The sequence below is a fragment of the Protomyctophum bolini genome (genome assembly GCF_963924005.1).
Source record: "Protomyctophum bolini genome assembly, chromosome: 17".
Taxonomy (NCBI): Eukaryota; Metazoa; Chordata; class Actinopteri; order Myctophiformes; family Myctophidae; genus Protomyctophum; species Protomyctophum bolini.
Window position 1 is genome coordinate 35630478 of NC_137878.1, and position 72089 is coordinate 35702566.

General features: G+C 42.2%; 3 protein-coding genes across 3 annotated transcripts; 1 reads left to right on the forward strand and 2 right to left on the reverse strand.

Annotated features, from left to right (window-relative positions):
• Positions 1 to 9691: 9691 nt before the first annotated feature.
• Positions 9692 to 15686, reverse strand: LOC308331514 (uncharacterized protein). The gene is made up of 10 exons (XM_080786977.1): positions 15232 to 15686; positions 15054 to 15128; positions 14642 to 14787; positions 14087 to 14218; positions 13743 to 13800; positions 13497 to 13574; positions 13320 to 13397; positions 13107 to 13220; positions 12950 to 13012; positions 9692 to 11542 (listed from the first exon to the last, which is right to left on the reverse strand). The coding sequence occupies exons 1-10, from the start codon at positions 15650 to 15652 to the stop codon at positions 9804 to 9806; spliced, it is 2904 nt and encodes a 967-aa protein (XP_080643103.1). The 5' UTR covers positions 15653 to 15686; the 3' UTR covers positions 9692 to 9803.
• A 36-nt stretch (positions 15687 to 15722) lies between these two features.
• On the reverse strand, positions 15723 to 31593 carry LOC308331745 (uncharacterized protein; the record flags this gene model as incomplete). The annotated part of the gene is made up of 21 exons (XM_080787235.1): positions 15723 to 15820; positions 15862 to 16104; positions 17552 to 17695; positions 18848 to 18908; positions 19138 to 19236; positions 19321 to 19442; positions 19541 to 20096; positions 20874 to 21748; positions 22992 to 23072; positions 25595 to 25640; positions 25759 to 25866; positions 26049 to 26185; positions 27764 to 27820; positions 27939 to 27986; positions 28524 to 28578; positions 29591 to 29722; positions 30114 to 30253; positions 30383 to 30454; positions 30816 to 30839; positions 30967 to 30994; positions 31534 to 31593. 21 exons carry the CDS (start codon positions 31591 to 31593, stop codon positions 15723 to 15725), a joined length of 3186 nt encoding a protein of 1061 aa, XP_080643361.1.
• A 23213-nt stretch (positions 31594 to 54806) lies between these two features.
• Positions 54807 to 66698, forward strand: LOC308332328 (uncharacterized protein). Its single transcript, XM_080788170.1, has 12 exons — positions 54807 to 54901; positions 56269 to 56303; positions 57225 to 57302; positions 57426 to 57568; positions 58719 to 58838; positions 58935 to 58992; positions 59524 to 59985; positions 60675 to 60814; positions 62510 to 62617; positions 63952 to 64009; positions 64935 to 65006; positions 65385 to 66698. Exons 2-12 carry the CDS (start codon positions 56279 to 56281, stop codon positions 66026 to 66028), a joined length of 1908 nt encoding a protein of 635 aa, XP_080644296.1. The 5' UTR covers positions 54807 to 54901; positions 56269 to 56278; the 3' UTR covers positions 66029 to 66698.
• Positions 66699 to 72089: the final 5391 nt, after the last annotated feature.

Consider the following 72089-nt stretch of genomic DNA (forward strand, 5'->3'; position numbering starts at 1 on the left):
GTATACGTACAGGTATGTATCTCAATGTAAAGTTATATCCTGGAAGCACAGTATTGATCCCCCCCCCCCCCTTTACCAAATAAGAGATGACCTACCTTTCTCAAACAGTACTGCCTTTCCCTGTGGGTAGAGAACAAGAGAAGAGACATGGGTTTAGTAAGGCTGATCATTTATACACTGTACACAAAAAAGCTGAAGCTTGTTTACTTTGAGACATAGAACACCACAAATCAAACTGTACAAACAACCATGAAACAAAGAAAAGAAATACAGGACAAGAGATAACCCTAAGAGAAGACTCCAGTGCAGTCAGACGAACGGGCTATCCAGGGTAGGGATCCAACTATATTGAAGGGAGGCCATTCCACTGAGTAGTCAGTGGCTGTGTGATAAATTTTACCTTTAAGCTTCCTGAACCTGGGGATATTAAGTTACCCTGGTCGAGCACCTGTGAGCATCCTTCACTCTGGGCAGGTAAGTTAATGAATGGGAACTGACAGAGGCATTTATCATCGTGACCTGAACACCAAACAAAGTGAAAGCTGAGATACTCAGCTTTCGTGGTGGGCAGAGGTTAGATGAGACTGATGAGACATTTTGGGAGGTCGATCTGCAGCTGTCTTGAGGTAAATGGACTCAAAACAACGTGGTAGTGAAAACCAACCAAAAGCTATTTTCGTGATCGGACAGACCCAGCCAGTCAGCCAGCCAGGGACAGACCCAGGGACACGCATAGATGTTTATAGGAGTGATTGCACCACTCAAAAACAGGTTGACGTGAGTCAACAGTCTGTCTTGAAAACGTTTGGGTTTCTGAGGCTGGTCTTGAGAGACTATAGTCAAAGAAGTGACACGTGTCAAGGTCCTTATTGCACTACTGTTGACATATTATGAAGATAGCTGTCCAAGAATGTTGTTCTTTTGACCTTTGAGCGTTTGACCTTTGAGATCACCTTCAATTGCTCTTGTTTTTGTTACTGCCCGTCTTAAGATTCAGCTTGTCCTTGTAACATCTATTCTAGAGTAACTATGGTCTGATCCCTGTGCTTGTTGGCAGAATATACTGTACTCAGTGTACTGCCGACCTGAGTGTTATTCATTCTCCCCATGATATCATGTACATTAAATCGCAACCATCACCACCTAGAATATTGTCTCGATCGCCATGCACTCTTAACCAGCCAAAAATTCTAAATGCCTAAATTGTAAATTGATCCCCTCTTGCCTCATCAGTTATTGATTGTTGTCGTGGAATGGATTCTGGACCAGACAGTCAAGTCAGCACATTGACATGTTATTTTTGTGGTGGTCAGTTTGTTCACCCAAATGATCAAAGACGACGGCACATGTTGCATTCAAGGACTCATATTACACAGCTGAGTACAAACTGGAAATAGGCCACGCAGGATTTAGGTCTAGGCATTTGGCTTTGGCCTAGCCACATTCCTGACTCGGGAGGAGATTTGAACCGGAAACACTTATGCCCTGAAGGTGTCAATGTAAAGACAAAACAGTTCAAAACCTTCTGACAAGAAAAAAATACTCAGTTTCAAAGTACAAAATAATGATGAACAGAATCAGAAACAGACAGCAATGCCATTCTCAAACAGGAATCGGATGCAAAGACTTTAGTACCCCCTTGGTTGCAATTGTATCTTCCCGGCTTGGTTATTGTAACGGACGACACCACTCCGAGACGCTCCTCATTAGACCATTATTTACTATTACTACTTTATATCACTGATCTTTTGTCCCTCGTTTGCCCAGTTTTCTTTTATCCTGTGCAGCACGTTGGTCAACTTTGTCATGTTAAATGTGCTATATAAATACAATTTGAGTAGAGTAAAAAAATGCTGGGTCAGTCGACAACAGTCACCCAATTCCTTTATAATTTACAAAGTTCACTACACAGCAGAACTAACAGCCTTCTTGGGGGTCACTGCCAGTGTAGGTGAAAGACATGCACAACACTGACACGGACACAAACATTTCATGGTGCCAGCATGCCAATAATATAAACACGCTCATTCCCAGATGCGATAACGCTGAACAACACTGCATTCTCACACCATGCAAGGCATGCATGGGGATGATGGAAAAAACGAATAAAATGGGAATGGAATCAAGTAACCATACAGTTACAGGAAGTATACAGGAATACTTATAATCATATATACTCTACACTGCCCGATACCAAATGCAATAAATACTGTACCAAATATTTATATTTCTACAGAAGTACTGGGACATTGTGTGTACTTTGTGTTAAAGTATAGATGTTCGAAGGAACTCACTGTTGATTCGAAAAGCATAATGGGGCCCTTGACCAAGCGAAGGCTCCAGCAAATAATCAATCAAGCACGATTTAGGCATTTAGCAGATCTACGCTCTTAATCCAGTGTGATTAACAGTAAGCAAGAACATTAACCCATTCTGAACGGGAACCCATTTTGGTGTTAGCATCATGTTATGCTTTAGCTATTGAAAAATAGCAGATCTACAAGCTCATAGCGCGCCACCGAGTGGCGCGCTACGAGCTTGTAGGTCTGCTATTTTTGAAAAATCGAAGAACGACTGACATTTTTAGAATCTGATCTCAGGTCAGAATGGGTTGATCAGACCAGTGTGTGTCCAGTGGAAACCTCATATGAATCTGATCTCAGGTCAGAATGGGTTAAACATGCAATACATCAAATACATAACCAGTAAGACGCCTGAGGGCGAGAAGCGACTTCACCCTAAAAGGAGAGGTCGTGTGCACGCATCCGCCTGGGTGACTGACGGCAGACTGCTGGGCGCGATCGCTGGCACTTTGGCATGGGGGGGTAAGATCTTAATTTTCACCTTTGGTTGCTTTGAAGCACAATTAATAGTATGGACACTAGCAAACACGGACAGTTAGTGTTGGCACTATGTGGGCATGTCTCAGCATGGCTGTGTTGACTCTCTGGACTTGATAAAACACAGTGGACCAACACCAGCAGATGTGGAAATTCACACTGGATGTTGATCAAGCAAATTGTCATCATGTGACTCCTCAACCTGCTTCCAGACTCTGGGACATTGACTTCCAAATGAAATGCAAAATGTACTTTCATGTGAAAATTATGTTGGGGAATCTCTAAAGCCTGGTATTTCATTTCTCATACATTTCTGTATTATAAATACTTTTGTTGATTGGTCTGTATGTGCATTACATCATCATCATCATCATACTTGGACAGCCCATACATCCAAGCAGAAAAGTCCCATTTGATTGCATTAAATTACTTTAAACATTAAATTCACTTTGTCACTCGATTTGCCATTCACTTTATGAGTACCCTCTATTGTTCTGAGGCTTAATTACTGGCTTTTAGATTTTCATGAGTTCTTTGGCAGCTAGGCGAATCGTCAGTCATTAAAACAAAGGGCATGCCATGAAATATAGTTTAAATATTCACATTTGATTTGAATCAAAGTACAGTATTTTGCACGCCTCTTCTTATTTCCATAAATGCTGCTATATGCTTGGGGGTCCCGTCCCTATCGTCTCTCTCTCAGCTCCTTCGTCCAACCACAGAAAAAGAAAAAAAAAAGTTTTGTCCCGACACGACCCTTTTGTGGTGTTATTATTGGGCTTTAGAAACCACTGCATTCTGGAAATCGGATAAACCTCCGACAGTTGACATGTGGCTAAGGGAGCTGGGAGGAGTGCTGCATATGGAGAAAATTAGATTCACCTTGTCGAAAAAAGAACACCTTTATCTAAAAACCTGGTCGCCCATTATTGAGATGCTTGTTACATTGGACTGAAGTGGTGTAATTCAATGTTGTTCTGCCCTGTAATGTCATCTAATTAATATTTGATATGTGTATACTGTATGTATGTTTGTATTTTCTATGAGGGTACACATGTATGCATATGTCTTTTTCATATCAGAAATGTTTTTTAGAATTTATAGTGATGTTGTTTCTGTCCTCGGAGTGCCGTGTAGTCATCAGCCTTGTCAGTTATAATTTTATTGTTTTTGTCTTTTTCTTTGAGTTATGTTTTGTCTCCTTTTATTGTAAGTCTCTTGTTTGTATGTTTTTTGCTATTTTTTGTCCGATCTGTAATTTTATGGTTAATCATTACTGAAATGCTTATATGCCAAAAATCATAATAAACAGATGTTTAAAAAAAAAAAAAAAAAAACCCACTGCATTATAGTGGTTAATCCACCCTTTCATCCACCTTTTCTGAGCGAAATCTAGTGAACTTAATTGGCAAATAGGCTATTGTATTCTTAAATACACGAAAGATTTAAACATCTGCAGAGTGCCTAAAAACGTAAACCCTTAAAAATTATAGGCGCACAAATTGACAGGCGCGTCGCGGTCGGTCACAGTGACACCTGCTGTCCGTAAAGTTGCGTGTCCCCTCCGAATGTGGTGGACCGTGTGGTCCATGTGAAATCTCGTGGAAAGTGGAGATAGCCTATATATTTCACTAAATGCTCTATTGCCACTAGCTCTGGTCCATAGCCTTCTACTGGGCCGAAGCAGTAGAAGGATATGGACCAGAGTTATATTGCCACACGCACCTGTCACCAGCCTTTTGAGGTGTGCATCTCGCAAAGGTGTGCCTTTTGCTATAATGTTTTCTAGCCTAAATTATTAGTAGGGCTACAGCATTATTACAAACCAGTTTATGTTGCTTAGATCTCAGATGTTCCCATATGCAGTTGCCTTCAAACTGGCAGACCTATAATAAACAAACAGGGGGAAAATCTCTCAGCTGCAGGAATTCAATGGATAGTGACATTTACATTTAATGTATTAAATGACATTGAATTGCAGGAAGGGAAAATGACTTTTGCGTCCTACGTACCTGGCAGTAGTAGAACAGTCCTGGATGAGCCATGCTGGGAAAAAAATCCAACTGAACTGACCCGGAGAAATTAGTTTATATTAAGGAGCCGACATCGAGGCTGATCAGAGGGAACCGCTTATTCCCATGCAGGAGAGAAAACGGTGCGTGCGAGTCTATTTGAAAGAGTGACAACAACAAAAATCATTGATCGTTCCCTTTTGCCTCAAGTGCGTTGTCGCCGAATGTAGCCTAAACTGGCCATCAGTCCAATGCTTACATTTATCCAGTAAACAACATGCCGCGCATTTCGGACGGTTCCTCACTTTTAATGACATATGGAAATGAGGAGGAGGGGGCCTATCGGAGAGGCGGTGTCTCTGGTGGTCAGTGTGTCACCGTGTCACTGGACACACTGGGGGGGGGGATCCCCAGCCCATGACGTGATGTAGCCTGTAGCAGCTGACACTTGGCAGCAGTGGTGGAAAAAAAGAAGGGTATACTACTAGAGAATAGGCTACCTACTGCACATACAAGTTTGAGACTTTACTTGAGTATTTCCAAGTTGCAATACTTTCCTTTCTACTCCCTTCTACACTTTGTAGATTTTGATTATAAAAAAAAACATAGGCTAATATTGATCACTTCAACTCTAGGCCAACAATACATTTTGGCCATTCGAAAATAGCCAATCTGCAAGATCACATCACGCATTGTCAAAAGATTTGTATACATGGGACCTTCTATAATGACCCTACTTTTGATGGCAATACTTTTGTACTTTTACTCAAGTAAATTTTGATAATAATGAATGAATTGCATTTTTATACACTCTTACTTGTAACTGTGATGATTGATGATTAGGTGGCGACATTGGTTTCACGAGCTGGTCTTGCACCATATCTCGTTACTTGCAGGGAAGGCCGCGTGGAGGCTGTCGTCTTCTTCCTGTATTTATGCATGGCAGATTGGCAGTATTGATACTTTAAGTAAAACAAAAATAGAGTACTTTTCCCACCACTGACACTTGGGCACAAATGGACAGCCCATAAGGCAGTCAGTGGCAACACCACCACCACCTTAATGTAGCCTATAGCCTAATATAGTGGGAGCAAAGGGTCAAATATTATGCAGGAGGCCTCAGAGACTGAAAACATGTACAGGAATCAGAGTACATTTGAGTAAAATATAATACTCGGATAAGTCGGATATAGCAAACATATATGCATAGCACAGTGAGCGCACAGCAGCAGTTTAATGGAGATAAGAGAACCTTAAAAGCCCCCCCCCCCCCCCCCCCCCCCGCCCCCCTCTTGATCATTAACTAGCCTACTAGACAAAAAGCCAACACAACTCAGAACTCAAGGTCCCGGAACCATCTGGACTGGAGGAGTCATGTCATACTGACATAGGCCTACTCATAATGTCATGACATGGGGGCGAAATGAACTTAGTCAAGGGGCTAATGAGATAAGGGGCTTGGAGAGTTTAGACAACAGGTGACAACATTGTGTAAGAAAGCACGTACAGGGTATGTGACAAAGAGTATAAAAGCTTTGGTAAAATTGAGGTGAGGGTTGTATCCGGAGAGCCGGAGGCTGTAATGTCTTAGCATGCTGTTAAATAAATACTAGTAACTTAGCTTCCTCGACAAGACTGATTCATTCTGCACCTGGTGAAGATAATCCTTGGGTCATCTGATTTCTGGTTAGGCATCCTAACCAGATGCCCAAACCACCTCAGCTGGCGCCTTTCCAGGCGAAGGAGCAGCGGTTCTACTCCGAGTCTCTCTCGTGTGACTGGGGACGGTCTCACTTATTATATTGTGCCTTAAGGTTCCCCTAGGCCAGGGCATGACAAAAGCAGACTGTATCCTTCTGGCTCTCAGAATCAATAGGTGACTGACTGTGGAACATGCATTTCCACAGTCCTGGGGAAAGCCATGCATGCCATGCATGCCATGCAAGCCATGCATGACATCTGTCCCTAATGTGCAGCTGCATTAGGCCTGGCCGCCCAGGTGACAGCAGAGATCAAAATCAGTCAAAGCGGGCCTCAGCATGGCCCGACAAAGAGGGGTCTTTGTTTCGTTAGCTGTAACACAGGAAAGCAAGATGGGCACCCAAACATTCTGGTCACTATAGGGGAGTGGGACATGTGGTGCCATGGTGGAAGAGTGGGCACTTAGGGGTGGAGAAGAGTGAGTAGGGGCAGTCACTCTGGGGGCACTGCATGGCATGGGGAAATCTGGCCACCAGGAACATTTAAATCTGCTATTTTCGACATGCCTACGTAATCACCACAAGGTGGAGGCAAAGGTTCTATTTTATCCATAATGTTGTAAAAGGAGCTAGATAGATAGGCTATAGATATACTTTAATCGCAGAGGGGATTCAACCTTGCAAAGAAAAGGAGGGGGTAGGGGAGGGGGGGCAGTTGGGCAGGCATGACATGGAAAGAGGAAAAAAAAGGAGAGCCCAACAGAGTGTGATTGTGCTACAAAATGAGGTAACATAATAACCAAGTGCATAATAAAACAGTGTTGATTTAGGCCATCTTATCTGCTATGGTGTTGATCCACTGACAGTGAAAACTTGTGCTTCAGTATGTTGACAAGCTTCATGGAGATGCTAATTTTCCTTTCCAGCTCGATTTGGCACCTGCTCACAGAGCCAAAACTACTAGTAACTGGTGTACTGACCATGGTATTACTGTGCTTAACTGACCAGCCAACTGGCCTGACCTGAACCTAACAGAGAATCTAGGTTGTATTGTCAAGAGGAAGGTGTGAGACATAAGACTGAACAATATAAATTAATTTACGGCTGTTATCAAAGCAAACCTGGGCTTCCAGAACACCTCAACAGTGGCACAGGCTGATCACCTCCATGCCATGATGACCCATTGATGAAATAATTTGTTCAAAAGTAGCCCAGACAAAGTATTAACTGCATACATTAATATACTTTTCAGATGGTCTACATTTCTCGTTTTAAAAAAATCATTTTTTTAGTGGTCTCGTAAAATATTCATTCATTCATTAATTGAGATAGGCCTTTTTTCATTTTCATGAGCTGTAAACTATAATCATCTAGATTAAAACAAAAAAAGGTTAGCAATACTTCACTTTATGCACAATGAATTGAGAATAATATAAAGTTTCACTTTTTGAATTATATTACGGAAGAAAATGTACTTTTACAAAATATTCTAATTGAGATGGACCTGTATAAATATATAAATAAATAACTCACCATGTTGGTGGTGTATTACTGTACATTAATTATTAAAGGTTAATTCAAGGGCAAAAATAAAAAGTAGGTCAGTAAAGTGTGCGTGTTTGTGTGTGTGTGTGTGTTAGTTACCTAGTGCACTAATATGTTTACTTGGCTGTGGTGTCCTTGCTATACAAGTGCAGGGGAAGTTGATACCTACCATCAAAATATGTTTGACACTTCGGTTCAGAAGTTCATCAGACAGGTCGGGGGGGGTCGGCCGGCGTCGGCGGGTCGCTGTAACTTAAAAGGGATATAAAGAACGAATAACTTCCTGGTCTGAAGGGGCCTCTCCTGACATCTTAAATATGCAGGTTGGGGGATAAGATACAGCTAAGGGGGGCCTCTGACTGACATCCTGTTTGCCAGTTACCGGTAACAAACATTCTCACAGTATGGATAGAAGTGCAGGAAAAGAACATGTCGCACAGAACATGTCCCACAGCCAGTCAGAATCATGTCACACATAAAACAGAACATGTCATATGCATGTCGTATGACATGTTCTGCTCCGTGTATTGTTGAGGGGCGCCAGCCCCTCCTATGTACAGCTTTGAAACAATTAGCCTATATCATAATACTTAACCTTCTAAGTCATTGTGACGAACTAAGTGCAGTGACTTTAGTATGTTGAAAAAGGAGGATAAATTAAGTGAGGTGACATCTAAACATGGGCAAACATTAATGAACAAACACCAGATTACTTACTTGTTAAAGTAAGTAATCTGTTTAGTAAGTAAAAGAACAATCACCTAAAAAAAAAAAACTACTAAAATTCTACCTGAGGGGAGAAAACAGATGGAGGTGAACGGAACACTGCAATGCATGGGCCTGGTCTACAAGATTCACTACACCACTAAGATACCCATGGACCTGTATAAATACTTCCTTAATGTCAACAATCACTTAATGTCACAATCACAATACCAGAGAGAGTTCCACAAACTACGTTCAACCCAGATTCAGCTCAAACAAGGGGTTAAATTAATTTCGCTCCTATGCTACTACAATGTGTAACGCCCTGCCAACAGCAGTTAAGAAACGTGAATCCCTAGACTCCTTCAAAACTGCCGTCAAAGAGCACTTACGGGCGGCTGCAATTCGAAACTGGCCCATGTAAAAAAAAAAGTTAAAGTTCCCCCCCTAGATTTCAATATTGTGCACGTTTTCTCTTTTTCTAACATTGTATGATTTCTTTTTTTTGCATAGAAGTGAATATTTGTATGTCTTTACATTTTCTGATTAATTGAAAATGGAGGACCCTGCTTTTTCAGATTTTATCCTCTCAGCAGTTATAGTATTGACCTGTACTTTCCTTGAACTGTACCCATTCTATTTTCAATCAATCAGCATATTGTTCAGACATTGATGTCAAATATCCATTTGATTATTAAAACAAAATGTTGTGACAGTACTTTATATGGCTCAGTAACAAAGTATTTTCCTATTAAAAACAAAATTTAATCAAATCAAACAAAACAATTAAATTATTGTATAAACTCGCACATTTTATAAACAAATTATCCTCTCAGTCAACAATATTCTTCTAAAAACAATAAGACACATTAGTGTAACATAACAGGACATGACTACAGTATAACTACAGTAGAGCGTAGTGATTAAACTGCGGCTGGTGAACAGAACAGTAAACACCAAAGCACCAGTGGGTCTTATAAGAGACAGCGTTTCCCGGGACATTATTGCGGCTGCTGTTGTCTTTGCACGTCAGGCCAGACTCCTGCAGGTGCAGTGGTGGTATAGGTGGCTCCAGTCAGCACAGCCTGCCCCGCCCCCTGCTGAGAGGTAGGGGGAACACTGTAGTTTACATACTGTGAGAACACGGGGTGTTGCTGCACTGGAGCTTGGTGAATACCAGCGGGCCCAGTTCCATCTGTCCAGTATCCATGTGAGACATCACTGTTCGGGGTCCCGGTTCCAAACGGATATCCATGTGTGAAATTATTGTTCTGGGTCCCGGTTCCAAACTGATATCCATTTGTGAAACTATTGTTTTGGGTCCAAGTTCCGGGTGGATATCCATGTGCGAAGTAAGCGTTCTGGGTAGAACCAGTTGAGGGCAGATATCCATGTGTCATATAAGTGTTGTGGGTTCCAATTGAGGGCGAATATCCAGGTGGCATATAATTGTTGTGGGTCCACGGTCCGACTCCGGGCGGATATCCATGTGTGAAATAAGGGTTGTAGGTGACTTGACTGGAAGGATACACTGGGGTGCCATAACCTGTAGCTGGCAGGGAGGTACTGGGGCTTACGGTTGCTACGGTGGGCTGGTCGTTTCTGTAATCACTGTCATTAAATTGCTGGCTAGCTGGCAGGGAGGTACTGGGGCTTACGGTTGCTACGGTGGGCTGGTCGTTTCTGTAATCACTGTCATTAAATTGCTGGCTAGCTGGCTGAAGAGGAGACACTGTGGTGTTACTAGGCTGCAACACTTGAGCAGTGTCTGTTTGAATGACTGTGGTCGGACTGTGGTCGGGCTCATCAACAACTTTGGCAGCCACGCTTTCCGGCATCAACTGCCGGTTCTCGTAGTTCGTGGTGTCATCGTCTGCAGGCTTTGAGGCTGCAAGTTCACACGTCAGCACGTTGACACTTGGGTTTGGTTTGGTGATCGGAATTTGACACTTTGAGTCCAATTGTATCCTGGGCTTTACACGACCTACAGAGATTTGACTGGACGTTTTTTTATTTGTTATTTTGCACTTTTCTTGCCTAGGAGAGCCATCCTTCTGTAACTGCTTGGCTTGCACTGAAGATGTGTGTCTAAACTTTTCCTTGTCAACGATGGGTGTTATCGGTTCACTAGAGGGCAGGTCTTTGTTGGCTGGAGGGGACAGGGGGACAGCGGCCACAGAGGCTTGTTTAGCGCCTGACGGGGTGGACTGAAGGTCCGGCTGTGGCTCACGTTCAGCCAGTGAAGGATCTATGAAGCAAGGAGTGCTTGACGGCTCAGTAGATGCAGGTGAGGCTGACTTTGTTGGAGAGCATTCAAGGTTAAAGTTAGAGGAAGCTAATATTTGAAGTGTGTTCAAGAGCATCTCAAGTTTCCACTCAGGATGCACGTGTGAAGGTTCACCGTGCGGCACTTGAGAAACAAGAGTTGTAGGTGATATGGGTTCTACTTTAACTTTGGCCACATGGTGTTGGGGAGAGGGACACTGACGGGTTTCAACTTTCACTCTGACCTCTTGGTTTTGAGTAGAGGGACATTGGCTACTTTCTACGTTCACTTGGAGTTGGGGAGAGGGACAGTGGCTGGCAGGTGATGAGACGTTCAAATGAGGACCTGAAAGACTGTCATATGTTTCGGTGTCATCATGAGACTTTGAAATTCTTCTCCGCTTGTCTGTCTCTCCATCTCCATTCAATGACACGTAATCTGATTCCAAACCATGTTTCACAGTTTTCCTTATTTCTTGGGGAGAAAAAAAAAAGAAGACAAATTATGTTTGTTAGGACCAGACTGTCACACATATTCAATACACAAGCATGACAAACATGACTTCCATACAGCTACAACTGCAGAAATCAAGAGGCTTCAATGTAGGGCTGTGTGTGTGTGTGTGTGTGTGTGTGTGTGTGTGTGTGTGTGTGTGTGTGTGTGTGTGTGTGTGTGTGAGTGTGAGTGTGAGTGAGAGAGAGAAACTCCACCAGGGCAGGTCAGGTTGTGGCCTCCTGGTGGCGCTATAATAGGCCAATGTGAAAAGGGTGCCGTGGAGGCAATTGGATGATTTGAGGCATTTTGTTCCAAAAATGTGTTTAGCAAAAGTCCACCTGTTGGTGGCGCTATAACAGGCCAATGTGAAAAGGGTGGGATATATTCCTCAACCTAGTAGGAAAGTCTGTGGAAGATTTCACATAAATTGCACGCTGCGTTCATGATTTGAGGCTTTTTGTTAAAAACAGGCCAATCCTGCAAACTTTGAAAGCCAATGTTAGCCAATTTGGATGGAATATGAAATATCGGACAGATCTGTCTTGAACACATGACTATATAGATACTGTGGAATGATTTGCGGGATTTTTGGATAGAATCTGGAGGAGTAATAACAAAAAATGTGTTTTACAACTGTCGGCCTCCTGGTGGCGCTATAACAGGCCAATCTGAAAGATTTGGGGCAGAGGTTCATCGTTGGCATCCAGGGAGTGTGTGCAAAATTTGGCATCGACTGGGTTAACGGTGCCGGAGATTAGCTGGTAACAGACGGACGGACAGACACACACACACACGGACAGACACACACACGGACAGACACACACACGGACGGACACACACACGGACGGAGTGCAAAACATACTCTCTCAAAAATTGCCCATCATCTTTAACAAATTAGATTTCCATGGGATTATTCAGAATAAAGATGTAGAGTGCACAGCCGATTTGGCCGATTATTTTTAAATGCCTGCATCTCGTATCATTGGCTAGCCTGGCTCCAGCCCTGAATCGCTAGCCACACCCATTAAGAAAATATGTTCTGGCGATTCAGAATAATGAAGTGAAAGTTTCACTTCATTATTCATTCAATTTTCATTTCACTTCATTATCTGAATTTTCATTTTGTTTCACTGTGAAACAAAATGAAAATTCAGACTGAGTGTCAGGCTAGTCCATGGGTGCACATGGGTAGTCTGTGTGATTCCTTCACTGTGTTTAATCAGAGTTATCTCTAAGGTAAATTAACACTGCATAACTTAAAAGGAAGTCAATAGACTGAGCATCAAACCTTTTTTTGCCTTTGTTATCAATAGCTATAAGAGTACAGTTGGTCAAAACAGCAGACAACAAAACAAGTTCTGTGCCAGTACAACAGCCAGTATTTACCAGTATGTCCAGAGGAACAGGGGTGGGTGTGGTTTTCCTGTTTCACCTCCCGTTTAATGGTGACTGGAAACAGCAGAGACACAATTTAATTAGACCAATTAGACAGGATTTTATATTAAACATTCTATGTGTTGGGAGTAATGTTGACCTCACACACCTGTTATGTTTGAGCTGTGAGCGTTCAGGGTTGTGAGACGCTCTGGGATCGGCTCAGTCTTCACGATGGCCAAATTGAGCTTTGTCAAACGTGCATTTTCTTTGTCTGTCACTTCTGTATTGGAAACAATGATAATAAGATTATCAACTTCAACAGTGATCACTAGCTGGAACATATGTGTATTTTGTGTGTGTGATGTTGGTCCTTGTATACCTTTATCTCTGCTCTTGTTTGCCTCTGTTGGCCTGGATGACTCCTCTGTGTGAGGAGGGTCTTGTGAACTCTGCTGGTCTGTTCAACAGAAGGCAGAACAACGACATGTCCATCTCATTCATTCTAACATTGTTTTAGTGGAACATAAAGCTTGTCTGTAGATGGAGAGGTTCTCACCTGGTGGTTGTTGGTCAGCAGGTGGACAGGAGGAGGTCACATTCTGTCGTCTCCAGATGTCCTCCAGGATGTGGATGCCTACAGACAATCAATTACAGTTACAACAGCACACATTACAAACTTGAACCCACCTATTCTTGGGGGAACATTTGAAAGAAAGAAAAATGGTGAGCTTGTACTTTTTTTGTACTAAAAAAAAGTAATAATAATATTAATTAATAATTAATTAATAAAAGACTACTGTACCTTCACTGAATGGAGCCGATTGGACTATATGATATGAGTTCTTGTCAAGCAGTATAACCTTGACAAGAGAACAACAAAACATTACAATAGGTAAAATAAAGTCTGCATCACACACAAGGACATTGTCTGCTCTCTAATCACTAATCTCACACATATTCACACTAAAAGATTAGAAAATAAAGGTACATGACAAACTACACAATATTGTAGTCTGTTGTATATTTTCCCTTCGAATGTGTATACTGTAGTTCCATTACAGTTTCATCACCAGCTGTAACACAAAGATGAACCCACAGGCAGCAGAGGTTAACTTCATGGTATACCACAGCTATCTAAATGGTTACCTCAGCATCCATTTGGACAATCTGTTCCCATTCAGCGACTTTGCCGATGGCGGCCTCAAAGCCTTCCTTCTTCTGTTTCTCATTCCAGTCCTGATTACTGATGTCAGCCATTAGACTGGGGCGCTTCTCCCACTAACACAAACATACAGAACACATTTCAAAACACAGCCATATCATATTGTCACATGTCATATTATTAGTGTGACTAGAATTCGATCGGCCGGTCTCACTCTAGCGTCACACCATCCAGGAGGCCAGTGTACTGTACCGTACTGTAATGTACCGCACCGCACTGTATGGTGCCATACTGTACTGTACAATACTGTACTGTACAATATGATGTGCCATACTGTACTGTGCTGCACTGTACAATACTGTACTGCACCATAATAATTGCCATACATATTCTGAAGAAAACCTGGAGACTGACATTCAGTAATTGGATGTTATGATCAAAATAAGAACATCATAATGATGTGTAAAACAGAAGAAATGTTGGTGACCCCTGCTGGTAAAAATAATTCTATTGTGAGAAGCACCGGAGAGGCCACTGACCATGTACTTGATCTGGTGATCGATGCTGGTGATGTGTCCACAGATGTGGCTGAGTTGGACAGTCTCTTCACAGCTACGACACATGTAGAATGGGTAGAGCTTCTCACATTTGTCTCCACACAGACACTCCAGCACCGAGCTCAGACCTGAGACACACACACAGACACAGACACAGACACACACACACTTTTATTTCGTTTTTATTTGACAAAATTGTCAGTATATTTAGTTAGTTATTTTTTCCATTTAGATTGTCAGAGAAGAAAGGTAGTCAATGTATTATTATTCGTCATAGTTTTAGTCGACAAATCAAGACTGCCTGGGACTTAATTAAGACTTATGAATGATGTAATACTTGACACTTGAGGCTACAATATCCTTGTTGACAACCCTTGCGTAAACAAACTCTCACCTACGACTTGCCTCCTCTCAGCATCTGACAGCTTCACTTTGAGGAAACAGGAGACACGGCTGGTAATCAATTCCCCTGTGAGAGACAGACAAGTCAACCAATAGATACAAACTTAGTCACAGAAAGTGAAACATGAAATCAAATAAAATCTAATCGATGTGACTCAATCCACACGTACCTGCTGAACTGTATTGGCGCACCGGCTGCACAACAGGCTGCTGGTAATATCCACTGTCAAAGAACGTCCGTCTATCTGGACATTCCAGTGCATTCTGTGTTTCCTCTACTTTTATTCTTCTTCCCTCCCTGGGTTCTGGGTCCTGTGGTTCTGGGTCCTGTGGGTCTGGGTCCTGTGGTTCTGGGTCCTGTGGTTGTATACCAGGGTGTTGATCTGCTCTCTCACGCGTACCAGAGTACTGAGGAGCCGTGGATCGTGTGCCAGAAGCCTGAGGAGCCTGCTGCATTGTACCAGGGTCTGGGTCCTGTGGTTCTGGGTCCTGTGGTTGTATATTACCAGGGTGTTGAGGTGCTCTCTCACTTGTACCAGAGTACTGAAGAGCCATGGATCGTGTGCCAGAAGCCTGAGGAGCCTGCTGCATTGTACCAGGGTCTGAGTCCTGTGGTTCTGGGTCCTGTGGTTGTATATTACCAGGGTGTTGAGGTGCTCTCTCACTTGTACCAGAGTACTGAGGAGCCATGGATGGTGTGCCAGAAGCCTGAGGAGCCTGCTGCATTGTACCAGGGTCTGGGTCCTGTGGTTCTGGGTCCTGTGGTTGTATATTACCAGGGTGTTGAGGTGCTCTCTCACTTGTACCAGAGTACTGAGGAGCCATGGATGGTGTGTTAGAAGCCTGCTGCATTGCACCAGGGTCTGGGTCCTGTGGTTCTGGGTCCTGTGGTTCTGGGTCCTGTGGTTGTATATTACCAGGGTGTTGAGGTGCTCTCTCACTTGTACCAGAGTACTGAGGAGGCATGGGTCGTGTGCCAGAAGCCTGCTGCATTGCACCAGGGTCTGGAGGAGCCTCCTGCCTTTGATTTGTTTCATTATTACCTATGGATGGAGGAAAGTCATAGTTGGTGGTCTGAATGCAAATAAACATGGTCAGAAATGGATTCAGAAAGGGATGGAGATTAGAAACTGAAAACATGATATGGGCTGACAGAATGGGACTTTTAACCCATTCTGAACGGGAACCCATTTTGGTGTTAGCATCATGTTATGCTTTAGCTATTGAAAAATAGCAGATCTACAAGCTCATAGCGCGCCACCGAGTGGCGCGCTACGAGCTTGTAGGTCTGCTATTTTTGAAAAATCGAAGAACGACTGACATTTTTTAGAATCTGATCTCAGGTCAGAATGGGTTAATCAGACCAGTGTGTGTCCAGTGGAAACCTCGTATGAATCTGATCTCAGGTCAGAATGGGTTAACCAATTTAGGCCCGACGTCGAAATGTATAACGTTTTCTAAATCCTGACAGTTTTCTGTCAGGATTTGCGCCACATTTTCACAATTTTTCAAAAATAGCAGACCTACAATATGTTTCATATTCACTCATTTCCCTAATTTTTTTTTTTTTTTAATCTTTTAACATATTGTTCTCAAACTGCTCTTAAACTCCATATATGGTCTCAGACTCCAATGCTGACTGCAAATAGGTCTCCAGGGAACCCCTTATCAAGAAGGCACTGTCAGAGACTTTCTCCAAGGTCGTGACACTGCTACGCTTTGCTACATCTATCAATGGGCTTTGTACGGCTAGGTGAGCAACCAGTTTGAACCAGCAGACTGTTGCTGCCCAGCTCATGCCATGTATGTACAGGATCCACCCATTTTTCAGATAATGTGCTCTCATATACTCAATGCTATGTCCATTTATTTCATGTGGCCCCGACGACTCCTTCCGAGTGGTCGTGACCAGACTTTTCTCAAGTACTTTTTATTGCCTCATCTTGTGCATTAAAAACTCCGATCACCGCCCAAAATGGATTAATTAATTCCATAAAGACTTCAGAAAACCAAACCTTAGCTGGACCAGAGCTCAACCAGAGCTCAATGTGTTGCAATGGGATCCACCGATTCACTCAGTTCATCCCACATTGGCTGAAAAGCAGCTAACCTCTGTTTCACTAGGACTTATTTTGATATGGATGTGAAAAGAATTTTCAGCTCGTCTTTAATGGACAGTAATATGATTGGTCCATAATACATTTACAGTTTATTATAATATTGTACGCCTGTCGGAAGAATTCATGTGTGACATTTATTTTCTTGTATTTGTTGTGTTCCATACTGTAGGAATGACTTATTTATATTCTTCTGGACATGTGGAAAACTATTTAACTTACAGGTACAATTCTGGGCCCTGCTTACAGGCCCCTTAGAGTAGACCCTCTGAGAGGTCTTCTAGCTGTTTGCCTGCATACAAAGTTGTTGTCTTGGTTTGTTCAAGGCTGAATTCAGCTGATGTTTTGAGAAAAGGATGGTTGGTGCATTTACCATCAGGGTGATGTGAAGGTTCATGTAAACCAGTTGACATGTCCTGGTGTTTCAGGCTCTCTGGTTGAGGATTACCGGTAGTTGCAGAAGGTGAATCCTGTGACGCTCTCTGCTGTCTCAGGATGGCTTTTATTTTAGCCAGGGCTAAAAGGAGAAAGAGCACAAACACAAATCAAAACCCAAAGCTCTGCACTAAACATCCAGGTTATTATAGTTCCCCAAGTTAACTGAAACTACTAAGAAACATAAATAAATAAAAAACTAAATTAATAAAACTAGCTAAATGAACTAAAACAAAAATTATAATAAACTATAAAAACTTCACTTCATCCGTAAAACTAAAATCAAATTACATTTGAATCAAAACCAAACTGTAACACTAAATAAAAACCAAAACTGAACAAATGATACACATTTCTAAACCACAATAACTGTCCATGCAGGGAAAAAAACACTTGATGTATATGATAGGAGCTCCCCTCACTTCACACAGCCAATCAATCATCACATTCCGTGCTACAAACACACATACACACAAGGCCGTGCATAGGAGGGTCTGGCGCCCCTCAAAAACAGCTGCTTTAAAAGTATATCGAGACATTCAAGAGCAGAATTACCTTCCAAATAGACTTCCATCCTGTGTCTCGCTAACATTCTGCTACAAGTCCTACCGTAAGTTCAAATAGCAGAGATCTCTCTCTCCCCCCCCCCCCCCCCCCACCACACACACACACACACACACACACACAGAGAATGTGAGGAGGAGCACACAGTGAATGGACAACTGCTATTCTTACAGAGTCCCTAAATGGTTGCAAGGAGTTGCATCGGTGTGGACTGGCCATAAACCCGTTTTAGAATATTTTATTGGATGAAGACAAGAGTGTCCAAACGGTCAGTAAAGCACAAACTCAGGCTGTAAGTTGTAACCTAAAGTCCTAAATGGTGGAAATGGAAAGAGAACATTTGGAAAATAGCTAAACAATAAGGGGACAGGTTGCCAAATTGATTAATTTGATTATGATGTTACGTGACTGAAGGTCTATAAAAGATGGGATGAATTTGAGGTGGGCATTGAGTGGACATTGAGATTCGGGTGGATACGTTGACAGATTGCATGCCTAACACTGCTTGCTGTACAGTATCATCTTTAGCTGTAATAAACACTATACTCTATCTATGCTCCTGATGCTGAGTCCTTGCATCTGGTGAAGATACATTGCCTGGTTCAATTAGCACCCTTCCTCTTCAGTTTCTTTCACGTGTTTTCTGTCAAAGTGCACAGCAGGGTTTTACCTTCTGGTACTTCTGCTTTCGTCAGATCTTCGTACTGTCGTTCACTTCTCATCCTCACCATCTATGCAAAGAAAAGAGACAATCATATACTCTGAGTGTGCGTGCGCGTGAGTGCGCGCATGCATGCGTGCACGTGTGTGTTTAATTTAATTATTACTAGCGCTATCAATCTATTCCTCATGTAACATCTTTTCAGATCAGCATATGCCTAGGACATAATTAGTTTAACCGGAGGTCCATGGCCTAATGGAAATACATTTGGGGGACAAAAAATAAATGATGTGAGTTACCTGCGTTCTGTTGCCCGTGTCTTTCTCAGCCAACTCAGTGGCAATCTTCAAGAGCTCTGTGTCCGACAGTGGAGCGGTCAACTCTGGGCGCTTGAACTTCTGAATGAATCATTCATAACATACAGTTAATAAACAAAACCAGCCCGTTTCCTAAAACCTATAAGAGACGTTTTCATCACTCACCACGTAGTTTGATCGGTGTTTGGCGCCGAACCTGTGGTGCTTGGTTCCTGCCTTAATCCCACACAGTTGACAATAGATTGCAATCCTTTTCTTGTACACGACGCAAACCAGGAAGTTCAAACCTGAAAGGTCGAGCACAGGTTATTTTACCATTTCTGATCTTTTAATCACTTCAGAAAGAAAGAAAGAAAGAAAGAAAGAAAGAAAGAAAGACACCCACCCACTGCAGGTCCAGGTGTTGTGGATTTGGGAATCCTGGTGCATTCTGATGTTTCTACAGGGCTGCTCCCACCGGTAGATGCAGGAGACACGGCTGTGGCCAGTGAGAGAAGCAGCCTCTGGGTTGTATCATCACCATTTGACGACGTCACACATTTGGAATTGGCTGTAGTTCTTGAGATGGGTGGCGTTGCACTGGAGGTAGTCTGGGTCAGGTGCGACTTGGCTCCAGTAGATTTGGAGAGGGCAGATGTTGCTGCAGCACGAGATGAGGTCACAGATCTGGACGTGGTTGCACGTCTCCTACTTTTACCATCAGTGTGTGGCGTGGCTGTGACAACGTTGCCTATGGAAATAGTTTTGGCTGCATCTTCAGTTCGGCAGCTCATGGACAGTTCAGTTAATTCAGCCACAGACTTGGATATGACATTCATTTTGAGGGCTTTGTTCATTTTAAGAGAAACATCCATTGTTTCAGTGCTTGTGCCGTCTGCTTTCAAAGGGAACTTGGCAGTAGCTTTCAGGGATTGGCTTGTGGATGACCTCGACACCGTCTCCTTTAAATAAAATAGCACACATTATAATTATTATTAAAACAAAAACGTTATTGCTTATTTAACACCTTTCAAATGTGTAGGACTAGGCAGTGGCACAAGTTCGAATCTGATTCCCCTCCCTGGCATCCTGGCTTTTCAACATATTCGATCGAACATTTCATTTAATTTCATATTTATTTATTTCATCTCATGGTTTTACATGATTATATTCATTTTACATTATTTTTTACATATTCCATAGCAGAAAGGATAGGAGCAGGAAGAAGATAAATCTTATTTATACCTGCCCCTATCATTAAAAAAAACATCTAATTGATGCTGCTACCAACCATACATTTAATCACCATGATTACATCAAATAATTACAAAGAAGAAAAACAACAAAAAAAATGTCGTTTTCTTCTTCTTTCTAATTATTTGTTTGTTGTCATCATTTGTCACAACTCCAGTTGGCTTTGTACGAGGCTCAAAAGGTCTTTAAATAAATACTTTTTGAAATGTCTATGAGGAAAATAATTTCCTGGGCCCTGGTAAGGGGCGGGACTGCGACGCTCTACTAGCCTGGCTAATAAGACAGACTCGGCTGATTCAGTCTGGCTTTAGCCAGGCTACAACAATACCAGTACCAGACTTAATATGGATGACATTTATTTTGTTTGTTTTTACTATTGCAATTATTATTGTGACTATTTGTTGTGAATTCCATTTACAAGTTAATGTTCTCTGCTGATTAACATTGAATGGAATGTCCTGGGCATCAGAGCCGAGTGTACTTGCCTGGGGATGGCAGTCAGGTGTGGATGGAGGGTTTTTTTGGCCGTAGGGATGGCAGTCAGGTGTGGACAGAGGGGTTTTTTGGCCGTAGGGATGGCAGTCAGGTGTGGATGGAAGGGTTTGTTGGCCCTGGGGATGGTAGTAGTCAGGTGTGGACGGAGGTTGTTTTTGGCCGTGTGGATGGGTTGGGCTGACATTCATGTTGTGCATACTGCTCATGTCTCCTGCTCTGCCTAGCTCTTCTTTGGACGTCTTTTGGGTCTTCTCACAGGCTGATGTTTCCTCTGCATCGCTGAGTCGTTGTCTTTTACCCCCAGCCTTTGAACTGGAGTGTTCGTTCTTTTGCCTTTTCTCACGTGTCCTGCCCTCCATTTTGCCATCAAAGTCTCTCCCAACTCTTGGTGTGGCGTCCTCGCTCGTCGTGCCCCTTTCTGTTCTGGCAACTTTTCCTGCATCACCCTCTCTTTCCCGGGCCTTGTCCTGACTCTCACAACTCTGTCTTCTCCCCGTCGACTTGGCAGTCACCTGAATTGACCCACATTTCTTTGACTTTTTCGGGCTTTTCCTTTGTTCTTCTGTAGTTGCGTTCACAGTGTCTCTGTCCACTCTGGTGCCTGCATCTGCTCTACGTTCCACAGAGGAGTTCTGAGTGGGACACTTCTCATCGGGTTTATGAATACAGGAATCTTTCTCCGGCACCGTTTTCTTTTTCACTGGAACAGCCCGTGGAGTGGGATCATTCACGCCTGGACGCTGTGGAGTACAATCATTCACATCTGGACGTTCTTTGTCAGCATCGCTCTCAGGCATCTTGGGCATTTTGGGACTTGTGTCACTTCCAAAGTCTTTGTCCGTTTCCTTCAGAGTTCCTGTAGGGACTGAGAAACAACATGAGGTATTACAAACAACTGACAAACTTCTGATTAGTGTAGTTTAACACCCTGTTTTTTGTTTTAATCTCCCAAGGCTAATGGATGGAGATTTCATTTGTCTTTGACCCCGTGTTGTAGTAGCTCAGATTTCGAGTTAATTTAGGCACTGTAGACAGCGACCAAGATTCAATTTGAAACAGCATTCATAGTGGCCCCAAAGGCCAGAGCATCATTACACGTCACATTGGAAACACAAGAATTAGACATTAACAGTTGTCATCAACACATAATATGTTCATTCTACCTACTGCAAAATGCAGTATGTTGGGTGTGCTTATCATAACCTTATGCTAAGAACACCCGACATAGCGAGTCCATGCTTCAAGGCCTTTGAAGAGCTTTTAACACTAGCATGTCTGAGAGGTCATTTTGACTGTTTTTATTTTATTTAGACGTTTATTACTGTATCTTTGCCCATGAAGGTTCCCCTTCCATGACCATCATCATCCATCTGAAACACTTTCTAAATATGAATTTAAGCACTTTATGCTATGTCTCATTTTACTTCAGTCATGCTAAATAGACCGATGATTATTCAAAATGCTAACAATAAATGATTACATAAAACACTAGTACACACTCGATTATATGTTATACCTAAAATGATAATTAAATCACTCAGCCTCCACATTGTCTGCCTGTGCTAATCTTTGGTGACTGGGCTGTGCCATGACACTTTCACGAGCACTTTCATGGGAGCCAAAACCCGCACGGGAAGTTCAATGAATACATGATGGCAGTGAGTGGAGCCGGCTGGACCAGCTAACAAATATTATTTCTGAACAATTGAGAACTTTGTCATATAAATCGGTTCAGGAATATAAAAGAAGACGTATCACAGGTTGTTTTCTGATCACTTGCTTTTCGATGTGCACAGAGTGCACAGTAGGCCTATATAACTTTATTTGAGGATCTAAACAGCAGCAGGTATTGTTTCTGTCTCGGAGATATCGCGAGATTTGACTGCCAGACAGGAAACGGTGGGAAGAAACAGTAAGTGTAATTTAAGAGCAAAATGTCCGCCTTGTGAATATGGTGAATGTAAAAGTGGATATAGATGTGTTTATAGGATAATAAATACATGACCCAGAACAGAAATATTCATTACTTGACTGTAGGTGTTGCAGGTTCTTGGTTCGGAACTTATGTGCATCCTATACATTTGAATGTACATGACTACTAGGCTTACCCAATTTCTGTCCCACTGCTAAAACAGGAATAAGCTCTCCTTCACCAAGATTCCACTTTTCCCTTTGGAGGACGATGACAGCTGGAACACATACGAGTAGTTAAGACACCAACTCTACTTCTATCATACATTATATCTGTACACCATGAGAGAGACTATAGGAGGGAAAGTGCAGACCTACACCATCTGCTGGACTGCATTCACTTTTTTGGCTTTTGAGTCATATTTCAGCACAGACAGCCCAAATCCTCGCATGTATGTGCTCATGCAAAACACTGTTTAAATGGCTTAAGCATCTAACTCGCAGTTGCAACAGTGTTTTTAATTGCGCGATTTTATCTCCTACTAATTTCATATGACACAAAGAAACATTGTTGATATATTCCTTTACTTTTTAATTTTTTGTACCCCATATGTATTCAGAGTGAATACATATGTTTAGATGCCTGTGACAGCCTCTCAGCTGGTCAAACAATGCTGCTCCGCTGTTCTACGACAGAAAAACAGCTGAGGACAAAGCGTACGACAGCTCCCGACCAGACGTGAACTTTGTCAAGTTCAATTTCAAGCTTTGGCGAAAATGGTAAATGCCGAAAATGTCGGTAATTCCGGCGTGCACCCATATTTTTTGCGTACGCACGGTTGATAAATGAGGGCCATAGTGTCCACATGACACATCTATGGGGAGCTACAGACACCCATAGTGTCCACATGACACATTGTTGGGGATAATTTGAGGTATGAGGCAAAGGTAAAGGTGAAGTCCCGTCCACACGGGACTCAGGATGATTGAAGGCTGTCACTCAATGTCATATCTGGCACTCACATGTCATATATATATACTTTCAAAGGCCATGCTCAAGGATTATATTCAATATGTACCCTCATTCAATATGTATATTCATACTTATTCACATGTGTATACTCATACTTAGATGTACATGTACACTAGGCAGCACAAGGCAGGCTGATGCAAGATAGGCCTAGTCGTATGCAAGAGGTGCTCTGGTGGATGTGAAATGAGGACAAGGGTCGGGTCAGGCCGGCCGTTCCGTCTCTGCTGCAAGTAATGTAATTCCTGCAGAAGAGAACACCACAGGTGGCTGATGTGGGCAAAGCAGTCCTAAGTAAGAGGGCGAGCGAGAGAAGGGGGAAAGGGCCTTCTGAGTCCATTGGGTCCCCAGGCTCAACTTTTTCCCGGAATAGGGGCCGCTTGAGGGATGAGAAGGAATGTCGCAATCGACAGGGAAGCTTCACCATTGGCCGAATCCAAACAGCAGGGCAGTAACCATGGTAAATGATGGAATGGATGGAAACCATGGTAAGTGACTCCGCCGTATCTATGCTGAATGATTGCATGACCTGTTTGTACAGTTGCGGGACTGTACATGGAATGATACTTTGCTGATTTTCAATAAACCTTTTTACTTGTACCGTGGCTCGTCTATCAACTCAGTCTTATGGGGGAAACCGGATTTCTAACCAACAACATCTCTGGGGAGCTACAGACACCCATAGTGTCAACATGTTAATCAGCATCTCTGAGGAGCTACAGACACCCATAGTGTCAACATGTTAATCAGCATCTCTGAGGAGCTACAGACACCCATAGTGTCAACATGTTAATCAGCATCTCTGAGGAGCTACAGACACCCATAGTGTCAACATGTTAATCAGCATCTCTGAGGAGCTACAGACACCCATAGTGTCAACATGTTAATCAGCATCTCTGAGGAGCTACAGACACCCATAGTGTCAACATGACACATCTATGGGGAGCTACAGACACCCATAGTGTCCATATGACACATCTCTGAGGAGCTACAGACACCCATAGTGTCCATATGACACATCTCTGAGGAGCTACAGACACCCATAGTGTCAACTAGGGATGCACCGAAAGGGAAATTCTTGGCCGAAAACTGAATACTGAATATAGGAAACAGTTGGCCGAAAACCGAATATCCGAATATGATTAATATTATACATCTTTTTTCCTACCATTGCAGTCATGGCCGTACCTTAAAGCTATACCTGATTTATGGCAAAATAAATGGTTATGGTTAAATAATAATCACTATTATGGGTCCATAAAACATTTATTCAGCCCTTTTGAATGCATTAATTGCATACACTATTCGGTGATATATTTTCTGCCTATTCGTGCCGAAACCGAATAGGCCGAAAATGATTTTTTTGCCATTTTCTGCCATTTATTGTCCTGTATGTATTGTCCTGAATGTATGCATTGACCTGAGCAAAACAATTTTCCCTTGTGGATAATAAATCTAATCTATGTGGACACTTTCAACTGGACATTCTCCAGGGCCTCTTCCAGGTTTCCTGGTAGCTCAAGACTAGATGGTAATCTCACCGAGAATGCCCAAAATAGATTGACCAAAACAAGTTTTATGACTGGGGAAATTCCTAACAAGAAGAGATAGTTGGGAAAGCATACATATTTTACATCACAGTTCACAGTGCCACCTACAGTAGTTTGAGGCTTTGTGGTCTGTGCTCTACTCTGAGCCCATTTTCTAGTTGAATGCAAACAGCAGAGGGTGATCTGACAACTTTCCGTGTGTATAGCCATGCACACTTACCGTCTTTATAGGAATGTGGAAAGATTTTGTGAAGGATTTTCAGTCTCTGTAAGACATAAAATATAGATATAAAATATATGTGTGTCTTGAAACGGATCACATTGCTGCATGTACATAACTCATGATATCTAGTGTATACGTGATGTGTAGTACAGTCAGTGTACCTGTATACAACCGGTGGGGTGGATCTCCGCTGCCTGCTTTGCCAAGTCCAGCAACGTGTCAGCGGTTGTCTTTGCTTCAGAATCCAGCGACAGTGGGTGGGCACGTTGCTGCAAAGCGCGCGCACACACCCACACAACACACCACACACCACACACCCACACACACACACACACACACACACACACACACACACACACACGTTTTAAAAAACAATCGTGGAATTTCACTCTACCATTTTTCGTTTGAAAAAAAATCTCAAAATGTGGCCATTTGAGATGACCATACTCACCAGAAATGCTTTGACGTGTTCAAAACCGAATACGTGGGAGGACAATTCAACTTTATTCAGGATCCTCTTACAGAGTAAACATAAGGATCCTGATTGGTGCCCGCTGTCAGATTTGTAACTAACCAGAAACTGCAGGCCTGGTAGGGAAAGAGGGCATAAATCAATACTTGGTCTGCACAAATAAAAATAGATTTAGTTAATTTGCCTAATGTATAGTATAATTAATATATATTAACCCATTTAGGCCTGACCTCGAAATTAAAAATTCTTCTAAATCCTCCAGTTTTCTGAAATAAATACGACATCCTACGTCGGCACACTGTTTTACCTTGAGAAACAACACAACAAATCAACAAAGAAGAAACATTTGGACCACATGTCCCACGTGTCTCACTTGGGAAATGTGTTGGTGAGTCTTTCAAGGGAGTTGGTAATATCTACATGCTTTTCACAAAACTCTGTGTACAAATGGGGGCCCCTTGACATAAAATTGTCAAGGCCCAGGCTTGTTTAGGGAATATTATAAAAGATGTGGAATATATGGGAAAGGAGGGAAAGGTCGGGGCAAAGAGGGATGGAACACAGTCTTATTGCTTGTAGAACAGTGCCTGTTGGGGTGTGATCAATACTGATCACCCCTAGATCTCCATATATGGAGATGGCCTGTTCCGACATCACAATGACGAGGTCGCCCACCATTGTGATGTCAGAACAACATTGTGATGTCAGAACAGGCCATCTCCATATATGGAGATCTAGGGGTGATCAGTGCCCGTTGGGGGTGATCAGGTAGGCTAATAAAGGTTAAGGTCTCATCATTGTGATGTCAGAAAAGAAGTCGGTGGGGCGAACGGTTCTCGAGTTATGAGGATTACAAACGTACATACAAATACGTGCTGCATTTATACAGTAGATAGACTAGAGTAGAGCGGTGCCCATTAGGCACTGGTTTACATGGAACGATGCATGACCCACCCAGTTATTAAGTCTGTGTCCCTTTTAGGCCCATATATGGAGTTCTTAGTCAGGCATGCCAAAATATGGAGTCTACGCAGATGTCAGAACAACTCTGGGATGTCAGAACAGGCCAGCTCTACATATGTAGGTCAGGTGTGAACAATTGTCCGGATCCCATTTGGGCATATGGGCTTTTGTGCTGGTTCTGGACAACCAGCTATCCGACGGACTTGACACGGACTGCACTCCCTGTGGCGGTGTGGAACGCGTGTGTGTCAAACCAAATATGTGGTGCATTTATAAATATAACATGGTCTTAGTTTGTACGTGCACATCTTTAGGTTGTATGTGTGTATTAGTATGTGTGTGTGTGACTGTGTGTGTGTGTGTGTGTGTGTGTGTGTGTGTGTGTGTGTGTTAAGCTGGTGTGTGCATTTACCAGTGGTATTGTCTAATGTTAAGTCTGGATTCTCCCAGAAATAAGAAACTACCCAAAGGCCCAGCGGTCCGGACATTTAGGCTCAATGTTCAGGTTTGAGTCCCGATCGCGACAGCATTTGCTGCGTCATTCCCTGTGTCTCTGTTTCCTGTCTCTCTTCACTAATACTATCCAATAAAGTACAAATAAATATCTAAAACAAAAAAAAAGAAACCAGCCCCCCCAAAACTTGTAAGCCGTAATTACTAATATTTGCAAGCAACTGTACAGAAAAACAAGCCCAAAGTCGCGTATATTAAGCAAACATGGCAACACTCACCCAGATGAGGAGATGTGTGGCAGCCCAGCAGGTCATCAACTGTGACGAACTTTGGAACTAGTACGCATACACACAAAAACAGGCAACGTCACATAAATAATAAAACAAACATTATTTAACTGACTCTGAAGGGAATGATGAAAGGGATTGCTACTGTGATATTGAAATCACTAACCTTCCAGATGCCAGTCATAGCAGAAGTACCCATCTAGCACGTCACAGACTGTCAAAGAATCATTGGAAAGCATTCCGATGGAAAGATGAGAACAGTAGGACAGTGAGGTGTGTGGATGTGGATGTGGGCCTCAAATAGTTCCTCCCCGACAAGCCTCAGAATAAATGGTAAATGGTGCATTTATATAGCACCTTTATCCAAGGCTCTTTGGAATGATTGTGCATTACATTTTAGCTTTCTTAGCTTATACGTATGATTCATGATGACATTTTTTATATATATATGATGTATTATCATGTTTTTTTTTTGTTCTTGCTTACTGTAAATCACTCTGGATTAAGAGCGTCTGTTAATTGCCTACACCCATTCACACACATTCATAATGGCGGAGGAAACCATGCAAGGCACCAACAACCTGCTCATCGGGAACAATTAGGGGTTTAGAGTCTTGCTCAAGGACACTTCGACACCAACTCTGGGGGAACCCAGGACCGAACTGGGAACCTTTCCAGTTCCCAAGCGGCCGCTCTACCTGCTCCTGAGCCACGGCCGCCCAGTATGTTTGATTGCAAGGCCAGTACTCACCATGCGAAAAGTCGTTGCTAAACAGAGTAAAACTCCAGCTTGGTAGATCTATTATCTGAAAGAAATGAAATAAAACTCCTTATAGCACAAGCCTGATGACGTGTCCAGGGAAATGACAGGAAATGTACAGTTGAAATGAACTGGGAGACCCAGACAGTCATGGTTTAAGCATACATACTGTAGGTACATTTATTGTAGAATTGAATTGAAGTGGAGGAATAGGAACGGGAAAAAGGTATAGGGCGGTAACAAGGGTTCAGGGTCGGGATGTTAACCCATTCTGACCTGAGATCAGATTCATACGAGGTTTCCGCCGGACACACACTGGGTCTGATTAACCCATTCTGACCTGAGATCAGATTCTAAAAATGTCAGTCGTTCTTCGATTTTTCAAAAATAGCAGACCTACAAGCTCGTAGCGCGCCACTCGGTGGCGCGCTATGAGCTTGTAGATCTGCTATTTTTCAATAGCTAAAGCATAACATGATGCTGACACCAAAATGGGTTCCCCGTTCAGAATGGGTTAAAGGAGAAAATACTGGGGCGATACATTGCTGTAAGTGTATGTGCACGTACTGGTCCCGCACCATGAAGGTGGTTGCACACTGGACGCGTTTTTCGGAAAACCGTCGGAGAAACGCTGCAAAAAAACCCCAGAAAAACGCGCTCGGTGTGTGGGGAACTGGGGACCTTTAGTGTGTATGGACTCCACTGCCGTGTGCGTTCAAACATGCTACCTTCCAATCACCAGTCTGCGTTGACCCGAAATTGGAGCCTTCTGTAGTGGCCTCTGCGTGCTTGTGACACGCGTGTGTGCGTGTGAGTGTGCGGGTGCCATGCGTGCAAGTGCGTGCATGTGACCCTATGGGTCTGTGTGTATACGTATGTGCTGTACAGTATGGCCTGTGTGTGTGTGTGGGATTTTAGTTGGGAGTGCTGTTGATTGATTGTAGCCCTCCACGGTACTATACATGTCAGTTGATCTAATTCAGCTGTGGGGACTGACCTATCGTGTGTGTGTGTGTGTGTGTGTGTGTGTGTGTGTGTGTGTGTGTGTGCCATTTTACCTTGATCATCATGTGTCCAGGTCCTTGGGCGTTCTCCTCCTCCCAGGCCAATGACTTTAGGGCCTTTTGACACATCCCATTAATCCCATATCCCTTCCAGGCAAATGGTAATCGAGCAGGATTCTGGTGCATCTAAAGCGCAAATTGAATTAAAGAGAACAAATGCAAAGCTCAACGTTATTATTTTCCCATGTGGTGACAACATCCTCGGCACATGTACAGCCGTTAGAATTTCCGCTCTTTCTGAGCAGTGTTGGCGATGAAAGATGTTCGTCACTACCTTTTTTCACTGAGGTAAACTACATAAAGACTAAATAAGATCTAAGATATGATGCCTACCTACGGAAATGAGGGGGGGGGGGGGGATATATATCACTAAAATAAGTAAAAAGCCACTAATGATGACGTTAGTGAGGAGACCAAAATGAGGCAACTGTACAGTACATGTACTGTAACCCAAAATCTACAGAAAGTAAACTTGACCATGACTGACCGAGTTCAATACAGGTACAGTAGGGCTCACCAGAGTGTGTTTGAGGTGTAGTGGATGATACAGATGTGCTCTGAGGTTGTGGGCTGGGAACGTACGCTGGCAGACCATGCAGACACAAAGGGGCTTGCAGTAAGCACGGTTGGTGACACATATCACAATATGAAGAAGACCTTGACAAAAGAAAAAAAGGCAAAAAGTAATTTGTGTTTGCCACTGTGGAACAAAAGTATGTTTTCACTTTAAATAACTACAAAGACATGACACTGAATGGCATCACAGTGATTGTACCGATGACTCACCGATGACTGGGTCAGACCGATCTTCTCTGTTGATGTACCGCCATTCATTCATCAACATGGAACTGAAGACCACTAAGATAAAAGCAAGCATAAGCTTTAAGGTTTACAATCAATGATGAAAGAATGACATCCGATTGTCTGCACGTTTAATTCCCGACATTCCCAACTTTTTTGATAAAAAACCTACTTCCCTGCTGATCGACATACCCGACTTTTGTTTTCTTGTTTAATTAGCTGTTTTTGATCACACTGTTTTTGTCCATCGGACACAGTAGGATTCTTCAAAGGTTAGTTAAATACTTCAATTCTCAATTCTCCACAGTCAACGTGTTAAGCAGCACACCTCCATTATCACAAGGGGGCTCATTGTGAACATTCTCACTGCAACATCTCTGATAGTCAGTCCAACAAGTAGAATAATAATAAAGCATACCTGGTTCATTCTCCACTTCATCTGCTGTGATTGTATAGAACAGAGGGTTAAGAATAAACAAGAATAAGATGCATTAATTTGACATACAGTACATGTGGATAATAACAGATCATGAGATAACAAAGAGGGTTTAATATACTGTAGTTAGTACCTTCTGTCACAAAGATGTACTTCATTTTCTGTGGACAGACAGACAATAGGTTAGAAATAAGCCACGGCACGTAGTAGCAAACATGCTTGGCTGGTCATCTCTCTCTCACTTGTAAACAAATATAACGGACAGTAGCGGCGCTGCATAATTATGGGTGCGTCTACGTCCGAGCATAGACATGGTAACGCCCCGCCTGTCTCTGATTGGCCTACCGACACTGCCGGCCTTACCAGAGTTTCCTCTGAGGTGGACGATAAATGCTGGATAGTCTGCCACGTGGTTACTCCGTGGTGGGTGGGAAATAAATAATACAAGTACGATATATGGGAATGAGAATGACAGCATGGCACGCGCGACAATGATTGAGATTCTAACGTCCCAGGCATAGCCTGTAGGGATGGGCTGCTCTGATTGGTTCAGAAACATACAGGCTTCCGTTTCTATGGGGCGGCAGTGGCTCAGGGGGAAGCTTAGCGAAAGGTTCCCAGTTCAGTCAATCTATGTCAAGCGCCTTGGATAAAGGCGCTATATAAATGCACCATTTATCAATATGAAAGTATGGCTCACCTGCTTGTGTTTCCATCCTTCAACGTGAGAAAAATATTCCTTTATGGTCTCGAATTTCATATCGCAGACCTGATCAAGAGTCAAAATAAGAGTATCTTTAGCCCACTGGAATATTGACATTGTACTTTATGGCATTATAGGAAGAGACAAGCAAGTACAATGTAATTCATATTCACCTGGCAGCTTAGTAGACAGAACATTACCGGAACCGTTGCAGGACACTTTGCTGTGCAAAAAAAATATATAAAAAGAGAAAAGAATGAAATATCAGTATGCAGGTATTAAAGAATCAGATGGAATGGAACACAAGAAAACAAAGTCATACTGTACAACTATATATCGGTGCCAGCCGCTCTAATGTAGCACACACACACACACACACACACACACACACACAGTCACACACACACACACTCAGTGTTCTGAACGCCACCATATTAGCCCATTTCTGGGAGAATCCAGATTTACCACTGGACATTACCACTGGTAAATGCACACACCAGCTTAACACAATGTCATCTATTACAACAAATCATTCACTCACTCCCATTCCCATGCAGCCTCTGGGAACAGTTAGTTCCCGGACCCTTTTCAACCTGAGCCGTTCTGAACCGTCACAATTCCAGAACACTCAAACCGACCAAAAACATTAAAATATTCCGGCCTCAGCAATCGCCAGTAAAGTAGCTTTAGCTTTCAGGGTTTACGGTTAATTTCCCGTCATTAGCCCAAATCCTTGTCAGTGATGCTTCCTGCATTTTTTTTTATTAAATCACTAGTTCACTACTGGATCCTGTCCCTGACTGATCGAACCTTATGCGAAAGTGATACATGTTTAGAGTATTATTATTAGTCACTCAGAAAGTTTAAACATCATAGCCAACTTTATCCATATCATACATTAGGATAAATACATTCATATCAATTCATCAAAACCTTGCTGCGACCTGTATGGAGTGTGTGAGCATATTATAGTCAGATTCTTTACGATAGATGATCTATGAGACTGCCCGTGTCTTTGCATCTGGTGAAGATACATTTCCCTGGTTCGACCGATACGTACAACCACAAACTTCTTCCTGTTTGTGTCTGGTATGTTGTGTGTGTGTGTGTGTGTGTGTGTGTGTGTGTGTGTCCTCGCTAGACAAATTCCAAAAAGGAAAAGACAGATGAGGGAGAGAGAGGAAATTGAGATATAAACACTAAATTTAACCCAAAATAACCGCCACAAATGCTCGCTATGCTCGAACGTGGGATTCCCATGTAACCTTAGAGCCTTATCATAAAATGATAAGGCTCTGTGAAACAGTGTTGATTTTGTCTACTAAACCTATGACGAAAAACATTCGTCAACTACCTTTTTTTCACTTACAGTAGGAAAACTAAAAAAAAACTAAGCTATGGCGACTAAAACTAAGACTAAATGTATAGACAACCACCAACAAATAAAAACTGGACTAAAATGTTAGGGAGGGACAAGTGGAGAAGAGATCCAGTAGAACTTAAGGCAATTTATTTTTGGTTGCGCTCGTATGTTGCACTCTGAAAATAGCAGATCTACATGCTCATAACACTGCGACATGAAAATACGTAAGTACATGAGATTGATCCAGTGTTCATTTTGACAGCAAATTCTGATTTAGTCTTATGAATAACACATCATAGCCAACAGGCTTCTTTTGTTTAAAGTGGGAAATTTGGTATATAGTTTTTTTTTAATTGGCCTGAAATATTGTCTATATACGTACATCTTACAGCATAATGAAATTGACAATTTCCACACACACACCCCCCCCCGTACCTGTTTTAGTGTCAGAGCGCTGTGATGCAAATTCCTTCTCGATAACAAGTTCTTTCACGGACACTGGGCCAGGAGAGGTGTTGCTGGTCTTGTCACAGATAGGAACTGAAAATAAAACATTGAAGAAGAAATCATGGGATATAACAATTATAAAATAATCCCACTAGACTAAACATTTCAAAGAGGGAGTGGTTAACAAGGCTGCATTTGTTATCTGCCCCTTTGGAGTCTGCTAGGATGATGTGTGGGTTGAGAGAAGGTGTGAACCAAAAAGTAGATGATTGCAGACCAGACGTAGTATTGCATGATACATTGAAATACCGTGGTGAAGTATAGTACAGGTAGAATAATTATAAAACAATAACATCTAACCAGACAACACTACACATGTTGGGTTCTATTAAATAGGCTTAAGGCGTGTCTGAGGATTAGCCCATGGCTCGCAGCTTGTTCCCAGAGGAACAACTAGACTGCAAACCTGTACATCGGGCTCTAGCCCTGGTCCAGTGTGTTAGCTAGTTCTCGTTAAAGCCCAAGACCACACCAATGCAACTCATTGCAACTCAATGAGTTGCATTGGTGTGTTTTACCTTAAAAACAGTTTTGTCCCAACTAGTGATGCACCGAATATTCGGCCGCAGAAAATATTCGGCAGAAAATGGCTAAAAATACATTTTCGGCCTATTCGGTTTCGGCCCGAATAGGCAGAAAATATATCACCGAATAGTGTATGCAATGAATGCATTCAAAAGAGCTGAATAAATGTTTTATGGATCCATAATAGTGATTATTATTTAAGTTAAGTTTAGCCATAACCATAACATAACATTTGTAGAATCAAACTCCGGTCTTAATGGGTTAGGTGGGGATACTAAAACAGCGATATTCAGTTACACTTCATACCAATTATACTGTGTGGGTGTAGGTATGTTAAGTGATAACCATAGGCAAAATCTTTCTAAATCTTTCAAATTTTCCAAACATCTACAAGCTTGTAGGTCAACTATTTTCGCTATGTGTTGTACAACAAAGTATATACTGTAGTGCTTAAGTGGCATTCTGGACTAGACCTGTCTGGCTGGAAACATTGTGGTTGCAAGGACTGACCTTCTGACCTTTCAGCTACAGGACTGTGTCACAGTCATTACCAGGTGATTGAGAGATTATTTATTCTTTACTTACTCTGTATAAACATACTATTTTAACTACTGATGCACCCAATATTCGTCTGCAGAAAATGTTTGGCAGAAAATGGCTAAAAATGCATTTTTGGCTTTTTCGGTTTCGGCCCGAATAGGCAGAAAATATATCACAGAATAGTGCAGTGTTTCCCAACCTGTGTTCCGCGACACTTAATTGCATACACTATTCAATAGTGTATGCAATTAATGCATTCAAAAGGGGCTGAATAAATGTTTTATGGACCCATAATAGTGATTATTATTTAAGTTAAGTTTTGCCATAACCATTTATTTTGCCATAAATCAGGTAGCTTTAACGTACGGCCATGACAGCAATGGTAGGAAAAAAAAAGATGTATAATATTAATCATATTCGGATATTCGGTTTTCAGCCAACCGTTTCCTATATTCGGTATTCGGCTCCGGCCAAGAATGTCCCGTTCGGTGCATCCCTAGTCCCAACCCGACCCTTTGGTGTGGTTTGGGCTTAACACCTGCCAGAACACCTCTGACCTCTGCGTCACACCAACAAAACATTCAACTGCGATGCAAACTAGTGCACTGTCTCCCCCTCATTCCCAGCGAATCGTCACTGAGAATTTACTGAGAATAAGGTTAGAAATAAGTTTAGCTTTAGGCATAGTTTTACTCAGGTTAAGGTTAGGAATGTTAGGTTTAACCGTTTTTAAGCATAATTTACTTAGGTTACTTTATGAATACCAGTCTGAGCAGTTCCACCTGCTGTACCTGGTATTTGGTATTCATTCACATAAATCTCGTATGTTTACATACTGCTCTACATACTGACAACCAGGTTAAGAAATCACAGATGCCTTAACCTTTGCTTTTAAATATCTGAGACTATTAAGATTTTATGGAAAACGCTTCTGAACACATTATTTCTAGATTGACCACTTCAAATTCTCCAATCGTAAAATAACCAAAAATAGCCTATGATCTAGAAGCTATCAATGCGTGTTGATCGGCTATTTTCAGTGCTCACAACATCATTCCATCCAAATGACTGAAATCAGTCCCGTCAGCAACTGAGAACTTTAATCCATGCAGAAAATGTCTAGCCCTAGAATGTCTGTGATCTTACATACATTTCATGTATTCTATAGCATGATTGTGTACTCACCCAATAATTAATTCCTAAGAGTTGGAGTCAGATATTATCCTCTAGTTTCATATCCATTTAAAAGTTTTTGCAAAAGTGTGACATGTGATTAGTCAAATATCTCCACTTTTTCACAAGATAATTCAACATTCTAGAAAGCTGGACTGCCGTGCATGTCACTCTGCATGTCACTCTGGGTGGGAATAATGATTAGATAAGATCAGACATTCTAGGTCTACATAATGTCATATTCCTTCAGTCTGATACTTACCCAGCTTGTCTCCTGATGTGATTCCAGTTAGCAAGCTGCTCTGCTTGCGTATCTTCCTCAGAATTTCCAGCTTCTTCAAGGCTAAAAAGTAAAATGTATAAAATGAAACTAGAGACAGAGGCTGTCCTGGATTTCTGTTAAGGGATTCTGTTATGGCAACCCCCAGAGATAAAACACAGAGAGTATCAGTCAGACAGGACTGCCGAGCTGCCATTACACCTTCTTCTTGTTTGGAGCTGCACTCTGCCATGTGGGAGAGGTGTGTCCTGGCAATTACCTGCAGCAGTGCAGGCTGTCTCCATTCTGGCAATTACCTGGCTGTCGTCTAGATAGAATGAATAAAGAGGATGGTGCACGGAGGCGCGGCATAGGCTCCTGCGGGAGGTTTGCACATGCTCAGTGTAAACAGGAACTGCGATGATGGAGTATTCCAGCAGAGGTGCTAGATAGAAAGCTCATAACTTGTGATGTAAATAATGAGATCCAGAACAGTTGAGAATTAAACAGCACTTGAATGAACAGTATCCATGTTCCTTTGTCATTTCACAAAAATAAAAGTTTGACACATGTCCCGAAAATCCACAAAAGAAAATATACAAAAACATTAACATTTAGTGAATGTACTTGGCCTTTATCTTTCAGTCTGTTATACACAACATTTTTACCACAGTTATGAAATTGATATAAAATATAAAATAAAAACAAAATCAACTTTGTACTATTCTCTTTTTGTGATATCCTTTTTATTATTTCAGTTCAGTGTCAGCAACTCTCATGCACCTCTAGCACCTCTGCTGGAACACTACATCATCGCAGTTCCTGTTTACACTGAGCATGTGCAAACCTCCCGCAGGAGCCTATGCCGCGCCTCTGTGCACCATCCTCTTTATTTGTCCTAGGCTGTCGTGCCCGACTGTGGTCAGTAGCCTGGGCAGTGGGCACTAGCATTCCTTTTCGGGTGTATGATCCGGTCGGAGTGGATGGTAATTTATGTCATGTTGTAGTCAATGATCTGTAGTCATCAGGCAGGAAACCACAAAGCGGAATCAGAAGTACCCAAAGTAATTCCTGCGATCATAATTTTAGGGCCAACCCAATAAAATCCTTGATGCAGCGTAGTTTAGCTTATTTTTTAAATATAAATGCGAGTGTACTTTCCAGAGACTATTTAGCGTCTGTATACTTTTTTTATTGGGTAGGCCCTCAAATTATGGCAGCGTTGAATTATTTGGGTATTTCTTATTCCGGTTGTGGTTTCCTACATGATGACTACAAATCAGTGACTACAACATGACGTATTTTACTTTCTCTATTAACAACCTAAAACATGAGCCTTGGTTGAAAAAAACTAAAGTTGTCCTTTAAGTGAGCCATAGAATGTAAATGTCAGAGGCCTAATTCCAATGTCCTCGCTAAGCCCTCAAGGCCTGAACCCTCACCATAGACTTAAAGGGATAGTTCACTCGCTATTGAAAAATAGCAGATCTACAAGCTCATAGCGCGCCACCGAGTGGCACGCTACGAGCTTGTAGGTCTGCTATTTTTGAAAAATTGAGCACCACTAATACAGAAACATGTCAGAAAACTGTCAGAATTTAGAAGATCATTTTTTATTTCGACGTCATGCCTAATCAGATAGGTTTGGATGTATGGGCTATCAAGGCTTTTTTTTCCTCCACTCAGTAGGCGTTCCCACGTAACTGATGATGTCATACCCTCTATAGTAGGAATGATAATGGGAATAGTGTTCTGACTCTGGAACCAACAATAAAAACTTACCCTCTACATAGGAATTTCCTTCCAATGACGAGATCAAAGCAGGTCCCAGGATCACTTTCTATAACAGAAGTCCTTACAATTATTAAAACTCTCATATTACTAATGATCATTTACTTCTAGTGTACTGTACTTCATTACCTTCATGTCAGTGATGGTGGTTCCATGGAGTTCTTCCATCAGTTTAGCTAAATCCTGCATCATGCTGTGAAAAGCTGTGTTGTATTCATAGCATTTTTTCAGAGAAGAGGGATGCAATGCATTCTAGAAACACAAACAAAACTGGGGTTAATTTAGTAGCCAACGGGCCATTAACAGTCGTCCAAGGCATTTGAATCTCCCCAGTTTCCTAATGTAAAAGCCTGTGATGGCACAAGAGGAAAGGCTAATCAAAATTGTACTTGTGGGACCATGAATGCCTAGATTCAATCTAGGCATTGCTTTTCAAGATATGTTGTTCAGAGACAGGGAGACAATGTGTAAGAGGTAATAGCTGCTGAAACTAGGAGACAATAAACAGTACTGATATTGAGCAGCACTAACGGCATTAAGTGTTTATAGTGTTAATAGAACATTACAATGTAGCAGCGGATGTGATGAAAGCTGAGGAGATGGCTGATGATCTTGTGGTCGGGTAGAGTGACTTTGCAGACGGTGCAGAGATAACAGCGTCTATGATCAGTCTGCTCCTCACAGCTGCATTCCACCAGGTACTCCAGACCTGCAGGGATCAAAAGGTGGAAGAGAAGGATGATAATTAAGCAGCATGTGGTTTAACGCAATAGTACCAGTTAGCCTGCATTCACCTGATGAGCCAGTTCTTTGAAAGACAATCATTGGCTCTAATGAAATTGACTAAATTAAAATAATCTACCACCGTGGATTAGCTCACAATATAACATGAAATTTGACATCAATTAGTCTAAGACGTATTATTCTGAGATGAAAGCACTGGGCCCTGTCCTACCACCTGTTGAATCAGGATGCTATCAGTCACAGATGCCATCTTCTCCACCAGTGATACGAGTCATATGAGCACACTGTTGGCTTTTGTTAAATACATAACGTTTTACACTACATCAACACTACAACATTCCGTGCATTGCGTGTCTTCTCTCACCCCCGACGCAAATAAAAAGTACTTTGTCCTGGACTTTAGCCAACAACACTGTAGACCTCAAGACCCTCTCATGATGCTAGTTTCTAGATTCAAGGTTCAAGGTTCACTCTCACATGGCAGGGCAAACACTGACCTAGAAGAGGATGCTTCCTGTTAGGGTTTCTCAGGTACGTCTGTATAGTCATCTGTTTCAGTCTGGCAGCTGTGGATAGACAGGGCACAACAATAGATGCATAAAAAAAATTTGTGAGCTTGTAGATCGGCTATTTTCAAATTGCCGAAATGTATAAAATGGGCTGACGTGGTTAATGTAGGTTTTGTACATTTTGTAAAAGTACAATATTTGTCTCCGAGATGTAGTGGAATAGAACTAAAAGTACAGAAAATACTATTGGAACACAAAGGCCATCATTGACTCTTTAACTGAAGGATTCAAGCAATGCCTTGGGCAGCCAGAGTTAGCTCATCAACTGACCTGAGGTCTGTTTCAGAAGGTTGTGATGTTGACTCAGAGTGTCCATTGCTGTCAAAGAGTGAGGAGAATCATGAGTTCATACTTCATAATACAAGTGTTGGTACTTAACCTTACAAAATAAATGTGTGTGTGTGTGTGTGTGTGTGTGTGTGTGTGTGTGTGTGTGTGTGTGTGTGTGTGTATATATATATATATATATATATATATATATATATATATATATATATACACACAAAGATATTTGTTTCCAGGGATACAGAAGCAAAGATTTAAATAAAGCAATGTATTCAAAGATGTACACACATTTTCACGATTCTTCAAAAGTGGCAGATCTACAAGCTTGTATATCTGCTATGTTTGAATAGCCAAAGTTTAAAATACCGGTAATGGTTAAAAGTGGTAAAAAGCTAAAGTGACACAGATGCGTTCCTGGTCTCAATGGGCTAATATTCTAATATAAAGAAATAGATTTGACATTCTGATTTGTATTATTGTGTAATGTTGTCAGTCCAACATATTAAATCAGGAACCAGGTGAATTGTATTGTAAAGCAGTACCTTTGCCATAAACTTGTTACCAGTTTGTACTCAAACAAATTGATTCCAATCCAGAACCTGCACAATACCATGATAAGGTAAAGAAACAATACATATTGAGTAGTGTCTAAAATGAGAATCAATGTAGATTCAGCTCTAACAACTTAAACCCATTAAAAGTAGTGAAGATAATCTACAAGCTCACTTTAATATGTGTGTGTGTGTGTGTGTGTGTGTGTGTGTGTGTGTGTGTGTGTGTGTGTGTGTGTGTGTGTGTGTGTGTGTGTGTGTTGTTAGGGAAATACAGTATACCGATTCCCTTAGGCTTAGTTAGTTCATAGATACACACTTTAAATTTACTTTGACATGTTTAGACCTTTAACCCTTTATCTCCAGGATGTCTATGCTCGGCTGAGCATAAGTACAAGCAGGGGAGGCGTGCGACTCAAGGTTCTGTTCTTACATATCAGACTCTGATTCACTCCCTTCTCTGCTCTGAGGGCCTAGACACCAAGGTCACGTCTTGTCTTCTGGTTCAAGCTGGTTGCTTGCTGGCATACTGCCGGTAAGATTTACCACTTGGCCAGAAAGACACACCCTCTCCTGAATTCTGTTCAATCCATATATACGACTGTATGTGCATTTATGCCTCATGTTATATGGCAGGCAAATTATTTTGGCAGGCAAATTATTTTGGGAGGCAAATTATTTTGGGAGGCAAATTATTTTGGGAGGCAAATTATTTTGGGAGGCAAATTATTTTGGCAAATTATTTTGGGAGGCAAATTATTTTGGGAGGCAAATTATTTTGGGAGTCAAATTATTTTGTCAAATTATTATTTTGTCAAATTATTATTTTGTCAAATTATTATTTTGTCAAATTATTATTTTGTCAAATTATTATTTTGTCAAATTATTATTTTGTCAAATTATTTTGTCAAATTATTTTGTCAAATTATTTTTTTAATTTGGCTGCGTTTTCAAATTAATTCCAAGATGACAAAGAAAGACGTGGTCTTTATAACAACACTCTGATCTAATTCAAGCGCTCCGCACAACGTTAACCCCACCTGCAGAGTCCCAGTGTGTAGCTTCCAGTTCTCCTCCGCTTTGCTGTGGGCCACAGGGTCCACGAGAAGCTCAAGATCGTTACCGTGAATCCAGGAGAACCTCAGCACGTCGGGGTCCGTGTAGCTCTAAAGGAAATGGGAACGATAAATCTCGGGTAGAAAGAGCATTTATGTACTTGTATATGTATGTACTGTATGTTATTGTTTTGTTTTTTGTTTGTTTTTCATTTTAAGTAATTGTATTGTCTGTATTATGTATTGTTTTGTTGTATTGTCTGTTTGTCAAAAAAAAGAAAAATGCAATAAATATATTGTAAAAAAAAAAACAAAGAAAGAGCATTTATCTGTATAAGGTGACGGTCAACACTTACGTAGTAATTGTGGCAGTGCTTGTTGGTTTTGGAGATGTGTTTCTTCAAATTTCCTACGCCTGAGAGCGATTGCTCACACACATGACACAGATAAAACATGGAGTCCTTCTCAGAAAGCTCTAAACTCAAGCACAGTGTCACCAGAGAAAGGCCTAGGAGGGAAGTAAAATGCAGAAAACAATGAGGAACATGAGAATCTTGAAATGTTTTCAAAAACATTCTTGAGAGCAATGTTTAGCTGTACATGCGTAAGCTAAGAAAGATATTCCACTGTTACTTTCTTAGCTTACGTATGTTTCATGATAAATGCTTTTATGTGATGTATTCCCATGCTTTTGTTCTTGCTTAATGTAAGTCGCTCTGGATTAAGAGCGTCTGCTAAATGCCTAAATTGTAAATTGTAAATCAAAAAATTCAGATTCAGACACTCATGTTTTTGCTACAAGAGGGAGACTTTAAGAGAGGTTTAAGTCGAGCACTTTCATGTCGTCCGTTTAAAGCCACAGTAGGCGCCACATTTTTTATGTAGTAATGTTCAGCAACTACAGACTAAAGACAATACAAATTCTCATGGGAAAAATGAGAATTGTGATCTCGTGTGTATTATTTTTTTAGAGTGTCGACCCTGAGATTGGGAGGTCCAGGTTCAATCCCCCATCTGGGTCATAGCAAAGGCTATAAATAATCTGATGCAATGCCCCCTGCTTGGCACTCAGCATCAACAGTTGGACTGGAGGTGACATAACTAGCTTCTGAGCCTCGTTCAACATTTTAGTTGACGGCTGGTACAAACGATTTCTTAAACCTGATGTACTTCCACTTTGGTTCTTTGTACCTTCTCCCAGAAGGAAGTGCAGTCTTTGCTGTAGTTTACTACAAAGACTGTCTACGTATGTATTCCAAGTTGTGAGTTGTCAATCCAGATATCCAAGAATGTATATGAGGAGACCTGTGAGATGGTCGAGTCATGAATGACCACAGGCCTGTGGTCACCAATACTCTTGGGGTTGAACACAATCTCCTGTGTCTTCTTAACAACAAGGTGGTTGTCATCACACCACTTTACCTTTACCTCTAAAAGTAGTCAGCTAAATCCTTATCCAGAAGGGCTGAAATGGCAGTATCATACAAAAATGTAATGATGTAATTATTGGGGTTGTACACTCATTTGCGTACACCGTACAAGTTAGACGGACAGGTGAGCTGACGCAGCCCTGAGGTTCTCCAGGACTCAGGGTTCTGCACTCTGACATAGTGCCATTCACACTGACCCTTTGTGTACGTTTGGTTAAAAATTAATAGTAAGAGGATGGACATTAAGGTTCCTCAACCTCTTAATTAAGAGATGTGGCTGTATTGTGTTAAATGCTGAGCCGAAATCTACAACAAGGCATGCATAAGCTTTGTTATTGTCCAAGTGTTTCAGAAGAATATACTGTAGTCCAAGGCCAAAACTGCATCCTCTATACCCCTGTCACTCCTATAAGCATACTGAAAATCATCCAATGAACAACCAACCGCTGCCTTCGACAGACTGATGATGATATTTTTCAAAACACTATAGAACTACTGAAGTCAAAGCGACTGGGCAGTAATCATTATTTTCCCTTGCTGCATGCCTTTTTTGGAGCAGGGATTGAACAGGGATTTTAGGATGCACTTGTACATCAAGTCAATTTACGCTACACAAACCGGAGTTAGGCTCCTGCCATCCTGCCATACTGTGTCACATAGACCGTTGATTCCGATGGATACTTACTTTTCTTTCCAATTGCCCTTTTTTTCTGGAAACGCCTCAGGACTTGTATCTGATTATTAACATGTTCCGAATTAACTGGAAGAGAGAGAGAGAGAGAGATATATTAATATTAATATATTAATATTAATATTAATATTATTAATAATAATAATAATAATAATAATAATAATAATAATAATAATAATATAATATTAATATATATTAAAAACTCAAAGAAAAACTCCAAATAATGCATGCAGAGCGGAACTTGGCCAATTCCCTCTCCTAATTAACATCCAGAAAAGAGCATTAAAATTCCATAAGCACCTTCAAAATAGTGACCCCACCTCCTACCATCACCAGGCCTTAAAATGCCAAGAGGAGAACATGAGCAGGAGTCCCCTCAGTCAGCTGGTCCTGAGTCTTACCCCCACAACCCTGACTAAAACAACCTCCACTAACCAAATTATCAAAATACAACAAGAACATTATATCACATATTGGAAAAACACAACAAAAACCCAAAGTAAATTAGAATGCTATTTGGCCCTCAACCGAGAATACACAGTGGCAAACTACCTGACCACTGTTACTGATCCAAAACTGAGGAAGATGTTGACTATGTACAGACTCAGCGACCACCGCCTGGCAATAGAAACAGGCAGACACAGACAGAACTGGCTGCCTAGAGAAGAAAGACTGTGTTCACTCTGCTCTCAAGGGGAGGTGGAGACGGAACTACACTTTCTGTTACAATGCGACAAGTATAAAGACATCAGAGAATCATTCTTCCCTAAATTTAAAGAAAAATATAAAGAATTTGAATCCACCATTAATAACTCATCACTCCAATATGTTCTGGGAGAACAGTCCAAATGCACAGTTTTGGCAGCAAAATATGTATGGAGTTGTCATCAACTGAGGGACAGCCAGTGGACAGAAGAGACAGGTATATCTGTCTGAACAGGGTCATTAAGTTGCTGTTATGTTTATGTTTGTTAATTTATTTTCATTGTTACTGTATTGTTTGTTGTTCATTATTGTTGGATGTTTATTGACTTTTGTTTTGTTGTATGTACGCTTTGGCAATGTAAAACATATTTATCATGCCAATAAAGCCTTTTGAAATTGAATTGTATTGAGAGAGAGAGAGAGAGAGAGAGAGAGAGAGAGAGAGAGAGAGAGAGAGAGAGAGAGAGAGAGAGAGAGAGAGAGAGAGAGAGAGAGAGAGAGAGAGAGAGAGAGTGTTAGACATGGAGAAATATCAGCAATGCATAATATTAAAACAATTAACCTGTACTAACAGGTTTGTCATTAATTTAACCACTTAAGCCCCATTTAAGAGTAAGACATATTTATTTTATAAGGAGGATGAAGCTATGTATGAAGCTGTCTCTTTCAAAATAAAGCAGAAAATGCAAAAAGATAGTAATGATCTTAAATATACGGGAGCTTACCAGGGCCCTGGAACACCTCTACAGTCCAGGAGGAGGAGATCATTCAGAAAGAAAAACAAACAGAACAGATCACTAGAGGTTAACAAAACCAGGAGAGCAGAGGACAAGATGTAATGCAATGCCTTTTCTGTGATTGGTGGCACAGGTCTAACTCATCTCTAAGCTCAAACTATCCATCCTATCTTAGTATAGTATATTAGTATTATAATCATACTATATAATAATGATATAGCAGCATGTTGTACCTGGGCTCAGGGCCACACGCGCACATTATGCACACGCACGCGCAACAGAAAACAGTAGAAAGAGAGAGAGCTGGCTTAATGTTGCAAAGTTAAAAAGTGGTTCCAAAACAATGGGTCGGTACCCATTTTTGGGTCACAGACACAAGAAAATGTTTTCTTTTATTCTTTTATTATTTATTTATTTGCTATGGATAGCTAAAATGAAATAATTGCCTATACGTTAACTGGAACAAAACACACTCGCCCCAATTTAGTTTTTTGTAGATCACTCGCCCCCAGGTTCTTGTGTTTTTGTATTCGATTTACTGAGGTTAAGGTTAGGAATAAGGTTGTGTTTAGGCAGTTTTACTGAGGTTACATTTAGGAAGGACTAGTAAATGGCGGGGCGAGTGTGTTTAAATTGGGGCAAGATTGGCCTATAGGGCTCCGTATTTTTTCTTTGACCAAATAAGAGAGGGCCATACCTTTCTGAAACAGTTGTGCCTTTCTCTGTGGGTAGAGAACGAGTGACAGGTTTAGTAACGATAATTTACATATAAATCAGGCTTGTTTAACAATAACATGTACTGTTTGAAATAAAACATTGAAAGAGAAAGTGATTAACAATTAACCCAGGGTTTCTGTAATCTGTATGTTACCCAACAATATTATACATCCTTTCTAAACATGAGGGAAATTACAATGTCTTCTTATTATAGAGTATATATTGTCAGAGCAGAGATTTCAGTGGTTTTCCGCAAAGCAGGAGGAGACCCGGTATTCTGTAGAAGGCACTTTTAATTCCAAGAAGGCACGTTGTACAACAGGATTCAGCCAGCGATGCAACATAGTACATACATCGTCCTGAATGCCGTTAAGCATACAGACATTACATTTTATAGGTATACTGAAAGGCGATATCTACGTCATTCCGGAAAACACATGATAACCTTTCCATCATTTAGCTGTCAACACATATCAATACAGATCATATTTGGCCTTGCCGTGTCGTCTGGCTAACATCCTCATTTGAGCAAGCCTAAAGTAAGTAAGTAGCCTTGCCGAGCCATGGGGCCCACAGGGGCAGGAGCTCCTGTTTCTGTAGCGTGAGGCAGCTTGATGTACAAGTACACCCCCTGGACATGACGCTAGTATGTTGCAGGGACTTACCCTCAATCCAACCCTTGATGCTGAGTGTCAAGCAGGGAGGCATTGGGTCCCATTTTTACAGTCTTTGGTATGACCCGGCCGGGGATTGAACCCCAACCTCCCAGTCTCAGGGAGGACACTCTAACCACAAGGCCACTGAGCTGGTTTTGGGCAAGCCTAGCATTCTATAAATGTTGTATTGCCTGGGTGGAGATGAAATTCTGCTGACCATTCTTGTCCTCACATCCTGTACTAACAGCCATGTCTAAGTCTCCTCAGAAGGCCTGTCTGTGGGGGAACGAATGAACTTTGACATACTCCGGATAACAACATCAGTATGTCTCCAAAGTGGAGACCAGAGATCAACTGAGGTCACCAACGGAGCCACGGTTGCGAGGTTTCCTAAAGGAATGTGGCCAGATCACAGTGGACCCTAGAAATCTGTTAGGAGTGACCATTGTAATGTTAATTATTTGAGCAGTATATATGCACATATGTAGGCAATATGAATGGGGCATTGTAATATGGAACAATATGGAATAGTCCCCCCCCCCATTCTGTGTTGCCTAGAACTGGAGGTCTGAAAATAATCATTAACATTGTGAAGTACATCTTGATGACATCATCAAGATGTATATGTTACGCAGATATAACAGTCCGGTCCTGACTTGTACTGACCATATAACACTTGTATTGAATGCCGGCAAAGATTTGACCAACTGACGGACTCCGTTCACACTTGTGGATGTAATCAAATAAAGAAGATGTCTAACTTTTTGATTCAAGTAGCTGGTCTCTGAACTTTTATTCTCTTCAACACACGACAGGTGCTGATCCGTTCTGTTTGGATGTTGAATCAAAAAGGCTTTGACAAATATTATTATTAGTAGTAGGCTAGGCTATTAGTAGTAGTAGTATTATACAAACCAGTTTATGTTTCTTAGATGTCAGATGTCCCACAATACAGTCGCCTTGAAGTTCAAACTGGCAGACCTGTAATAAACAAAGGGGGAAAGCTTAACTCCCCAGACTCACACTTGATCCCAGAATAACTCACCCTAAGCCTATCTAATTTAACAATTGTGGAGTTGGTCACGTGGTTAAGCGGTTGACAGAAACTGGTCGACATGTTCTGTTGCCCCAACAGCGGCAGAAACAAGCCCTTTTAACCAGGCTACTTGCACACACTACAACTCGCTTACAATTCCCAAACCTGGCAACACTTCTCCGTGTTCTCATAGGCCCTCCAGGCCCGCCCCCACAGCTACTTTTCAGTCTCACAATCGGCCATCTTGCTTTTTACTTCGATGCGCGAGTGGACATTTCATGCAAATACATTAATTATAGCTCCAGCAAGCAAACACAAACACCTCAACTCCATCTCATTGTGAATAAGAATTCCGAGGGGAAAAATAATTTTTGGAACGCCACTTTCACCCAGTATGAAGCTAAATGTGGAAGCCGTGTGTGTCACACCAACACTGGTGACCCAGAGAATCCTGTGCCGATTCTCAGGCATCTGGCCTGAGGCACTGCCTGCGAGTTGGCTCTGCGTGCGCTTTTTCCAACTCTCACTGATTTATCCAGCTCACACGTCAATCACAGTCAGCAGCTCTCAGCCTGCACACACACGCACGTCTGTCTTGCGCACACGCGCACACACACACACATACACACACACACACACACACAGAGACACACAGGAATAGGCATGCAGGCTAAGGCGAGTGGCAATTTAATGCAAATAAATTATTTATAGGTCCAGCAAGCAAATCATGATGGTCTGTAGGTCACAATCACATTCCGATTTGAGGGGTTGTGTTTTGTATGACATTTTGGCCAGTAGTTTTCTATCTATCTCAGCTTTTGCCTGATAGCACACATGCTAACAGTGCTGACCACAACGTTAGCAGCATTTGATGACAGCTTGCCATAGCAACGTACAGTGTGCGCAGACCTAACGTGAGCTTCTGGGACAGAAACTTGCGTTTTCATGACAGCAGCAGCTGCTGCACCCTGTGATAGATACTGTGCTAAAGATGCTAAAGCAACACAAAACAACATCCACACGCAAAACAAACCAGGGACCAGGGTTGCCACATATCGTGGATGTGAGAGTGAAACAAGCAACCAGGTCTAGAAAAATGTTAATAGGCCAGTTCAAAGTAGGTAAATCAGAAATGGTCCGGAAATTAGTCTTAAAATAATCAATTATAGTGTTGACTGTCACACTTTGTTGTCTAATGTTGTTTCAGAGCAGTGGAACTCAAACATTTCCATGTCAAGGACTACCAATAGATAAACAAGTCCAAAGTAGCTTATAATGATCAGACTTGGCAACACTGTCTCTAGGTTGAACGTTCGACTTTACAAGCTCACACATATGAAATATGTTTTTTTTAATCTTCAAACTGAGACATATTTGATGATAATACTGTTAGCACAGTCATCATACTCCAAGAGCATACAAATGGAACCAAATGGACCCTGATTTTCCCAGAGATTGGTATTATATTCTCTGCATATCTTATCAACTTGGGGTGAATATTTCACCACAATACTTTACTGAATATTTCACAAGAATATAACACAAGAGTCAAATGTACGGTCAAATGTAATCACAATATAGGCTACAGATGTAAATATTTATGACACAGTAAAATGTCGAAAATTAGTGCTATCCCCCCCCCCCACACACACACACACACACGACAGGCAAGGCTGTTGTTTGCATCGTTAGCAGGCAGCAGCTACCTTGCCACTGCTCTCTGTGACTGTAGTTGTTTCACCATGTTTGCGTATTTATGAGAAATAAAAAACACTTTCTGTTATTATAATAATTTATAACCCATCCGTTACTACATGTGCAGGGCACACTACTGAGTTTAAAAACACAGCTGAAACATGAAGTGGAGTCTGTCAACTCGCAATTTCCTTCTTCCCATATTGTGCTGCAATGTAACTAGGATTCGCCGGCCGAAGGCCGGCGAAATTCTAGTTGTAAACAAGTGTAATGCTTTATGGTGTCGTCCACAGTTAACAGTCTTGTATTTAGTTGTGCTTGAAATATACTGTAATTCTTAGCTCTGGTACATAGCTCTAATGCGTTGGAACAGAGCTATGTAATTATCTGTTAATAAATACTTAAATCAATAAAACCGAATAGAGCAGAGGAGACACCACAGCTGGATTTTTCATCAAACACACTCACACACTCACACACACACACACACACACACACACACACACACACACACACACACACACATACATTTACTGAAATATGTATTAACATTTTGCAGAATTACAGTACATTTCAAGCACAACTCATTACAAAGACTGTTAACTGTGAGTGGACGACCCAATAAAGCATTACACTTGTTTACAAGAGGGTCCACCATGTTTGTTCAAATCATCAGAAACATATTATACACTTTATACAGTGAGGGGGGAAAGGGGTGGGTGTTGGGGGGAGGGGAAAACATTTGTACGAGAAGAAGAAAATGTTTGTGTGCGTACCTGACAGTAGTAGTTCAGTCCTTGATGAGGCATGATGAAATCCAACAGAAGTGAACAGAAAAACAACTACCGTATACCGAAAAGTAAAAAGTAAACCAAAAAATAAATAATCACTGATCTCGTTCGCCTTTTGAGAAGTCGCGCACACTGCCCATGCTTCCGCGTTTATTCAGTGTAAACAAACACAGACACCCGACACGTGTGTCTCTGTGTACGTGCACATTTTGTTCTGCACGCAGCTGCAGAACAAAAACCGTTTAGAATGCGCGCTTTACTCAGGGGGATGGAGTCTTGGAGTAGTCTCGAAGCTGGGTGCAGATTCTTGAAGATACAATGGAAAAAAGGAATATCCGCACTCTCTTGAGTATAGTTTCTTATGAAATTAATATTTTTAATGAACAGCCAGCAGCAGCAGTCAGACAGTCTACCTAGACTAGAGAAAGTGAGAAACGCTACAGTCACAGAGGCGGTGCTAAGTGCTTGTGATATTATATGACGTCACTGCATGGAGGGAGGCCGCCCACTTCATTAAAAGAACTTAGAAAGCTCCTCAGATCATTGATTTGGCCCTAGTAAAACAAAACAAAATTGCTACAGCTATTTTGAACAATTATTTCCCGAACCTTGATATCATTGTTGTATTATTATTATTATTATCATTGTATTGTATTTCAGTTTTTTTGTCATAAAGAAAGAAAAGTACAATATACAGAGTACAATGAAAAAAAGAGTACAAGGAGTACAAAAAAGGTACAATGTACAAAAAGAGTACGGCCTGCCTTAACCCCAGTATAGCAATATTTCAGCTGTCAGTCTCTCTCTGGTCAGCTGCCGTCATCTGGCTGTGGTATGAGTGAAGCCCCCCAATGCAGAAGAGAAATGGTTAACTTAGTCTCAGCAGCAAACAAGATAGATTAGAGAAAAAGGGGCCTTTTGAAATGAGCCACACAGTCACGGATGGTTCAGACAACACTGACGTTCATTGCATGTTCTGTGCATTATAAAGACATTTGGTATCCGCCCAGTGGTCATAAGTCACATGGGTTATTTCTGAGAAACATATATGATTGACAGACACATAGGCAATGGATGTTTTCTGTGGTTCTAGAGTTCGTTATAGTCTTGGTATCAGGAAGGTGAGACGAAGGACACGGGGGTAGAGGTTTCCTGTCTCCTCTATGGCTGCGACAGATGGGCCGCGCAGGGGCCCCTCCAGTGTCACAGGAATAGAGACACCTGCAAAAGATCTTTTATCTATGCAAGTTTGCCTCCGCTCTCGTAAACAACACCTCTGCTGGTACTGAAAAGGTGTGAGATGTACAGAATGGAAAGATGCTATGTTTGCTTATATGGTTAAGGCCTTAACCTTAAGTTCTACAGAAATGGTGCAACACTTCAAAGCCTCTAGCATATATGCAATCTGCATTCTGCATGCTATTGGTCTTTTAACCACGGGAGGATATTGTAGCCGACTCTTACATCTATACATGGTTATGTGAAATCATAACACCCAGTTAAGTGGATTGTTTACACAGCACTGAAAGAAAGCAGTCACCACACCATCTCTGTCTCAGGTTATCCTTACTTGATTTTACAGAACAGTACAGAGATTGACTACTATACAATCAAATACATTTGTACAAGATCATTTCAGATTTCAGCAGGGAGAGGGAGGGAGATACTAAATTAACTGTTAACTAAATTAACAGTTTTTGTGGGGGCGAGTTGGTAAAGGGGAGAGAGTACTTTAGATTTTTTGAAAATGGTGGGAAATGTTTAATATTGATTACAATTATTGTAAACATAACTCTTCTCTTCTGGGAGTCCCTGGCAAAAAAGAAAAAAAAATACATTTTCAGACGGGGAGCCTGCAGCCAAATACATCATTTTGGGGTTCCTTGGCAGTTGGCACAAAAAGGTTTGAGAACAAACTGCCATTAGGCCCAGCCTGGTGACAAAAGTGATAATAGAGGTCAATGTTCATGATCAGCCATCTCTTTTCTTTTCTTTATTAGATTATTGAGATATTACATAACACTATAGTATCACACACATGGGTCTACCCATCCCCCTAACCCCGTATCACACACACACACACACACACACACACACACACACACACACACACACACACACACACACACACACACACACACACACACACACACACACACACACACACACACACACACACACACACACACACACACACACACACACACACACACACACACACACAGGAATTTGCTTTGACATTAACATGAGTGCATTCAATTCATTTTTTAACAAATACCAACAGACACAAGTGTCGTGTCCAGGGAAATGACAGGAAATATACAGATGGACCGAACTGGGAGGACACAAGGTAATAATTATGGTATGCCATTGAGGAAAACATATGGGCTAGACTTTTAATACTGATGTGCACCCACAGTTCTGCAGGCCTGAGGTCATGTGGTTGGCCCCCACAGGAAGTCTATCGGCCTATGCCAGCACATGGTTATAATTATTAATTATTGCCTGAGTTGGGGCACATAGGTCATACTATTCATACTATTCCTAAGCCCGGACGAACACACACACACACACACACACACACACACACACACACACACGTGCACGCACATGCACGGGATTCACATGCACTTAGTACACGTGTGTAGACACTCAGTATATAAGATGCCTCGTGGACTTCACTATTTTCACCTGTCTGTCATGATTTGGCTGATCTTGAAATAAACTCTTATAAACCTGCCTGGTATATATCCATCATTATCAATACTTAATAGACTACATGCATGAGTGAGTGAGTGAGTAACCCAAGACAACAACGTGCAGGGAAATAAATATAAAGTGCAGGGTTATAGTTCATCAATGTTGCCAGTGTTTAAAGTGCCGGTGTCACTAGGGTGGCAGGGGTGGAAGGGAAGCAATTGAGTCATTGAACAGCCTGGCAGCCGAGGGGAAAGAACTTTGTCTGTGGCGCCGTGGCAGGCTTTCATAGCCTCAGGCAGCCGCAGGCTTCTCCCAGAGGGGAGCAGGGTGAGGAGGCCGTGGCCAGGGTGGGAGGGGTCGGCCATAAGTCTACCCATCCCCCTAACCCTAACCCCCCCCCCATCCAACCCTGTTTTAGGTAACATGATATGTTTGATTTTGATACCACTCCACTTCTGGTTGACACCTACAGAATTTATGGCCAATCCCAGGTCGTTAGAAGGTATTGTAGAACAGCCTCAGCATGGTGTTATAATCTACCTAATCTGCACCCAAAAGTTCCTGAACTCCTCCTGAACCTCAAACTCTGCAGAGCAGTCGCAGACTCGCAGACAACCCCCTGTGAAGAGCTCATGTTATCTCTAAGGTCACGCTGGGCACATGGTCCACTTTAAAGGTGGATGAGAGAGTGACCCAAATCAAGATTTCAATTTGCTTTGAATTCTTATCTTTTATTTCTTTATCTTTTTTCCTAATAAAGTTGTTATTTATTGATATTAGTATTAGTATAATTATGAATAATGTAGCTGCTGTTCACGACCATGCTATATGAAGAGGAGATCCACTCACATCGTTCCTGTCAGATGTAAGAGAAACTGTGGATAATGTGCATTCAAGCACAGTTTGAAATAGCTAATTAACCATCACTAGGAACATTTGGAACAAAATCGGCATATACAAATGAAATAGTAACACACTAACAGAAAGATTCAAATGTATGCCTTTACTGACCCCCAGAGGGGACATTTAATATACAGCAATAAAAAAAGCAACATTGTATTATAGAACATTGTTACTTTATGGATAGTGTAGAATCATAGAATCTTGAGGAGACGGAAAGAGCAAAAGCTCTTCTCTTTACTGTTTAGTGCTAATTGTCTGCCTGATCCCAGAACATCACCTGCCTGTAGATCTGCCTGCATGCTTCCCTTATTCATCCCAAATCTATAGTTATTAGGACCACATGGTTAGCTATGTTGTACAGTTCACGCTTTTCTTTTCTTCCAAAAAACCATTCCATCAAAAAATCTTGACAGAACACACACACACACACACACACACACACACACACACACACACACACACACACACACACACACACACACACACACACACACACACACACACACACACACACACACACACACACACACACACACAGAATACAGTACCAGCCATAGATCACATCGCACTTACTGTAGTACACACAGCTGGACTGCATCAATTTACAGACCCATAGGGTAACATGCACGAACACGCACGGCACCAACACACACACACACACACACACACACACACACACACACACACACTCATAAACACACAGTTAGGCACATACACATAATCTGAAGGGAAGCATCACTCACTATGCCTTCTAAAGCAAACATATGCATTCTCCCAGACTCTCATGCACTCCCACGCACATATCACACGCACGTCACAAGCACGTATAGGCGATCATGTAGGTCGGATACCATATATGTACAACGTTGGGCCAACGCAGACTGACAATTGGTCATTAACATGTTCGGACGCACACACAAGGTGGAGTCCCCATGTCCTCCCCTCTCCCCTTCCTAGTCTATATTATCCACTCTTTGTAATAAACATGAATTCCTAAAACGTTGTTAAACTGTCTCTCAATCCTTCACCTGCAAGGTTCCCATTATCCCTATTCCCTGGACACAACAATAGAACCTTACATGTCATTACGGTATATTACACTTGGGCCCACCATTTTCAATTCATCAAAACATTTAGAGACGTACGAATATACACAACTAGTCAAAACAGGAAATCATCATAGGAGGTAATAAATTTACCTATGTTAAGCTTGAACCTTGTCGGACTGTGAGTCTCCCAGTTCATTCCAACTGTAGGCTACATTTCCTGTCATTTCTCTGGACACAACTACTTCAAAACCACTCTCAAAGGGCACCTACGGACGGCTGCAATTCAAAACTGCCCCCCATAAAATCTGAATTCCCCACCCACCCCTTTCCCCCCTCACTGTATATATTTTACCTACAGTACCTTTTCTTTTTACCTCCAGACCTGACCTCTATGATGCTTTCCTGTTTTGGCCTATATAGAAGTGTAGCCTATATTTATATTGTATGTGTCTAAAATGTTATGAATTGAAAATGGTGGACCCTCTTGTAAACAAGTGTAATAATTTATCGTCCAATCACACAGTTGACAGTTTTTGTATTGAGTTGTACTTGAAATGTACTGTAATTCTGCAAACTGTTAATACATACTTAAATCAATCAAATAAAGTGATTTGGCGTGGTTAACCGTTAACCTCGCCTTACCAGGCTAATTTCCACCTCGGCGTGGTAGAATCATAGATGCTGATGGGGGAGGGAATTGTGGGTATTGTAGTTTGACGCTCTGTTAAAAGTTATATCTATTTGCCTAGTGGCTGGTGGTGGAGTCCAAACAACAGATAATCAGAGAAAGGGAGTCGTTTTTGAGACGAGACGCCGCCACTCACTGTCAGTGTTGCTGAGGAAGTCCAGGCTCTTTGAGTCTTTCATTTAACGTAACGTCAGGCTACTGGAAGGTGGGGAAACGTTGATCGACCTTTTTGATTACATCCATTTAAAGTGAAAGTACATTCCGACGCGGACATTAGAGGTAAGTTACGACGAGGAAAGTTCTAGAAAACAACAACACGCGGTCGGATCTGTGCGTTTGATGATTGCCGAGAGCAGCTGGATTGTGTTACACGGCCATCGGTGACTTATCGAATGCCGTGACCTTATTGGGAGTTCAATGGGAAAGTGTATTTTTCTGTTAGTGATGTTATGTTATGAAGGCACTTCATTGAAATCAATGAAACGGTGACAGGTGGTCAAAGTTATGTATGATCTATGACCGTTGATCAGTATCGGTTTCTGTTTTCTGGAAAAACACGTGGAAATCTCTGATAGGTTTGTTGTCAGACAGTTGCTGTTGTGTTCCTTGCATTTCGCAAAGACTGGTTGACAGTGGCTTAAATGGGAACAATTCGCTTAACTTAAATTGCAAGATACAAAGATACGTTTTAATTTTAAATTTGTGCCGTGATTTCTTTGGGGATCAGATCATAGACTCAGATCATTGACTTGATTAAAAATAAATACCTCCGTGTTTACATGACCTGTGTCGCCATCTGGTGGCCACTGTAGTAGAAGCGGTAGAAACAGTTCGTGGAATTGGGAGGCACATTCGTTTTGTATTTGTCTTGTTTCTTTGGATAATACCGTAATTAGTAACTTAACTGTATTATTAGGATTTCATATTTTCATCACCTGTAGAGTCTTGAAAGTGTTGAAGAAAAAGTCCCTAAAATCTATCACACAAAGATTTGGCGGACCCCCTGCAGTATATCTGAGGACCCCCTGTTGAAATGAAGACCCCTGGGCTAGCACTTAAAGGTGTCAAAAGGAGCAGCTAGTGCCTTATGTATGTTCTTAGGATAACAATCCCAGGTTTGACAGTGACACCCTCACCCACACTGTATGTTAATTTTTAATGTTGTTGATGAGGTTATTATCTATTATCTTCCATACACTAGTACTTCCAAGACAGGTATTATCAAATACCTCCGTAAAACACAACCAGCTGAAACACTCTTGTTCTAAACACACACCCCCTAACAACAGTATAGCCAGAATATTGCAGTCATAGCTGTAAAACAAACAAAACAACCACCATGTAGATTTTGTTTTTGTACAGATCAAACCTTGGGCCCTTCGCTGTGGGAATAGCTATGTTAATAGCTATAAGGTCCTTTGATCAAACGTGAGGTGTGGGTGAGACAGTACGTGGTTCACGCTTGAGAGCAACCACGGGTTGTTTGTTTTTTTGCTGCAGAAATCTGTGCCTTGACATTCCTCTGTCTGTTATCTGTCTCTCTCTCTCTCACTCTCTCTCAACTGCATGCAGGTTCCACAGCATGCAGACTGCTGGGGTCAACACTGGTATGTCAGGGGGGTAGGGGGGATTGGGGGCCAACACTGGTACGTCAGGGGCGCAGGGGGGATCGGGTCGGCTGCTGAAGCCTGTTAGTTCTGTAGCAGTGGTTCTCAATCTTTTCAGGTTGTGATGAAATTATCATATTTGAACTGTGGAGTCTTGTGGACCTCAAAAAAATAATCAGATTTGAAGTGACCTGACGTAGGTCACATTCACTCACACCTAATACTTCAGTAGAGACTCGATGCGAATGGGCGGAGAAGTTGAGCCATTCTGATCTAAGGTGTTACAATTATACTGCTGTGAGCTTGTAGATCGGCTGTTTCCAGTGTTTGACGCGGTCGTACGCCGGGGTCTAGGTTAAGCATAACTCGTTTTAATCTGCGCTGAGCACTATAGGATATTATTATTATACCTGTACTTGATGCTTATATATTGTTGCCATATGCAGTATACTGTGTGCATTGGTATTCGGGACGTGTGACTTGTGTCTGGTGAAACACCATGACGCGCAGGGCCATAGTTTATGTCAATGGGACACTGTCTGTGACATCCTATGCACATTGATATAACTCAACTAACCATAGAGTGATGCCAGTATGTCGGACTAATTACACACACACACACACACACACACACACACACCCGTTATATTCAGAACTATATAGGGACAATGCAGGCAACCATCTGGACTGTCCTACTCGAACTGCCATCTCATGGAAGTAAGCTGTCCAACTCTGTTTACTTTTATTGAACTCAAATGTGACTCCTTAGCAACTAATAAAGATTCTTGCTGAGTAATATACAACGCATCCTCAACGATTCTACAGCACCCACTGCCTAAAACAAAGGACAGCATCCAGAGGAAGCGCACAGGTCTGCTTTTCTTTCTCACCCATAACTCCACTACTGTCTGCTTGTTGCAGGTATGGCAGGCAGCAGTCTGCTCCTCCACTCTCTACGGGTCTATCTGAACAACAAGAACAGACTGCAACCCATCATTGGTCAGCAGAAACATATCTCTCTCTCTTGCGACATTTGAATTACAGCGTGTGTGCGTGTGTGTGTGTGTGTGTGTGTGTGTGTGCGCAAAATTCATATTAACTTCATGGATGTGTGTGTTTCAGGTCTGACTAGTGTGACAGAATGCGTGAAGGCGGGCCCAGGCGGCAACGAGGTGTTGTATCTGTGTGACGTGTGCGCCTGTCGGGTCAGCAAGGCCGACATACGGAGCCACATCATGGGAAGCCTCCACAGATGCAACTACATTGTAAGTAGGCACAGACAGACACTGTGTTTTTTGGGGCGCCACAAACAAACAAACACCTATGATTAACTCCCGAAGGACACCTTAGCAGCCCCTGCTTTGTGATCCTTCCTGCGGTTTCTTCTTTTACTTTTGTTTCTTGGGAGGTTTAACTCACATGATTGAGGGTCTCTCAGGACTGTTTGTTTCCTTCGTTATGTGGCCCCAGTAAAGCCCTTACAGATTGTAACTGTGATTAAGTGCATTACAAATACAGTTGACGTGACAGTCCCCCATGGTTCTCTACGCAGGGGTCCTTGAGGGGGATCCCCAGCTTGCTGATTGATAGTTGGGGACCAAATGGACCTGTAACAATCCATTCTTAAACAGTAGAATGGGGTCCCAAAGATAAAATAAATAAAACTTGTATCAAATCGGGTCTGTGGCCTAATTCTTGGAGTCTGTAAAAAGGTTGAGAATCAGTGGACTAGACTATGAGTAGTACACTTACTGGGGGTTCAAGGCCCTTTTAATATGAAAAGCCTCCCATGTCGATGTTAAAAAAGAGACAGTAGAGTAGTTATGTTAAGATGCTTGGCAGACACGTTATCTTGCCTAAAACCACCTTATCTCTTCCTGTGGCAGCCAGGACACTTTCAAAGTCCCGGCCTCCCAGGAGACCGTTTACTCCTGTCTGTGTTCCGTTTTCAAGGTCTGTGAGTTGGCAGTACAAACTGCTCATTAGTTTGACTTGGAGGGAGTTCAGCCAGGGACGAAACACTGTAGCTGAGCTATTTGTTTGTCGCGCACCAAAAATAGCCCATATCTACAAGCTCAACAATACGTCGCAGCAAGGAACGCTGTGAGCTTGTAGATCACCTATTTTCACACATTGACGCCACTCCTTCTAGCCGTAAGGGATGACAGGGCTGCAGTGATTCAGGGGTAGAGGGGCCGCTTTGGAACCGGAAGGTTCCCAGTTCGATCCCCCAGAGTTAGTGTTGACGTGTCCTTGAGCAAGTCGCTGAAACCCCTAATTGCTCCTGATGAGCAGGTTAGTGCCTTGCATGGTTTCCTCCGACATCAGTGTGTGAATATGTGGGTGAATGTAATGCCCAAGGGCCTTGGATAAAGGTGCTATATAAATCCATTTACCATACGTCTCTCCTGACAGAAAGTCTGTCACCCGTACATTATGGGCGGACGGGAGGTAACGGACCTGTCCAAGTTGGCCTGGCCCCTGATGGACTTGGCCCGTGTGCTGGAGAAGAAAGAGGGACCCGGGGACGTACAGGTAGAGTCCCCAGCTAAGTGATTGATCGTGCTTTCTAAGTGCCCCTATGTGTTTTGCATGTTCATTCTTTTTTCTTCGTCAACATGATGTTTCAAGGTCATGGAATTGGATCCAGCCGCATACAAGATGATGGCGTCCCTCAGCGAGTCCAAAGGTCAGGGGTCATCTTTTTTTATTTAAGCGTTATGTCCCTGGTAGCTATACCTTCGATTTGATTCACTAGTATGTCCCTGTGAGGGTCTGTACAGTACATCTAATAACATTCCAACATGTTCTCCTGAATACCATATATACCCTTTTATACAAGGGTATAAAGTCAGCTCCTACATGACATGATGTGTGTAGATCTATGTTTTGCACACGACTATTGTGCATCAAAAGCTGTAAGTAGTTAACCCATTCTGACCTGAGATCAGATTCATACGAGGTTTCCCACTGGACACACACTGGTCTGATTTACACATTCTGACCCGAGATCAGATTCTAAAAATGTCAGTCGTTCTTCAATTTTTCAAAAAATAGCAGACCTACAAGCTCGTAGCGCGCCACTCGGTGGCGCGCTATGAGCTTGTAGATCTGCTATTTTTCAATAGTTAAAGCATAACATGATGCCAAACACCAAAATGGGTTCCCGGCCAAAATGGGTTAATTGACTTGATATCTAAAATGAACTCTCTCTCCACAGCAATAAGTTTTTTACACGCCGTCAAAGATGGACGTTGGGCCCAGCTGTACTCATCCGTCCAATCGGCCTATTCCCTCGAGGCTCTCACCCAATCACAGAAGCCCTCTGTTGATTCCACCCAATCACAAATGCTGTCGGTTGATTTCAGCCAACCACAAACACAAACGTTGTCAGTGGATTTCACCCAATCACAAATGCTGTCAGTTGATTTCAGCCAACCACAAACGTTGTCAGTGGATTTCACCCATTCACAAAAGCAGTCGGTTGATTTCACCCCATCACAAAAACAGTCATTTGAGATGACCAGGCCTCCCGCCCCTACGTGGATGACCCCAACCACTGGACAGTCGGAGAATTCGCTCATGTTGCCTGGGACTTATCAAATGCCACTCAAGCCCCCTGGCCAATCCGAGCACAGCAACGTCTTTCTCCATGGCTATACAGACACCAAGCCTATTATCGGTGAGTTTTTACACATTTAATCTGTTGCGGTAGAAAGTTAAAATTATTCACATCAGACCCTTTTGGATAGCGCTGGGGTGGTGCAGTGGTAAAGACCATGCCAACTACTGTGGAGCGCCATAAAACCACGATCTGAGCAACAAGGAAGTAGCGTTCCTAATTCCTATCGTACATGTGCTTGTATGGAATGACAATAAACTCCCTTGAACCTTGAAGTCTATGGGGGTTGGAATCCACCGCGGTGCATTCGGCTGTGTCAAGTGTGTACATGCGAACACAATTGGTCTGTTGGTGTTCTCGAAGTCTCGAAGTACAAAAAACACATTTTCATTCCAAAAGGTTTGTTCAAGAACAAGTAAAAAAACAAACAGGCTATGGCTTTGTGTGTGATGGAACAGGATGGGGGCACTTGAGCACTATACACTGTATGCTTGCTAGGGGGTAGTCTCTCGAGACAGATTGTTGACAAGTCCAATTCAAAAGGAAAATAGGGTGCCATTTTTCCTATTTTTTGACGATGGGTTCTCAGATTGCTAAGGGGGTAGAGGAAGTACCAATGGTAAGCAGCAGTGTATATGCCACATGCTCAAAGGTATGAATAAAAACGAGAAATCAAATAAATCAATCTATCATAATTCATAAATTAATAAGTTAACTAAATTGTGTGTATCTCCACGTGCTTTCACCAGGTCTGAACCGTGTGGTGGAGTGCAGAGGGGAGGAGGACGGACGCTCGCACTGTTTCCTGTGTCACTCCTGTCGAGTCAAGACCCTTCATGACGGCATCATCCATCACCTCACTAGTTCATCCCATTACTACAACTACATGGTCAGTGTGTTCTGTGTCCACTAGTTCATCACCATTACTACAAGTTTAACTACACGGTCACTGGTGTCTTAACTGTTTTTTTGCGCATGATCCAAATGTGAAGCCTTTTTCCAACACCGTGTCTTAGCTGCATGCTATGAGCATAAACACCACGCACTCTTCAGTTGTGTCTCCCCAAAGTGTGCTGCCTCATTGACAGTTCTCCATACAAAAGTCAGAGAGGTCTATAACGACAAAACACATAATTACATAAGACTTTGAATTTCTAGGACGCATGCTATTAGGACGAAGTAATTGTCGAGGAATTCTGCATGATGATGAGGCAAACGGAGTTGGATGCACGTTGTATTTCTAACATGGAAGCTAATTACAGTCAATGGCCAAGTAGTTATCGAGAGAAAGCAGCAGGGATCAGAGCCAGTTTACACACAGATAAGAGGGGACTTTGTATCATACGGTCAAGCTACGCTCATAGAACAGAGGATGAGAAGCCCGATCAGTCAGTGAGAGAGAGAATAGGATCGACATGTCAATCCGGACCGGAATCAACCTGGAGTCTCGCTGTCAGGCATTGGAACCTGTGTGGTACGCATGTTCAGCTATCAGCATTGGAACCTGTGTGGTACGCATGTTCAGCTATCAGCATTGGAACCTGTGTGGTACGCATGTTCAGCTATCAGCATTGGAACCTGTGTGGTACGCATGTTCAGCTATCAGCATTGGAACCTGTGTGGTACGCATGTTCAGCTATCAGCATTGGAACCTGTGTGGTACGCATGTTCAGCTATCAGCATTGGAACCTGTGTGGTACGCATGTTCAGCTATCAGCATTGGAACCTGTGTGGTACGCATGTTCAGCTGTCAGGCATTGGAACCTTTGTGGTACGCATGTTCAGTTATCAGCATTGGAACCTGTGTGGTACGCATGTTCAGCTATCAGCATTGGAACCTGTGTGGTACGCATGTTCAGCTATCAGCATTGGAACCTGTGTGGTACGCATGTTCAGCTATCAGCATTGGAACCTGTGTGGTACGCATGTTCAGCTGTCAGGCATTGGAACCTTTGTGGTACGCATGTTCAGTTATCAGCATTGGAACCTGTGTGGTACGCATGTTCAGCTATCAGCATTGGAACCTGTGTGGTACGCATGTTCAGTTATCAGCATTGGAACCTGTGTGGTACGCATGTTCAGCTATCAGCATTGGAACCTGTGTGGTACGCATGTTCAGCTATCAGCATTGGACAACATTGGCATTTCCAAACCGTACGGTATTCATACACGTTGATAAAGCCGGCCCCGACCAAGCTGTACTCGTGTTGTAACAATGTAAACACCAGGCCGTCATTCAACTGTGTCTTGAAATATTTAGACTGCTAGGAACTCAGAAGGACATATCACATTATCACAAGGACAGATAACGGCCACGCATCAAGGTGACTCCTCACACAGCCTAGTACACAAGGCGGCAATTTCCAGCAAGGCCATCGTTTTTCAAAACACTTAATTGGCCCAATTGCGCCATCACCTTTTGCAAGTGTCTCCCCATTCCACGTCCCAACATTTGGCTCATGCACCCTCGCTTGAGAAACATGGTGGTGCGTTACTGTTAACACCAGTATGCATCTCGTCGTCTTTTCATTTAGATAGTTTTGAGCCTATTTTGAATGCACCGTCTGAAAGAATGTGCGTGCAGGTGGAAATGCAGCCCGAATGCGAGGGCGCAATGAGAAACTGTGACAGGCACCTGTACCTGGCCATGGCACTGACCGTGGAGCAACAAGACGGGAGAGGACAAGTTAAGGTATCGTTTCATCACGCCTTTAACCCATTCTGACCCGAGATCAGATTCATACGAGGTTTCCACTGGACAACACCCTGGTCTGATGAACCCATTCTGACCTGAGATCAGATTCTAAAAAATGTCAGTCGTTCTTCGATTTTTCAAAAAATAGCAGACCTACAAGCTCGTAGCGCGCCACTCGGTGGCGCGCTATGAGCTTGTAGATCTGCTATTTTTCAATAGCTAAAGCATAACATGATGCTAACACCAAAACGGGTTCCCGTTCAGAATGGGTTAAGAAGAAAATAAATGTCACTGTCGGGTGGGGAAAAAAGAACCTGTTCCAATGAAGTGTAGTTGTTCTTTATAGTCTCTTGTTTTACTGTTCATTGGTTACATTTTATAAATCCCACAGACAAACTACTTTCAACCTGGCATCCCTGTTTCTTGTAGGTGAATATTTTCAGAAATTGGCAAATTCTCTCAAAAATGGCACATCTACAAACGTACTATTGTAGATTGGCTATGTTTCCTCCTTTTGCACGACACTGTCATACAAATGTATAAATTATCCTTTTGTTCTTGAACCAAATTTTGTAATTAATAGAGCATTGATAGAGAATATAAACTTTATTTTACCAGGATGTCACACTAGGATTAAAAACTTATTTTGCAAGTGAGACCTAGCCAAAACAGAGCAATAGAACAGGTATACAAACTAAAATGATGAAGCCTATACCCACAGTAGCCTACAAAACAGTCTGTGAAGGATATCTCAGCCTATTCCAGCCCATGAAGACATTAGGAACATTACTGAAATGTCCTTTTTTTATTATTATTATTCTTTGTCCCCTTCCTCTGACATTTGAGAGTTACAAATAATATAGACAGAGAACAAATGGAAGAACACACAGATCGAACGGATACCAAGCAAGCTCTCCCACATTTTATGCAGCCGTTGAGCTGGTGTTTCCTGTACAGTGAAAGGCCCTGGGGTTTGTCAACTATACATACTACAATCCCTAGCCGTCAAAAGTACTGGAACTGTACTATTAGCACTGTTTTCACTGCATTAAAAACATGTGTTTTCTGTTGTTTTAACAAAATCTTACATCCTCCAAAAAAAACATCTGAAACTATCTAACCCCCATATTTACTATTCAGCTAGAGATGCACGCCTGGCACAGATTGTTAGTGCCCCCTATTGATTGAAAATATGAATGCTTCCAATCTTGATAGTTTATTCTGATCCAAAGTCCAGCCCATTCATAAACTTAAAGCAGGCTGTTTGCCAATCCAATCCCCCAAAAATAAGCCACCTTCCACACCCACCATGACCAAATTGTGTTTCCTAGGTGAAGTGGCTACCAACCTCCCTGTGCAGCCAACTGACTGGTAACAGTTACCACTGGTGTAAGTGCAGAACTGCATGCATTGTCCACTGTCCTCTTCTCCTCCTCTCTCCTCCTCTCTGTTCACGAGGAGCGTCCGTTCCGCTGATTCTTCTTCTTCTTCTGTCGTGTGTCCTTAGACCTTCAGCTCCGTTGCGGCAAGCCAGTCCAGTGTGTCATTGTCTAGGACTCTAGGTCAATTAACCCACGATCGCCATTCGGTTGGCCGGTATATGGGGCAGATGGTCAGCACGTATTCCACACTAGTCTGTAAAAAAAAAGGGGCCGACTGTAGCTCAGGAGGTAGAGCAGGTCGTCCAATGATCCATGGATCGGCGGTTCGAATCCCGGCTCCTCCTGTCTACAAGTCGAAGTGTCCTTGGGCAAGACACTGAACCCCAAATTGCTCCCGATGTGCTGGTTGGTACCTTGCATGACTTCCGCCGCAATCTGTGTATGAATGTGTGTGTGAATGGGTGAATGTAATGCACAATCTATGCGCCTTGGATAAAGGCGCTATATAAATGCACCATTTAAATGGATCCCACATTCGCAGTGGGCACTGTCTGTGAGACCCCACTTCTGCATAGCTGCACCAAAACGTCTTGACGCCTGTCCTCAGGCGGTTATCCCCTCTCTCTCCTTTTAACCTCTGTTACGGTCGAGCCATCTGCCGTTTCAGTTGTTTGTCAATTGTTTATATTATCACTTCCGTCATTCTCTGTAATTCTCTGTGTTTTTTACTATAACCTGCCGTTTCATCTGTGTGGTTTCTGTCCGTCAGTCAGTGTTGTCTTTTCATCTTGCATCCGTCTTTCATATTCTAACCGCCTCATCAGTCATTGATTTAGGGACAACCACTCCTTCCTTGCCTCTAAACCCGTTGTCTAGGTTATATTATCCTCCCATGTTTTCTATCTTTCTCTCTTATTTTCTCTTTGTTTCAGGTATAAAGAAGTTGGGGGATGGTAATGTGTGGACTCCGGCTGACAAGCAGACGACACGATGGTCCTTACAAGGTGTGTGATTCATAAAGGGAAACTATCGCCATGTTATTATCACCGTATGAGAAGGAAACTTACCTGGGCACTTATCTAAAGAGACTGCCCAAATAAAATATTTTTTAGCGTTGACTAAATGATCACTGTACATTTGTGGTAGGGCTAAAGCTCCATTAGAAGCAGTCCTCGGTGTCTTGTCAAACACCAGGACTGCCCTGTCGTGTCAATTCTCAACGTAGGAGGTTGATTGATGTAATGGCAGCAGGTGCCAGGAGGAAATGCATAATATGGGAATGTGATGAGTCGCGTACTCTGCTTCCTTACTAATGTCTATTTTCTGTTGCCTTTTAACCTATCGGCATTCAAATTGTCTTCATTTCATTCTATTCTCTGCAGGGCCAAGCAATGGCGCCGCAGAGGACTCGGGCACGGGAGGGACGCAGGAGCATGCCGGCGAGCAGGCGAGGCAGGGACGGAAGAGGAAGACGAAGAGCCAGAACAATCCGGTGTTCAAGGTAAGCCTCCCTCTGAACTACGGGCCCCTGGTGCTGGAGAGGACATCTTTCAGCCTGGACGTGCTGCCCCCGGCCGACCCCACGCCCCCAAGCCCCCCGCCGGAGCCCCACCAGGAGTACATCTCTGGTCCTCTCTTCAGCGACCGGCCGGACCACTTCTGTGAAGACTCGGATGCACTCGCCGAGGGACGGCACAACCTCTTCGGTGCAGACACGGACAGACTCGGCGAGGTACAGGAGGAGTTACAGCATGAACTCTTCGGTACGGACACAGTCGCCGAGGAACAGGAGTTACAGCATGAACTCTTCGGTACAGACACAGTAGCCGAGGAACAGGAGTTACAGAATGACCTCTTCGGCGGAGACCCAGACACACTGGCCGAGGAGGACCAGCATGAGGAACCGTACTGGAACTCTTTGGGCCGTCAAGAGGCCAGGGATGGCTACTTTACTGATAGACACTACTTAGACCAGCAGAGAAACCCAGCCGAGGACAGTCGCCGCATCAATGATTGGTTTAATTAACCAATTAAATTATAGCCATTATACTTTGGTTTTATAGTTAACACCTTGCGAAAAAGACTAAGCTACAAGCTCACATTGCGATTGGCTATTTTCCTTTTCTTTTTTTAAAATACATAAATGTATTTTAATCACGGACATCAAGGGGAGGTTCAACGGACAGAGGATGTTCAAAGACAATGTCCCGCTTCCACACACGCTACCGTATATTCTCCCAACACTGTTTCTCTGGGCCGTGGAGGCTCCATAGCTGCTGGTCCGACCACATTGAAAACACCCATCAGTCGCTCTAATGGTTTCTTTCACAGGAGCGACACGAGGGACTACAGTATACACAACACTACTCTGTTTATACATACGAGTATATTAAGATATTTCGTTTTTTTTATATCCCACGTTTCCAATTCCCTTTTTCTGTTTATTTCACATTTTTGGGGACATCTATTATATTGGAAAAAAAAGGGAAAGAAAAATGAGAAATGTATCAAAAGCCAGTGTCTTGCTGTGACGCTTTCCCCTTTGATAAGCCTGGAAATAGGTTTTTCCCCACACTTTTCATTTAAACAAAGCCTACTTCATGTTAAATTGACAAAATTATGTTATGCAGGAGACTAACTTAACTTTCGCATCTTAAACAAAGCCTACTTCATGTTAAATTGACAAAATTATGTTATGCAGGAGACTAACTTAACTTTTGCATCTTAACCCATTCTGACCGGGCACCCATTTTGGTGTTGGCATCATGTTATGCTTTAGCTATTGAAAAATAGCAGATCTACAAGCTCATATCGCGCCACCGAGTGGCGCGATACGAGCTTGTAGGTCTGCTATTTTTGAAAAATTCGAAGAACGACTGACATTTTTAGAATCTGATCTCAGGTCAGAATGGGTTAATCAGACCAGTGTGTGTCCAGTGGAAACCTCGTATGAATCTGATCTCAGGTCAGAATGGGTTAAGTCACAGAAATGACTTTGTATGTTGGCAGGTTGCACAACTAACGTAATCATGTCCCAAAGCCTCGACACAGAAGCAACAGACTCACAAACGACCGTCTCTTTGACATCGATTGACTGTTAATGTGAACATGCTGACAAATATAATATTCTAAAATAACCAATTTGACATTGTTAGATGTCTGTAAATCATGTCAAGATTTTGTTACTGGCTAAATATGATAATGGCTCTGAAACGATCGGTGAACTCATCTTTGTTTGCTTGTCCAGAAACGCTTGTTTGAAAGTTTAAACTTTTTTTATAAGACCGCAATAACATAATATTTTCCTTTTAACCACTTAAACCCTATATCCTCTATACTTGGTCCCCCTCTTTTTTACCTCTCTACACCAAATGTCTTCAGTAGAATTAGCCAATCTACAAGCTCACTAGAGTGCTGTGAGCTTGTAGATCTGCTATTTTTGCTGAATGTTTTGCCCCAGAATAGGGACGCAAGGGGTTCATGTGGTTAAAAGACAATATGTTTTACTTCCTGTGTTTTTGGAGCGAGTGGACTGTAATAGTCTATAGTTTTACTTTTTTTTTTTTTATCACTGCAACCATCCTATTGTTGTTTATAATTTTTCGATGGATTTGGAGATCAATAGTCAAATTGTCTCAATGTATTGGTTGGTAATTCAAAAAGGAATGGAACGATCACAGCAAGACCCTGTATGTTATTGGAAAGCAGCTCACAGACACACGTAAGACCTTGGCTCTCAAACCTCGTCAGGCCATTTTAGGCCACGGACCACCCATACCTCTCGAGAGTGTACAGATGGAACTTTCTGTACGCCCTCAGTGGTACAGAACTACAGACCTCTAAGGGTCCCTTTGGATACTAGCTATCTATCATCTAACTGGGGTGTCCACCTCAAGGACATCTAGGGGACTTTGAGAACCACAGAGTGTAAGAGAATTTAGTTTTGTATTTTGTGACATTGCAACGTTTTCTAATTGAACCATGAACAGGCCAGGGATCTACTTGGTTGAAACCAGAGCTATATTTATATAGAGAGAGAGCTTCGACACTCCATAGAGCTCCGTTGTAAACAACAGATATTAGTCATTAGGGTTGTCCTGATCCGATCACGTGATCGGAAATCGGGGCCGATCAACTAATTTTTATTCATCGGGACATCCTTGTATCAATATTATATCCATATCTTGATATTAGACTGGATATTGTGATGTGACATGGCATAAGTGTTCTATAAAAATATAAATATCGGATCGGGAGAAATCGGTATCGGCAGATACTGAAAATCAAATCATCAGAATCGGATCGGGAGCAAAAAAACATTATTTTCTTTTAATTAAAATTCATTAATTTGCCAAAACCAACTTACCAGTTGATTTGGAATTTGCAACAAGAATGTGAAGTAACGCTTGCCATCGAGTAACCAATAGTTCCAAACACTGAATCATGGTAAAGCGTGTTGATAAAGAACAACAGTGTTATAACTTTATTTCAACAGGTCTGACTGAAACTACTGAATCTCACAAATGCTGCTTGTTGATTATGCCAACCTTTCCCAGACCAGGTGTTGGAAGGTCCTTTAGTGCCGTGCTTTAATTAATCACCATCGATATGTTATTTTATTGTCACATGCTGCTTTAACCCATTTAGGCCTGACCTCAAATCCTCCAGTTTTCTGAAATAAATGTTTTCACGATTAAAAAAAAATAGCAGACCTACAAGCTTGTAGCGCCCGGCTATGAGCTTGTAGATCTGCTATTTTTCAATAGCTAAATTATAACATAATGTTTAAAACACTAAAAGTGCATTGTAAACAAAAGGCCTTTATTTTATCATTACAGGTTTTGCCTCACTGTAGATTACCACAATATACAGCATATACACAGTTCTTAAAGGGATATTTCATTTAACTTCTTTTAACAATCTTAAGTTGCTTGATTCAGTATTTAAATATTTCATATTCATTTTAGCTGCCGCGCCTGGGGCAGCTAAAATGAATATCAAATAGCCTATCTGAATACTAAATCAAGAGACTTAAAAACTCTCTGGGGTGCTCACAAAAGCCAGAGTAGACGATAACATGACCAAAAACCCTTTTTGAAAGTGAAACATCCCTCAGTGAAGTGCTCCATAAAATCAGCCACCAAGATCGCTTCAGTATTAGCTAGTATAGCACACTAGATATAATTTTCTTTTTAATTTACATTGTTGATGTTCAGTAATATATGGGAGAGTGTCATTGCTGGTTGTTTTTGGTGCAGAATAAATGTCAAGCCTCGGTTTGAAGACTTTGTCTTGGTTTCTTCATTGAGTGGTTTGAGTCTTTACAAGGCTGCATTGCTGCCATTGACTCTTAAACTTTAAGCCCCATATACGTATTGTTGACCAGGGTCTCAGAATCACTGCATTGGGGATACATTTGTACCTCTATAGCGGGGGTCTTCAGAATTACTAAAGCGGCGTTTCCAAATCTTTGTGTGATAGGACATTTTTCTTTTATTTACCTTAACCACTTAAACCCTAGCATTCCTATATTCCGAGGGGAACATTAGCCAAAAATCGTCTATTTTCAGCAAAGAGGTTTGGTGTAGAGTGTAGAATATTTAGTAAAGTTTATACTTCATGATAGACATACTATAGATACAGCTAAGTGAATCTCTCCCAATCATCTCTGAGCGAGGGTCAAACTGTGTGTCAAACTATGACACACACACACACACACACACACATGCAAGGCCCCCTTGAACACACACATACACACACACGCATGCACATGGACACATAAGGCCTGGGGGGTGCTATTGAATAACACAGGGAGGCCCCTGGACTCTGAGAGCCAAGGCGGTGGTCAGACGTGGAACATTCTGATAGGCCCGAGAGCAATGTAAACACATGAACATACGCCAGAACAGTGCACGTGCATTTGTGTATATAATGCCAGACAAAGAAAGATCTGGGCCGGTTATTCCTCCTTCTCCTTCTCTCCCCATGTTCATCTTCCTCTACCATGTAACGGGGGCTTTCTCCCCGACGGCATAAGGCCGTCGGACCTATGCTGTTTGCTGTGCTGTGTACTCTGAATAAACATCAAGGAACATCATCTCGTCGTCTGTCTGCCGTGCACATTTACTCTCCTGTATGGTATTTTAATATACTACAAGAGTCTAAAAATACACATTACCATGAATGTTCTCTGAAATATGTAAAAGTTGAATCGGCAACACAATTCTATACAGTACTTTTTAGGCCAAGTAAATGGCAATGTAGTTGATAGTGGGTGACACATGAATATGAATATGTGGCAGCCAAGTCTTTTACGGAACCTTCATTCTTTTTGTATGTCTCCCCCTGCAAACGGTGCCACTTGCATCCTCAAAGCCAGAATGCTATGAGGACAAAACTGCAAAACACAGTGCGAGAGCGAGCACATTAACGCTGCCGCTGTCTTTGATCATAGAATTGTCCGACTTGGCCTGTGCTTTCCCATCGCTTGAGGACTTTTGCAATAGGATCTCGCTTGCTTTTGCTTTTCTGCTCGACTGTAACAGTTCCGTCATCATTGTGACTCTCTTTGAGCATCTTGTCGTCTGGGAACGTCACCTTCGTTGTGACTGGGAGCGCCATGGATTTGAGAGGACGGAGGATGTTCTTCCTCCTGTAGCACGTCTTCTGCAGAGAATGGCGCTGAGTGAATGTGAATGTGTTCTCTGACTCACAGTCCACTTCCTGGTCCAGTTGGTCCAGTCCTCCGGCCTGCGGTAGTCCATCTCGACCTTCAGGTTTCCTGATGTTGCTCCCCATGAAGACATCCCGGGGATTAGACACGAACGACTCGTCTTGTCGATAACCGCCAGTAGTCCGCTGAAGACTTGGGCCAGAATGGACTCCTGGATCCGGGACAATGGTTGCATGGTTGCAGTGGCGGCCTCTGGTTCTCTCTGGTGCAGAATACAGGACTCTGTTCCTGCTGGTCCACTGGCGCCAGAATGCGGCTGTAAGGGTCAGTACACGCTGGGCATCAGGGCCTAAGAACCCGTACAGCCACTGTCTGTTATGATAACATGCCATAACGGACGCTCCGAGGATAAGGATGACACGTAGAAGAGCGGACGCGTAATAAAGACTTAGAGAACATACCACTAGCGCACAGATCACGGTGGGACTGGGATATATGAACTGCTTCACATACAGGGATTGTCTGTTATACCATGCCATATAACACAAAAAGAGGATGATAAGGCCGTCGCAAAGAACGACAGTAGGAATATAGTATAGAGAAAATAACACAAGGCTGAATATGAACCACTTCTGTTCTCCTAGAGACATGGCTCTACCACCACACAAATGACTTTTATGGAGGTAAGGATACCTGGCTGTGATTATATACTGTCTGGCAGGGATGTTCTTGTGGTGATGTCACCAGTAAGACGCGCAAACGCGGGAAGCGAACGCAGCTCGTACATATTTGGGTTTTTTTAAGATTTATTTTTAAGTTATTTTTTTTTTTAACTTAGCCATAGATAACCATATAAGGAGTCCCCAAAGCAGCTATACGTCCAAATATGGAGTGTGTTGCATCAATCACAAACAAATCACTCAGCTCCATATGGGCACAAAGGGGGGGACACACAGACACACACACAGACAGACAGACATGATCTGCTAGGTCTCATAGTAAGTGCTCACTGCGTTCGCAATCACTGCGTTCGCAACAATATGTCATCAATGGACATTGAGGCATGTTGTAGCTCAGCCATGAGTTGTAACTCGGCTATGCCTATATATATAGTCCAAGATGTCAGACTTGGATAAAGCCAGCCAATGTCCATGATGGAAAAATAGTAGTCTTTCATTTCTCTTCAGCCATGCAGCCCAAATATGGAGTCCATGATATCAGACAGGTGAAGTCTGACCAGCAACAACGGTAACCATGACAACCTGGCCTCGCTCAGACATACTGAGTATAGGGTATAGCAGCGGTGGCCATTTTGTGGTGTCACAGATAGAAAGCTCCTTCCCCATGGAGATTTCCTAATATATTGATAAATAAATATATATTATATTAAGCCTGGAACCAAGCCATCCAGGCT

What these genes read in the sequence shown, in the direction of transcription:
- LOC308331514 (XM_080786977.1), bottom strand. Translation starts at nt 15,652, where the DNA reads ATGCAGCAGGCTCCTCAGGCTTCTGGCACACGATCCATGGCTCTTCAG. An exon ending in AAACAAGAGCAGAGATAAAG is followed by an intron (nt 13,221 to 13,319) that starts GTATACAAGGAC and finishes TTTCCAATACAG; the next exon opens with AAGTGACAGACAAAGAAAAT. An exon ending in CTGTTCCTCTGGACATACTG is followed by an intron (nt 11,543 to 12,949) that starts GTAAATACTGGC and finishes TTTCTCCCCAAG; the next exon opens with AAATAAGGAAAACTGTGAAA.
- LOC308332328 (XM_080788170.1), top strand. Translation starts at nt 56,279, where the DNA reads ATGCAGACTGCTGGGGTCAACACTG. An exon ending in CCCATTACTACAACTACATG is followed by an intron (nt 60,815 to 62,509) that starts GTCAGTGTGTTC and finishes ATGTGCGTGCAG; the next exon opens with GTGGAAATGCAGCCCGAATG. An exon ending in ACGGGAGAGGACAAGTTAAG is followed by an intron (nt 62,618 to 63,951) that starts GTATCGTTTCAT and finishes TGTGTTTCCTAG; the next exon opens with GTGAAGTGGCTACCAACCTC.